The sequence below is a fragment of the Lepidochelys kempii genome, chromosome 10 (genome assembly GCF_965140265.1).
Source record: "Lepidochelys kempii isolate rLepKem1 chromosome 10, rLepKem1.hap2, whole genome shotgun sequence".
Taxonomy (NCBI): domain Eukaryota; kingdom Metazoa; phylum Chordata; order Testudines; family Cheloniidae; genus Lepidochelys; species Lepidochelys kempii.
Window position 1 is genome coordinate 66,030,562 of NC_133265.1, and position 60,948 is coordinate 66,091,509.

At 41.7% G+C, this 60,948-nt stretch overlaps 3 protein-coding genes across 16 annotated transcripts in view; 2 read left to right on the forward strand and 1 right to left on the reverse strand.

Moving 5' to 3' along the window:
• Positions 1-2,370, forward strand: part of BLOC1S6 (biogenesis of lysosomal organelles complex 1 subunit 6) — a 7,978-nt gene extending 5,608 nt beyond the window's left edge. Inside the window, exon 6 of the mRNA XM_073303994.1 lies at positions 538-2,370. Within this exon, the coding sequence (XP_073160095.1) occupies positions 538-657 (120 nt within the window). The 3' untranslated portion in view covers positions 658-2,370. The remainder of the gene's footprint in view (positions 1-537) is intronic.
• Positions 2,371-13,090: 10,720 nt separating this feature from the next.
• On the forward strand, positions 13,091-56,940 carry SQOR (sulfide quinone oxidoreductase). 11 transcript variants are annotated; one of them, XM_073303996.1, is made up of 17 exons: positions 13,091-13,216; positions 21,012-21,262; positions 22,055-22,225; positions 22,836-22,889; positions 24,930-25,124; positions 26,301-26,510; positions 27,035-27,218; positions 28,230-28,297; positions 30,646-30,824; positions 31,658-31,861; positions 34,651-36,735; positions 38,815-40,464; positions 43,067-48,348; positions 49,585-49,748; positions 53,774-53,875; positions 54,386-54,494; positions 54,837-56,940. In XM_073303996.1, the coding sequence occupies exons 2-10, from the start codon at positions 21,029-21,031 to the stop codon at positions 31,713-31,715; spliced, it is 1,353 nt and encodes a 450-aa protein (XP_073160097.1). In that variant the 5' UTR covers positions 13,091-13,216; positions 21,012-21,028; the 3' UTR covers positions 31,716-31,861; positions 34,651-36,735; positions 38,815-40,464; positions 43,067-48,348; positions 49,585-49,748; positions 53,774-53,875; positions 54,386-54,494; positions 54,837-56,940. The 11 variants fall into 11 exon arrangements, with proteins under 11 accessions (XP_073160097.1, XP_073160096.1, XP_073160098.1 ...); XM_073303995.1 differs by lacking the exon at positions 34,651-36,735; XM_073303997.1 differs by lacking the exon at positions 34,651-36,735 and having other exon boundaries at positions 43,067-47,030.
• Positions 33,050-40,364, reverse strand: LOC140894975 (nicotinamide riboside kinase 2-like). Of its 4 annotated transcripts, none has more exons than XM_073304008.1 (8): positions 40,228-40,364; positions 39,734-39,824; positions 39,284-39,329; positions 38,962-39,148; positions 37,302-37,373; positions 36,181-36,287; positions 35,812-35,903; positions 33,050-34,372 (listed from the first exon to the last, which is right to left on the reverse strand). In XM_073304008.1, exons 1-8 carry the CDS (start codon positions 40,347-40,349, stop codon positions 34,262-34,264), a joined length of 828 nt encoding a protein of 275 aa, XP_073160109.1. In that variant the 5' UTR covers positions 40,350-40,364; the 3' UTR covers positions 33,050-34,261. The 4 variants fall into 4 exon arrangements, with proteins under 4 accessions (XP_073160109.1, XP_073160112.1, XP_073160110.1 ...); XM_073304011.1 differs by having other exon boundaries at positions 40,219-40,306; XM_073304009.1 differs by lacking the exon at positions 40,228-40,364 and adding an exon at positions 40,021-40,133.
• Positions 56,941-60,948: the final 4,008 nt, after the last annotated feature.

Sequence of the window (60,948 nt, forward strand, 5' to 3'; positions counted from 1 at the left end):
CCTTCACTTAAATTTCCTTGTGCTAAAATATATTTTTTACGCTAGCATCACTGGGGATGTTGAACCATTAAGAAAAGCTAGATTCTGTCTGAAAGCTGAGGCTGAGAATTTCTTCTGCCTCTCCGTCCTTTAGTATAACACTAACAATGGCATAACCTCTACCAACCTGGTGGGCTGCTGTGTATAGCATGTCTGACTTCATTCAGGTGTTAAATTTGGTCCCTCAGTCCTTGACCAACAAAAAATTAAGTTCTCTGGAGGCAACAGTTTGCATAGTACATACTCCTCTGGTGTTTGTAAAGAGCAGTGATAGTGGGATATGGAGGAATCCACTTCATTCCTCCCCTAAATAAATCACCAGGATGCAGGGCCTGGGGTAAAGAGCAAAGAAAGAACATAGAAAGAGGGAGGGGCCTCTGGATTAAGAGTGCCTGACAGGGTTGGCAAGATCTCAGTTGTGCGTGCATGTGTCTTGAGTTTAAATTAGGATACAAAAACACAGAACTTCTGATTTATTTTGTTTTTTTTCTGGCTTAGAAAAGAGCACTCAAACTGCAGCAGAAGAGGCAGAAAGAAGAACTAGAACGAGAACAGCAACGTGAGAAGGAACTTGAAAGAGAGAAACAGTTAACAGCAAAACCAGCTAGAAGGACATGAAAGCTGAGCATACATCAACTTGTCCAAATTAATTATTTTTAAATTCTCTGGACTTGTTAAGGCAGACTCTATTATACTGGTGAGCTAAAGTTGTTACTGGGAAAAGAGTCTCTTGTACAGTATTATAAACTCCAGAATACTAATAACCAGTTGCTAAATTGCCACTTTTCCATTTCAGCCATACAGGATGCCTTCTTTTCTAATGCTATGTTGTTTGATATTAATCATAATGTAAATTTAGTTTTGATCTATGCAGGGGAATTTAAATGTCATAATTTTAATTATGTATCTGTTCATTTTCCATTTGTTTTTTCTGATGTTTAAAATATTGGCTAAAAAATAGTAGGCTGTGTATTCTTTCAAACAAAATGTTGAATGTGGTTGGTGCAGTTTGGGAGTTCAGCTATGATCCATGGACATCCGCAGCTCTGTACCCTTCAGATGTATTTATCATCTTGTTGAGGCCACAAGTCACAAATATCGGCCTTCTGTGCTAGTTAGGTATAGTGGATCTCTCTCCCTTAATTGCTATATAACTGAGCATTAAAGCCATGTGATATTACTGATCATGTGTGAGAAATACAAATGACATCCTTATGTTGGGACTCTTTCCTCCTCTCTTCCCTCCTCCCCCCGCTCTCCACACACACTTAGGCTGACGGGCCCAGTTTATTTGGGTGGAGACTCTCTTTATTTCAGCAATCTTCCTTGGATCTTATAACTACATAGTTTGAGATGATCACTTCTGACTATTCCCCAGACCTGACAGGATGAATGTGAAAAACCTGTTTAAATTAAGATTGGCATAACTGATGCATACATTGTACAAGAGTGATCCTATAATGGAATTGCCAGCCCTTGTGCTTGGATAAGTGCTTTCTCGGATGGCTGTGATTCAGACCAAAGTAATTGAAACTAAAGTACAGGTTAGAGAGAGAGGCTGTGAAGCCAAGTCAGTTGTATTGTTAAACACATCTCAAAGGGTTCAAAAGCTGTAGATTTCATTGCTTTCTATGTAATAGACACTAGTTTAAATTCATTTACATCTTCAGGAAAAATTCTTGCAGTGTGATATTGTTTAATGCAGTTGATTTAGTATTAACTCTTAGACTTAAATGGGAGAATCTACTTCTCATGGTTAAATTTTGTCACGAGCTGATGACAACTAGTACTGAAAAACTGTATCTGGAATGCTCTTAAGTAAATGTGGGGTGGGGATTAACTACAACTTCTCCGAATGTGTAACTGCTTTCTTATAGAATTTGGTACAGCTTCCTGTTCAAATGAATATATACACTGTTTAACAGTCTAGATGCTTTTAACTATTTCATTTCTGCAGTCTGACAAAGTAGTTATTTTACATCTGTACCTTTTGAATCAATATTAGTAAAATAAATGTTACCTGAGCTGACATGCTTGTCAGGAAGTAAGTAAGATTAAGTGTAAATTTTTAGTAAACTATTTATAAAAATGGATAGCAAGACATTTAAAGGGACACCAACTTGAAATCGAATTGGTTTTTAAAAAATAATTAAAAGTAGTTTCAAATACTACATACGCCTGCCCTGATTTCTCAATATTTATGATGTTACAACCAAATTTTTCCTATTTTTTAAATGGTTTTCCTTTTTCTTGTTATGTGAATGACCTTCTCAAACAGGGAAAGAGCAAAACTACCAATATGTAAAGTTTCAGAGTGGTAGCCGTGTTAGTCTGTATCAGCAAAAAGAACGAGGAGTACTTGTGGTACCTTAGAGACTAACAAATTTAGTCTCTAAGGTGTCACAAGTAGTCCTTGTTCTTTTTATATGTAAAGTGCTGTCCAATTCATAGTGTAAACAGAGGAGGTGAGGAGAGGAAACTCTCTTAATTTTTCAGTTGCAGTAATTAAGTAGATACTTGTAGCAATAATAGATGTCTTTGTTTCTTTTTTAATTGACTTTGCAGGAGAATTGTTGACCTATACTGTGTGGGGTTTTTATTAATGCATTTCTAAAAAATATGTACAAAAATGCTAAAATCCGTTTTTGTAACAGAGTGTAAATAAATTAAGTAAAATTAAATATTAACCTCTTTTTTTATTTTGTAATTAAATGTATTTGCACAATTAGATTTTGAAAATATACTTTAATAAGAACTATTTTTATAGTAGGAAACTAGATGCCTCAGTCACACATTCAAATCAAAATTAACTTCCTCTGCTAACTGTTTTTTTTTTTGTTCTCTGGTAGAGGAAAAAAAACATTGTTTCAGGCCATAGTAGGTTTCTAATAGTTAAGAATGGTTTAAAAAATTGTGATTGTTCTCTATTCTGCAGAATAGAGAAATCCAAACATTGAAATTAATGAGTAGGCAATTTACATGGTTCCTCATTTTGGATTAACTTGTCATCTGTTGAGGAAAGTTAACTTGACAATGCTTTATTGAAGAACCTCAATTGCACCTGGATAGAGGAAAAGTAAAAATGTACTGGACAACATCCATCCACTGCCAAAAAAGGAAAAAAGCAGCAAATAAGCAGCTGAGACTTTTTTTAAAAAAAGAACTCTGATATAGTGGGGTAAATAGGATAAATGGAAACTTTGGCAAGTGTGGAATTTGATATAACTTTGGTTACATAGAAATTTAAAAAAAATAAGATACCAGTCAGAGCAGTAAATCAGATTCTGTAGAGCAGAAAATTATGCCTCACAAAATTGCATCTTCACGGGTAATGTAATAATTTTTGCCCAGACTTCTGTAAAATCTCTTTATTAATGGACAGGGTTTTCTTTTTCAAATTGTCCTGTTGCAGTTAAATCAAGCCAATATGACAGAGAGAGGAAAAATCCAACTGAACCATTTTTTCTAGAGCTCAGCCTTGCAAAATTCTACTTGGCTGGAGCAAGAAACTGTTTCTTTTTATAGGCAAGTAAAATTCTAATTATTTTCCCATCATCCTTATGGTAAGAATGTGTGTGCTGGGCTGTCTTTTTCCCAATTGCATCAATGGGGATAATACTACTTGACTACCTCACAAGCGTGTTGTGAGATTAACGTTTGTGAAGCAGTCTGAAGATGTATAATTGCATTTGTCGTGGACATAGTCCAATTTTGTGTTTAGACAGATTTTTAACTCTTGATTTCTAAATCAATACAACCCCCTATTGTGAATGCAGTTATGCTGATTACTTATTTATATTGAGTGTGTTTCGGTAAACACCTTTTTATTGGTATAAATGTGTCCCTGCCAGGGGGATGCAACTAATTTAACTATCTTTTTAGAAACATACAGTTAAATTGTTGCAACTTGTGTGTATACAAGGCTTTATTACTTGCCCCAAGTATCCAGTTTGCTTTTTAAACTGCTAATGCACATCAGATGTATGTCTTCATTCAGCTATTCAATTGCTCTTTAGCCTTTATCTTCTGAGAAGTCCATACATTTAGAGACTATCATCACAGAAGTGAATGGTAGACTTAAAAAATTCCCTTAACATTGCTCCTATTTACCAATCCCAAGAGTACCCCACCATTCTCCTTTTTTCACTCAATTTCTTCAAAAATCTACTTGGGTGCTTAATTTTACTAATGTGAGTAGTTTCATTGACTTCAGTGAGTAAAATTAAGCACACCAATAAATCTCTGCAGAACTTGAAGCTAACAGTGTGCGCATGCCAGACCATAGGAGAGAGTGTAATCAGATAAGCTGATGGGACTATCCATGCCAGTAAGAAATGTTTATTAGTAAGTGTTTAATTTAGAGCCTGATCCTGCAAAACAGATCATCAAACCAAGGAAGAGAATAGAAAAGGTGTGAGTTGACAAAACAAGAGGAAGGAAGAAAAGCTCTTATGTGAGTGGTTATTTTGGTACCGCTCCTTTTACTAAATGCATGTATTGTATTTTTATATAACTCAAAATAGAGTAACTGCCTTTGGCTCTAGGGAGCTATAATTATATATATTTTAACTACACAGTTATCAAATTCCTGAAAATCTCCCCTGAGCCAAAAATAGGCAAGCAACAAAAAGAAACCATAAATACTTTTAGACACCTGCCAATTTCCCAGTGTTACCTATCTCAAATATACAGAAACCATGAATGAAGCATGTGCAAAACTCATGAGATTTTTAAAAAGAATAAACGGGGGCAGGTTGCTATGGGTTTTGATCTAAGATTTATATTAAGTTTTCCTCTACAACTATCGGAGCTAACCATCTTTTTTTTAAAATGCTGAAATTTTAACAATCCCATGACTAGGAGCTGGGGTTTCATGGAAAACACTAAATATCATAAGATTGTGATACCATTACTGAATTTGTAAATTTTGACTTCCATCATAGTTATTTGGCAAGGTGGGGTGAGTGGTAGTTGACCACCGAGGGTGGTGGAAACTAGATGAAAGAAAATGAGTTTTGATGAAGGAGTTGAAGGAAACTGATGAAGCTGTTTGCTTTCTAGGCATGTTGGCGGGGGTGGGGAGTACAAAGATATGAGTGAGCAAAAGAGACGACTGAGCATCCCCTACAACAGGTTCCATGTGGGAGCAGGGGATCTCTCACATAGAGCCAGTTTCTGAATAAGAACCAAGAGAACTGTAATGGGAAGGGGGCGGAGTACTACGGGGTGAGGACTGAGATGTAGGCAGGGACAGAGTATTGAAAGTCTAAAGAAGGAGTTAGAATTTGGAACAAAAAAGAAAGGATACCTGTAAACAGGTTGGGATAGCTAGATAATTTGTGCTGCAGCATTCTGGAAGGAAGGATGCATGGTGGGAAACTGGGAAGCCAGAGAGGAGGAGATTGTAACACTCGAGGTGAGAAATGACTGAGGTATGGACAAGAAGGGATTGTAAAGGAAAAACTGATGGGAGTCACACTGGTATTGTTTCGGATGAGTTAGAGATAACACAGAGAGAGAGAGAGAGAAAAATTTGACTCCCCCATAATTCAGAGCAACATTTCCCCCCAAAATAGTGTACTTGAAGATAACATGGGGGCAGTGGTATGCCTGCTCACTATGCAGTGTGCTTTTGTTTATGCAACATGAGCTGTGTGGGCCCCAAGAGACAGAGTATGAGTGCATTCTGCCAAAATGGGTTTGTCGTTCTCTGGTACGGTGCCACTGTTCTGTTGACATAACTTTCTAGTGTAGACAAGACCTCATTAGCAATCCAAAAAACTTGTGACTCTAATAGTCACTGTCTAATCTCAGATCCCCTGCCTGCAGTACATGTAATTGGAAAAAGCTGTTTACACATCAGCCATAATAAAGCACTCTTCCTTGGGTTTTTCCCCTTTCTAATGTGGTATCTAAAGTTATTCATAAATGTACTAATTCACTCAGTTCAATACTAAGGTCATTCCTCAGTAATAGGTTTTTGCTGTAAATGACTGGTATTCATTATTACTATGAGACCTCTATCGTGACGGTTTGCCTTTGTCTGGACTCTGGCTCCCTCTTGCAGTGTTTTTTCAAAGGGTTTCATTTACTGATTCTAGAACCAACTTCTGCTAATTGTTGAAGGGCCTCAGACATCAACAGGTTTTCTTTTCCAACTTTAGGTGACTTATGTGCACCATTTGGTCTGAATTTCTGGGCCCAGATCCACAAAGACTAAAACTCAAGCAACTAAGGCCCTGTCTACGCTTTTGGTAGCATGTTTGTTACATGTAGCTACATTCTGCAGTGAAAAGCAGCCTGCAGCCACACTGCAGTGTTTAAGTTAGAGCCTGATCCTGCAAAACATGTTACTACATGTTTAGCTACACACCACGGTGAAAGGCTCTGGCAGGCAGGAGGTAGCAGGAATCTGCCAGAGCTTTTCCCCGCTTCTTCCCCCCACCCAGAGCCTTTCCTGGTGGCTGGAGTCTTTCACTTGCAGCAGGGATGTTACACTGCTAAAAACAGCGGTGTGGAGGGGGGAGGTATTGCTTTGGCGTGTAGAGAGACATGAAGGGTATATACTCAGGGTTGTGGTGTGCCTGTACTCTACTTGCCTAACCAGTGCATCATCAGCTACAGTGCTATTTATGCCCATGCTAGCTGAGCATCCAGTGTCTATACTCTACATGCTACAGTAAGTGTAGATCTACCCTAAATCCCAGTTTTGGCACCACAGCAATCCACAAAACTCCTGCCAAACCTAATAGGCATCTAAACTCAGCCAGTGCCCAGGTTTTCAAAGTAAAAGTTTCCTAGGTGCTTATGTTTCCGAGCACCTGCACTTCTGCCTCCCTCGACACCTATCTCCTGCCTAAGCCCGAGGCCTAGAGTGATTCATGAACTCGTGGAAGAAAGGTATTCAGCTGCCTAAATTGTGGGCAGGGCCCAGGCTGGTAGGCATGCTCAGAGGTGGTCTACCAGATTGGCACCATTCAAAATCTAGCTGGTGGAAGAGGAGGAGAAGGCACTGCCCACCTTATAACTTTTAGCCCAGTGATCATAGCACTTGCCTGGGATGGGGGAGGCCCAGGTTCAATTTCCACTTCCCTGTGAGAAGGGGAGAAATGATTTGAACTGGGATTTCCCTCTTATCAAGAGAGTCAGTCAGACCAAATCAGTCTTGCTTTCTGGCCCAATGACTATTTCAGTGTGGGTAAATACTTAAATAGTCATTGAATCAGAGAGCAAAACTGATTCGGTAATCCAATGGTTAGGGCACCCCCCTGGCTGGTTGAAGACCCTGGACCCAAGCCCCCTCCAAAATGCTAAATACCTTACTTAGGATGGAAAAATCAAATGCACAAATATAAAATGTGGAATAACTGGCAAGGCAGAAGTACTGCTGAAAAGGATCTGGGTGGATATAGTGGATCACAAATTGGCTAGGAGGCAATGATGCAATTGCAAGGCTAATATTGGGGGGGAGGGAGGTGGATTAATAGTAATGTTATATGTAAGACATGGGGGGTAATTGTCCCCCTCTAGTCAGCACTGGTGAGGCCTTAGCTGGAGTACTGTGTCTGGTTCTGCGCACCACCCTGTGGACAAATTGGAGAGAGTACCTTTTGAAGTCAGTGGAAGTTTACAGGATTTGGCAAAGTCTAAAGGATTTGGCCTGGAGTCCTGTGTCCAGTTCTGGGCGCCACACTTTAGGAAAGATGTGGACATATCCGAGAGAGTCCAGAGGAGAGCCACAAAACTGATAGAAGTTTTAGAAAACGTGACCTATGAGGAAAGGTTAAAAACCAAACAAACCTGGGCATGTTTAGTCTTGAGAAAAGATGACTGAGGGGAGACATGATAACAGTCTTCAAATATGTTAAGGGCTGTTAATAAAGAGGATGGTGATCACTTGTTCTCCATGTCCACAGAAGGCAGGACAAGAAGTAATGGGCTTAATCTGCAGCAAGCAGATTTAGGTTATATATCAGAAAAAACTTTCTAACTATAAGGATAGTTAAGTACTGAAATAGGTTGCAGTAGAGGGTCCTAGATATACTTTGTCCTGCCTCATCACAGGGGGCTAGAATAGATGACCTCCCAAGGTCTCTTCTAGCCATACATTTCTATATAAAAGGCATTGTTTGTTATGTGAACGCTAGGATGCCAGCAACTTGAAGCTAATACCCCAATGTGTAAATGTGAAATCTAAAATATGTTGTATGGAGATTACCCTGCTCTCTCATTTACTCTTCCTAATTATGACTGATTTCACTGAGGTTTTAATAGCTCTTTTTCTCAGCAGACCCAGAATCGTCAGCTGATATAGTAATAACCACAGTCTCCATTTAAGAAAGTAATGGCTAGGTGCCACAAGTACTCCTTTTCTAATGGCTACAATTGTTTTTCAGCAAATACATTCATTATACAGGCCAGTATGTGGGCAGATAGGATGTAACTAGATTTTAGGGGTTAAATAAGCAGGGCCAGAATTTGAAATTGAAGCCTTTCCCCAAGGTTAAATATTGAATAGAGTTAGCAATCCTCAAGCTGCTTAAACTCCTCTATTCCCACAGCAGAGATTTTATATTTTGCTGAGTCCAGAATTGTGAGTTCCATAGCTTCAAGATATATTTATTAGCTGCTCTGCATATAAATACATCTGTCTCATGACATGTGTCTGGTTTTCAACAGATTCAGACCCTACAGTAAGCCCACTTGTATTACTAACTGTCTCTTACTACTAGTCACGTACTAATTAGTCATTTGTATTTATGTGATGTTGATATCACATGTTCAAACAAGTTAGTTGAATATCAACAAAATTATTATATGTTGGATTTGACCCTAATCTCATATTAGTGGGAGTTTTGATATGGATTTAAGTGGTAACATGAGCAGGCCTATACTGCATGCTATTAATGAAATATGAGACATGAAATTTTAAAACACACTAAAGCAGTACTTAATCTTAAACCAAGTTCTGATTTCTTTGTGTGTGTTGCAATAATCTCTAAATAATGAGCATCATATATTCTGAAAAGCCCAGTAATTGTTTGTTTTAAAATTATGTAAACTTGTTTTATCAATGAAATTTTAATAGATTAGTTGATCTGAGATTTGTTGTTTGTTGTCAGTTTGTTACTTTTGTGTGATATAACATTTCACACACTGTATAATGTGGACCACATGGTTAGAGACAAAAGGAAATGATTTCTGATCAGGTTACTCTTTGGTTACTAAATATGCGTGTATAAGTCTTTTGCAGAGAGACAGATTCTGGGCCTGTTCTTTCCTTGTGGAGTTTTTCTTGGATGTTTAATTTGTTCTGATTTCTGCTTTATAATTGCAGGTTAAAATGATTTAAGATGGGTGTAGGAAAGATATGTCTTAGTTCTTTTCTTATAGTAACTGTAGGACATGAATGATTTTTCAATGTTTTTAAAGTGCAGTTTAGAGTGCAAGTTCTGTTTTACTGGTGAACTCCCAATTGGAAGAGGGTGGCTCACGGAAGAAATTCCAGTCAAAGTCTAAGTGCTTAAGAGATTTAAATTAAGGAAATGACTCACAATTTTGGCAGATATGGTGGTTTTACTACTGGCAATCTCTGTAATTGCTCCTGAGTCTAGTTACAAATTTAGGAAAAATAACTACATATAAAATACACCTCACATGATCTTTCATAGCTGCATGGAGAAATTTAACTGCTCACCCACGTTTGTTGCCCTCCTAACCTTCAAAAGTGGATGGAGGATGACATTGGTAGCCTGCTTGGGAATATATTTGTTACTATATTTTGTGTATTTTGCTGATTTGTCTATTTTGTTAGTTCTACTTTTGATGGGGAGGTGCTGCAATTTAGAGGCCTCCAAGAAGGAGTGTGTTTTAAATTTCTCCATAAAGAAACAAGACTTGAAGAAATCAGACATGACTTTACAGTGGCTTTTCTTCTCCATTACCTATCTCCACCTGTTGTTGTTGTTATCTGTTTATGGTAGTGCTTGCTTTCTGCTAGGCACTTTCCAGAGAGACTAGAAGGAACAGTCTCTGTGCAGGGGAATTCACAATTTAAGCTTAGAGTGACATATACACAAGTAGACGCATTTAGGAATGGGAAATAACACATACTGTACTTTCCTCCCCCACTTCTCTATTATGGACTGGCACAATTTATAACTATTTATGTTAGAAAATTGTACCACAGGGACAGGCACATGTTGCTGAGGGAGATTTGGCTGCTCAGATCCTGAACTGTCCCTGAGAAGTGGAGGATCAGTCCTTTTGGACCAGAAGGCAGAGAATGGCTATCTTTTCAGTGACAAGGTAGGTGAGGTAATATTTTATTGGACAAGTTCTGTTGGGGAAAGAGACAAGCTTTTGAGACTTATTGTTGTGTCTAAGCAGACACTGGCATCTTACAGTACTAGTCTAAGGGAGAGGATGGGTGTATGTGAACATTTCCTGTCTCTTTTTCTCAAGTGTCTGATAATGAAGAGTAACATTAGTGAAGGCATAATTGATAAATTATGTAATAATCATTCATTTTACATGTACAGTGATTCCACTGCAAATAGTTAAGAGTAGAGGGTGGTAACAAATAAAAAACAACAACCCTGTCAAATGTGTTTTTGCATTTATCACAAGGGGAGGCTTAGAAATGTGTGCAGCTAAAAATGTTCATTTTAGACTAACTAAAAAGGGAGCGAGGGGAATGGATGGGGATAGAAAACTAAAACCTGTGAAGTTTAAAACAGATAATGTATCGGCAAAGTAGAAGAGACTGCACATTCTGATTCTTTGGGGAGAGGGATACTTTTGTAACCATTCTATTGATCCTATCAAGAAGAGTCATGGCATTGGCTAGAAGGAGGTATAGTTCAATCAGCTGGAAAAAGGGGCTGCTTGTGCTTAAAAAAACAAAAAGCCCTGCAAGAATTTGCTCTGGTTCTAGTAGGTAACTGAAGGAATGCACACTGACTGGGGGATAAGGGTTTCATATGGGAATTCATATCCTACATTGTAGTCCTAGTTTAATAGAACCCCAGAATCTTACAAAAGAGCAAAGAAATACAAACTACCAAGAAGGATGGTCAATTGCAAGTGCAACTTGTATTCCATCAAAATTAATAGCAACTTGATATAAATAAAGATGTTTCTTGGGGTTTATTTCTTTTCATTTTTGCTAAAAAAAAATCCCATTTACTAATTTTGTACCATATAGGTTTATAAAACAGGCAAAATTGCAGCACATCAGCCAAAATCTTTAGTGTTGCAGCTAATCACAGATGTCCTCTGCACCTGGCAGAGAACATTCAGCAGAAGAGGGGTAAGCTGTTTTGCTCAACTTTGCGATAATGGGCTTGCAGCTATTAGCTGTGACAAGCATCTGGAGCCTCCTTTCTACAAGTGGAAGCTCAAAGTTACCAAAAATAAGATAGAGCTCAGAACAATGACCTGTAAACTACTGGCTGCCCAGTATTACAAACTGCAATACTCCTATGTACCACAAGTCGTTCTGAGACTAAAAGGTTGTTCAAGTCCTATAGCAAAGGCGGTGTCTAAGTATGCATAACCCACAGATGATCAGAACATGTGCCTGGCTCCTCTTTAAAATGCCCTGAATTTTTACATTTTTCTCACACTCCTCTCCTCCAGCTCTTAATCTACCCTTCTCCCACTAGCATGAGTAAACTGGAATGCCCTATGATCTCTTACAACTCTGACCACTTGAGGCCTGCCTCAGTGTTACATTCGTCATATCTCTCCCCAGCCATGACTGACTTATCTCTAGATTTCAATGCAGCAGTTGAACAGACTAGACAGTGGGTGAAAAGCTAGCACCAAGAAGGGAGGGTCAGGACAATACTGAGGATACAGACTGATAGCGGCTTAAAGCCTGTTGGTTGCTTAAGGCATATTTTGCTCTAACATGCTGATGAATTATCACTTCCTTACATATTAGGCCACCCTGAACTTTTCTGTCTTCCTTTTGCCCATACAGTTAAACATAAGTGGTAGATTGATAATTATAATTTCATAACATCTTGACACTAAAGAGGCATACAGAAGCAAGTCAAATGATACAACGGGGCAGAGGGTAAGAGCTTCCTACAATTTTAGAAGAAAATGTCTTTTTTTTTCAAATGTAGACATGCCTGGCAATAATGGGGCTTCAGTAAAATGGAATGTCAGCTTACAAGATTCATCCTCCCCTCCGGCCAAAGCTTCACAGTAGTTTTTAACTTAGGGATTCTGGTTCATTACAATTTAGACCTTGATTTCCCTTAGCACTGTAGTTTCCTGACACTTCTTATCAAGCTTAATTCAAGTATTTTACCAAAAGGCATCATGGGATGATTAAAAGTTAGAGCCAATGCAAAACTGAGGAGATGCTCCAGCACAAAGGAGCCTCCAGGTTAATTAAACCATACACCAGCTGCGAATAACCTCTCCAAAGCTGAAATGAGTTTCACTTTTTGTGGACCCTGAAGCATTTCAAAGCTGCGTGGTTGTAAGGAGAAAAGGAAGCCATGAAGGGAGGGGGAGGGAGGATCAGAATAACTCCTATCTGCTCCTAAGAGCAAAACACCTCCTCAGCATCCTTTCAGTGGCGGTCAGTTGTCTTTCATTTAACAGCAGTGGCAGGGAGGTTCTTCGCAGGAGGCAGCGTGCACCGGCCCTGGAGAGCACGTTGTTCAAAGGCTCAGGGAGGCCCTGGCAGTTGTTTGCTCTGCGCGATGACCCTGCATTATACTCCTTGCCTCCAGCCGTCGCACTCCGTGGGTCGCACCTGCCACCGCGGACCCCGAAGCACTTGCCAAGCGCTACGCGCTCAGGGTGTGCAGCGCCGCGCAGGGAGACCGGCTGGGGCTGGCGGCCCCCACGGGCTCGCTCCTGGCTTTGGGGCCGCCTGCCCTCTCCTTTTCAATGGCCTGTGCCAGGAAGACGCGCTGGCTCGGGGCCTGAGCTTGCTGGACTCCCGTCCCCGCCACCCCTGGCAGGCAGCGCTGCGACACGGCGGTGCAATGCCTCCGGGAGATCCGGCCCCGCCCCCGCCCCCGCCCCCGCCCCCGCCCCGCTGATCGCTCCCGGGGCGCAAGAATAAGAAGCGGTGGCCGCTAGCGGCGCCGGAGAACCGGGCGGAAGCTCGTCGGCGCTGCGCAGGGCGCCTGGGGCTCCTCCAGCGCCACAGGTAGGCGAGTCCTGGGTGCGGGGGCCAGGGTGGGATCAGTGCCGCTAGGCCGGGGGCTGTGTCCGGCGCTGGCCGCGCTCCAGGACACGGCCCTGAGCGAGAGCGCTCAGCGCGCGGGGCGCCCCCGGGGCTGGCCGAGCTCTCGGGCTGACGGCAGGGGTCTGTGCTGGGCCCGGGGGGGGGGTCTGCCAGCCCGGCCCCGCTCCGCTCCGCTCGCAGCTGGGGGAGCCCCGCTCTGTCGGCCGAGCCCGCTAACGCTGCCCTGGAGAAGCCCGTAGCCGGGGGGAAGGGCTCGGCTCGCGGGCAGCTGGAAGTTGCCCAGGGAGCGAACTGCGGCTGCCTCCCCCCAGGGCGCTGGGCTCCTTCCCGCTCAGGCCGGGTGAGGTCGGGCCCCTCGCCTAGCCCTGCAGCCTGACGTCGGGGGGAGGAAAGCGGGCTGCGTTCTCCCCTGCGCCACCCCAGGCTCCTGGGCCCGCCGCGCCTTGAGTGGCCGCAGGCTCCGCGGCGCGCTGCGAGTGCTGCGGCGCACGCCCCTCGTCTCCCCACCCCAGGGGACCCGCTCCGCTCCGCAAAGGAGCAAGCGGCCTGCCGGGGGAAGGGCCGGCTCCGCAGCGGTCACGGCGTGCAGAGCCCCGTGTGCCCCTCGGGCAGTGACATGCCGGGCAGCGCCTGACTCCCAGCCTGGGACGTTAGAACTAGTTTGAGTCCGAGGGGGCGTTGGCCAGGGTTGTGTCCCCTTCCCCCCAGCCTCTGCAATTACACCTGGGGGCTGTAATTTCTTGTGAAATAACTGCCAACCCTGGGCGGCAGGGACTAGGGTTGCCAGTTTTTTGTAGGATCTATTCCTGGAGGTTTCATTACATGACCTAATATTCATTGAAAGATTAATCTTTAATTCCTGGAGACTCCAGGACAGTCCTGGAGGCTTGGCAACCCTAGCAGAGACGTTGGCGTGTTGGCTCATTGGGGCGGTATGGCTGTGAGATTATTACACATTTTGAATGTGTAATATTCATGTTCAGGCCCATAACTGATTGATTGATTTAAATCGGGAGTTGTCAGGACAGGAAAAGTAGCTCTGTTGTTCATCTTTAGCCTTCCCAGTGCTGGCTCTTTCAGACTACCACCCATAAATGTTGATGATGACGTGTATGTGACTAGGGTTAAGTACTCCAGCTATAGGAAAATCTCTCACCTAGAGGCAGGTTTTAGTATGCACAAGATTAATGAATATTGAGATTGGAGTGTGCCATGTACAATTCAGTAATCTGAGAGCTGAGTGTGAGTGTAGAATCAGCTTTCTGTCCTAACCGTGTTTATCAGTGGCCGGCTGTTAAGAGAGCACTCCTTTCTAGCAGGCTCTTTATTGTGCAGCAGATCTTTTCATTTTGAATCAAACTAGTGCTTCTGTTTTGTTTTGTTTTGTTTTGTTTTTAAACTGACCTTTGGTTGCCCCACATAAAGTAGTAATTTTTCTGGCGTATAGTTAACCCTGAGTTTCCCTGGATTTCACAGCTTGCTTCAGAAGTATTTGTCCTGTGATGGTGTTTATTGGCTATTGTGGCAGAGAGTGCCCACACAGTCTGTTTGATGTGAAATTTATCCACTCTCTAAATATGGTGATTTTTTTGCATTTTGTATTCTGTATGTTCTGCTTGTTGCTGGAAGATATTCCTCTGTCCTGAGATAAGACTCCTCTAGCAGGGTTTCTCCACAACTGGTCCATGGCCGGGTGCAAGTCCCCGAGATTTCCTTGACAGTTTACGTTTCTCAACCTTTCTGATACCAGGGACCAGTTTGCTGCCTTCCTAAAGGACCTACCTCTATTTACATGATACTGAATTGCTACCAAGCGTGTTGTTTAGAGTTGTTCGCTCTTTGGTGGGTTAGAGAGTGCATTTGGGCTGATGGTGGTGGGGTACTAGATACAGTATTCAGAATACTTATTAAATGGCTACATATGTCTGCAAGGGGCAGCCATAATGTTTAGCGTAAGCTGATAGTGATATGCAAGTGTGAATATGTCCCTTGATTCACTGTTAAGATAGCATTTGTGCCCTCCACTCCACTTACCGTTCATGGGCCATGCTTTTGCCATGCAAATTGATGGAAGGCAGAACTGTTAGCGTCCAATCCTGCAAACCTCTGCACCTGTGAATGACATCAGTGGGAGTAGTTCTGAGACTACCATACCGTAAGGGTTAGTAGAGCACTGTTTTTGTAAACCAGGGGTTGTTGGTTGGGTTTTTTTTTTGTTTGTTTTAAAAAACAAAGAAAGCCACACACCAGTGGGGTCTTGATCATTTTAATTGGAATAGTATTGCGTAGTGGATGTAGTACTAGACTAGGATTCAGAAGAGCTGGGTTCTATTCCAGACTCTGCTGCTGGGTGACCTTGGGAAAGTCACTGCAGCTCTGTGCCTCAGTTTCCCCATCAGTAAAATGGGGCTAATGACACTGACCTCCTTTGTGAAGTGCTTTGAGATCTTCTGATGAAGGCCTAGGTATTTTTATTACTCACATGAGTAAGTTGTATCTACATCAATAAGCATTTGTAGGGTTGATTGTTTAGTCTGTTTCCTCTGAAAACCAATTGCTGCAGCACTAAGAGGCTACCTCTGTTTCTGTTGTGTTGATAGCAAACTTTGTCTAGGCCTATCTGCTGCTGCCAATGTTAAGACATTCTGGGGTGGCCAGAAGTGGGGTCATTTAATTGGAGCAATTTTAGGGGAGCTTGGGATGTAACAGTTTGGGAGAGGTGGGGGTTGGCATGCTGTAGCCTTGAGGAGGCCCCTCTGGTGACAAGCCCCTTTTCCTCCATGGTACTTGTGAAATCTGCAATCCTTAGAACAAAGGGCGACTTTTCTAATGACAAATAGTCTAGTTCTCACAGTCATTATCTTATTTTCCTAATAACTGAAATCCTGAATATAGACAAACTGCTCCTTTCTGCTCCTCTCAAGACCTGAAAAAGCATTGCTATTTAACTATTCATATTGTCTTAGCTCACCTGTGGGGCTTTCAAACATTAACTTTTTATGGAAGTTCAGCATATCCACTGAGCTCTACTGTCTTCTGGTGGTCAGTGCATTCCAAAAGCCTGTAGCTATTTAAGCAGTGCAGACACAAAGGGCTTGTTTCCATCAGTCACATGAACTAGCTGCTTTAGACTCATCCCTCTTGGTTAATTTTGTATCATAAAATTGGGAAACAAAATACAAAACTGTCAAGGGGAAACAAATTTATTATGGTACATTAGCAGCATAATTAAGCTTTAAGAAACATTGACTGTTTTGAGATTTCTAAAAGTCTGTAGAAAAACATTCCCAGGAGCACATGCTAATGCTGTTTAAACATTTTTGTTAGTACAACTATAGTAGAGTTTACCAGAACTGAAGTTTTTACAGTTCAGATTGTAATGCTTTTAAATGTGCTGTATTTGAGTAAGTAACAAAGAACATGTCAGCAAAATGACAAACCACAGAAAAGGGGGGGAAAGACATTGTTAAAATAGATCTTCATTTTTCTTAGAGTGACAGCTACTTTAAAACTGGAAGTATAAAGCAATGAGTACTTTCTTTTAGTAGGCAGTTTTGCACTATAAGGTGCGGCAGTAGAATAGCTTAATTTCAAACTCAATTTTAGATAAACTTTTTAAATATTTTAGGTACTGCGGTCTTGAAGGTGCAGGTTAAATTCTCATAAAAGGTACATAAAACGTAGCTGTCTTGATGTGGTGTTCAGAGCTATTTTAAAGTTGAATATTTTGTTTACACTAACTTATTTCAAATTGTTTTTAAAACACACAGGTTAAAGGACATATTAACATTTGTTGAAGTGTAAATTTCCAGCTCAGTAGGTTTTAAGTAGTCTGACTATTGTTGCTTTAGTTTCATCTGTCTTTTGTGTTGTGCAGTTCCTCTGTTTCATTGTTTGCCACTAGTTTCTGCCAGTGTTCTAATACTAGGGTTGATATGTTGTTAGCCAGGGTCTATGTTTCTACAGTACCTTGTGGAATTTCTCCCAATTTAATTTAATCATGAACTCCAAATCTTTTTAGACTCTCTTGATCACAAATAGCAGCAATGAATTTGCACTTGGTAATACACAGTACATACCTATGAAATCCTCTTCTATTTATGGTCTCTATAACAATATGAAAATATGTTAATATTACATGTGACTAAAAGTAAAACTTGTTTTCTTTTTTAGAGCTACAAAATACTTTTTTGGGGGGCGGGGGAGAGATTTGCGTCTCCTTCTAAACTCCATTCAGCCAATAGAGGATAACACTATCATTTACATAGCACTTTACATAAATTGGTCTTTTCCCTGATGGAAATATATATATATTGTATTTTACCACTTAACAGATATAGCCAGCAAACCCATAGCTACTATTTGTGTACAAGGATCCTAAAAATCATAGAGAGTCTAAATATGCTGAGTTCATGATGTTCCAGAAACAGGATTCCGGTTAACTTCCTGATAGAATACATTTATATAACTAGTTTTTCCCTGTAATCCTCCTTGGTGACTTGGAGAGAACCGGAACTGCCACTCCCAGGTGGTGGTCTTTTTTTTTTTTTTTTTTTTTTTTTAAGGCTTAAAACAATTTGTCCCCCGTGCTTGGGTCATTAGTCCACCTTTTAACATTGCTGTTTGTGCCAGACTCACAGGAAATAGTCCTGTAAAATGAAAGTAGGGTTTATTATTCCAGTGAATCTCTCACTCTGAGGCCTGAAAATCTTCTGCAAATCAGACTCCTAAAAAATACCACCCAGTAGTAACTATGTAGTCCCTGAAATCTCCCAAACCGAGATCTACAGTACTTAAACTGGAAATCTGAGAGATGATTTTGTTATCCAGGGGAAAACCTCATTTTCCTTTGAAAAAGTAGGATATTTTCAAGGGCAAATAGATCAGTAATTCTCTGTTTCAAAACTATTAGCATGCAGTGTTATCTCTTGCAGACTGTGACTGGATCAGTATTGCCAATTCCAAGCATTTAAAAGTCATTAAATATTAACCTAACATTTATTTTATATATATATATTTTTTTCTATTTGCTTTCTGGGTTTTGAGCCTTTGGGGTTTATATTTTCAAGCTTTTCTCTGCATCTCTGAGGGGCTAGAAACAGGGCTGGCTCCAGCATTTTTGCCACCCCAAGCGGCCAAAAAAATCCAACAACCCCTGCTGCCGAACACAAACGCAGAGTGATGATGCGGCTGCCGAATTTCCACTGGCAACCGAAGAAGAGTCACGTCCCCACCGCCGAATTGCCACTGAGTGCGAAACAGAGCAGCTGCCGAATTCCTAGCAAGGGCGGATTGCCACCCCAGAGCCCGACTTCCTGCCACCCCTTTATATTTGCCTCCCCAGGCACCTGCTTGGTTCGCTGGAGCCAGCCCTGGCTAGAATCCTACTCCTCTGCTGCTCTTTTTTTAAAAAAAATTAATGCTGAGATGATTTCAGAAGCTTTCACTGAGGTCGTAGCACATGCGACCAAGTACTTGTGCTGACCACATTTGTTGAAATGGCTTCCAGAGAAACTTGAAAACAGTGCCTGTTTTCATTGATCTAACAGCAGCGTATGACATGGTGTGGCACGCTGGCCTGCTTGTGAAGGTATCATGGGTCCTGCTACCTGGGGTCACAGGCATCGTTGAACTGTTCCTCCATGATAGGCAGTTCAGAGTCCATATGGGGGAGAAGACGAGTGCCTGGAGATGACAGAGCAATGGGTTACCCCAGGGTTCTGTGCTTTCTCCAACCCTGTTCAACCTTTTACATCAATGACCTGCCAACAACGGAGTCACGAAAGTTCATTTACACAGACGACATCTGTTGTGGTACCCAGGCCCAGACGTTTCACGAGTTTGATGCCATCTTAAACTGGGACATGACAAAGTTAGCTGACTAATGTAAGACTTGTCACCTCCAGCCAAGTGTCATAAAAACAGTTTCCGGTTTGTTCCATCTTCATCACGCCAGCGCAACCCTAGAACTGAATGTTTATCTGAATGGTCAGATGAAGCATGAAGTAGAACTGGTTTATCTAGGTATGATCTTAGACCACACACTGAGTTATCATGCCCACCTGAAGAAGACCACCGCTAAAGTTAAGACAAGCAATAATCTTCATAGCAAACTGGCAGGTTCATCAGGAGGTGCTCGTGCTCCAACTTTGAGGATGGCAGTTTTCATATTTGGTGGCGAAGTACTGCACACCTGTTTGGAGTCGGTCATCACACAACAAACTGGTGGATTCCCAGTTATACGCATGGTGGCATGTCATCTCTGGCACCCTGCATCTGACTCCGCTCCCATGGCTTCCAGTTCTGAGAAATATTGCCCCTCCTCATATCAGACGAGAGGTTGCCACTGGCAAGTTACTGGAGAAAATTCGCGCCAACTCAAGCCTACCACTGCACAATCACCTTTTTAAACCACCAGTTGCACGTTTGCCATCATGTCACCCATTATGGTCTCATCCACCACGCCAGGATATTAGGGCAGAAACACTCTGGCGAGAGGAATGGATATCTGTTCTAATCCCCAGCCAGTCCCTCGTCGCCGACCCCACAATTTGCCTGCCTGGTTTTGACCTGCCCCATCATCAGTGGTCCCTGTTGAAGGTCTCTGCAGCCAACCAGTATCGCTGGGGCCTTCGTGACAGCCCTTTGTGCGGCTGTGGCACAGTACAGACAACGACACATGTTGTCAATGAATGCCTGCTGACTAGGCTCAGCAGTGGCCTAGAAGAACTGCATCGTGCCACTGAAGATGCCATCGGTTGGCTAGACGACTATGCACACGCTAAGTAAATAAGGAGCTGGAGATATATTTATAAATAAATATTGAGACTTGTGATAAAATTGTAAGAGTTGGGAACGCTGCTGTCGCCAACTTTATGGCTTACTAGGAAACATTTTGCTATTCTAATATGCAGACCCAAAAAAAAAAAAAAGTCCAGTTGTGGTTATAAATGATTGATTAAACTATTTAAAAGGCAAAAGGGGTTTCTCCCCATCTGTATTTAGTAGGTGCAAAATATCAAAGGGTTTTGCACTTATCATAGAAAAAATTCTCACAGTTGGCTTTTTTTCTCTGTTAACCCAATATCAACATACATGACTTCAACTGCAATAAAAGATCAGATAAATCTCTGTAATGCTTTATAACTTGCTATGTCTTTAGACTGGAACACTGTCTTATGATTCTGATTCACATTTGTTTTAGTCATTTCAGGGGTGGATGGGCACAGGTTTGAACTTCGTATCTGGTAACATTCATCTCAATAACTTGTTGACCTAGATACTAAAAAGTGATTGTATACAGGGAATTGAATCTTTTTAAAATAAATAATAGGTTTAGGGTCTTAAAACAGATAAGGGCCACGCTGTCATTACACTGAATTCCCTCTGCTTTCTTTGTCGCCAAGACCCAAGCTGAGAGTCTTTCATTTCTCCTGCAAGGGTTGATAGCAACACACACGTCCCAAAAGCAGCATAAAAGTGGAAATTCCTGGTGTAATTGCTTGTGAAGCCTGAGCAGAGTCTCAGCACGTAAGGGAAAAAAAATGCTTGTATGTTTTTATTTATTTTGGTTATTAACATATACATTCTGTGAGCATCTATCCCATTCTCTGTGTGGTGCTTCTCATATTTAAAACAACACTGTCAATGACAGTGAACTCTAGAATCCACTACCAACCAACCATAATTCATTCCCACAGCACATGCAGCCCCTAATTTCTTTTTGTTCTCACCAATGCTTTTCCTTATCTTGCAGATTCATGCTTACTGAAGATGTCAAACATGGGAGTGGTGTCCACCTGCTTCTGCGTCCGTTCTTTCGTACACCTGCTTAGGCCGGGAGTGCAGAAAATGGGCTATTTCCAACTGCACACTGCATCAAGGTGTGCTGCTAAGAATCACTACGAAGTGCTGGTGCTCGGTGGGGGCAGTGGTGGAATCACCATGAGCGCTCGGATGAAGCGGAAAGTGGGAGCCGAAAACGTGGCTATTGTTGAACCACATGAGGTAAAAATCTTTTTAAACGTAGAGAATGAGGTAGTAGCTTTCCTTCGTTGAGGAGCTGGTTTGTGTGTGTTCTTGCTCCTTCCCTCTGTTATGCAATTTAGAATTAAAATCCACCCAGGTCTCCCAGCAGGAGAAGATTGTATAATGCACCATAAAAAAAACGCCTTTAGCTATGGCGCATGAGGCAACATTTACAAAGTACATATCTGTCTATACAGCTTCTTTCATTAGGAACAAAGTGTGACACACCTTCCAGGTGAAGGTTCAGATGATCAAAAAGCAACATATTGTTGCTTCAGAGAGAGAGTCAGAAACCTTGCACCGAGGGTGACCAGATAGCAAGTGTGAAAAATTGGGTCTGGGTAGGAGGCCTTGGGGGTGGGGGGGGGGAAATAGGTATCCTATATAATACAATTGTCCCGATATTCTCGGGACATCTGGTCACCCTACTCGCACCCTTAGGGCTAGGTTGTGCAACCAACTGAGTAGTTGCCCATCAATCAGTCTTGCCCTTATGTTTATGAACTTCATGATCTGATTGAAGAGTTTCACTTCTATGAAGTGAAACATCTTCTTGGGTTCAGAGCTCCATGCCTAATGCACTGCATCACAGCCAGCCCTTCTCTGCTCCAGACTCCCTCTAAAGACAGTCAATACCTCTATCACTATAGGGGATTATCAGAGGCACTTTGTCCTACTTTCCCTTTTCCTGGGTCTCGGTGAGCTACCTCTGCAGTCCTGTCAGCTGTTAAATGGAGGCCAATTCATGGAGATGTGAGTTCTTTCTTTCAGAAACATTACTATCAACCCATGTGGACACTAGTTGGTGCTGGTGCAAAACAGCTGGCAACCTCTGGACGTCCGACAGCCAGCGTGATTCCTTCAGGTGTAAAATGGATCAAATCTACAGTCACAGAGTTGGATCCAGACAAGAACTGCATCCGTTTAGCGGATGGCAAAAAGGTAACCGTAATAATGATGGATATCCATGAGCCTTAAGATAGAACTTACTTCTGATTTCCCACTCCAGAGGGCTCCCATAAATACAAAATAAATTTCCCATCCTATGTGGGTCCCATGAAAATGTCATTGTACACTATCCAACAAGTCCTGAAAATGTATTGAAAATACTTATTACACTGATAGTATGATAACAACTGCTTCTGTGTGGTGGTGGGTTTTTTTTTTTTGTTTTTGTTTTTAAAAAAACAAAAATGATGACAAAACCCTCCAGATCAATAGATGCTTTTCTCTCCAGGTGGCAAGTACCAGCATGTTTTCAGAACTTGTTTTAATGAATTGGATACTGCAAAATATGGAATAATTACCTTGCTGAACAATGGAGTAAATGTTTTGGATGTTCAGTGTATTTTTATTTCATACTGATACATTTTTAATCATTCCACATTTTAGCATTTACCTTGTATGGTTTAAAATACATGGCTTAGTTTGCTTTCCGTAATTTATATTATCTCAGTGTTCATTATTAGCTGTCAGATTGTTTAAACAAACCTTTTGAGGCAAAGTTCATTATGTCTAAAATGACATCTATTTTTTTTTCTTTATACTATAGATATCTTACAAATATTTGATAATTGCCCTTGGGCTTCAGCTGCATTACGAAAAGGTATTCACTTTAAACCAAATACATTTTTACTGGTGTTAATTGCATAGAAATTGCACTTTATATTTTTGTGATCCTCTAAATATAGTGTTTTTTCAATACAGTCTATAAAGTGCATCCAATAGTTCTTGCAGTAATAGCTATCTTGGATGAATATTCGTGTCTCGTTCTGGCTATATAGGCTCTAAATTCCACTGGATAGTAGGGGCTCCAATTTGGGGCCATTCTCAAACCATTCAGCATAAATGACCTCTCTGAAATTACATCGCAAAGCTGTCCTCTTATTTATTCATTGTGCCTTTCCATAGAGATACAATTCTGATTACACACAGAAATAACTCTTGATTGGCTGGCTGAGTAAATTGTAGAATCCTAAAAATGTCAGACTGCAAGGGATCTCAAGAGGCCCAATGACTTAATATAGAAAAGAGGCTTGATTCGCAGCCTAGCTTCCATCAGCAGCACCCAGCCTTCAGGCCCCTACTGGAGGGGTTTGCAAGTAGTGCAGCTGCCTGCAACCCTGCTTAGCCCGGGCCAGATGTGGAAGATTGGCAAGGCCTCCCAAGTGAGACATTGATTCATTACATCTTGGGGGCAGTTTCTGCTGATTTGGGGGAGGCACCATAGAGCCTATTCTGGAATTTAAATCCCACAGTGGAACATTGGGGAAGGTGATAGTATTAGGGTGCAGTAGATTCCGCTGGTGCCACTTTTTCTTAAAGTTTATTACATTTTTATCAGACAAGTGCAGCCTAAAGCCTTGAGTCCCCTAGATATTGGTGTGGGAGGCATATGTGGGATCTGTGTCAACTGTTGTCCTAAGCCTAGGTGAGCATGTGGCATAGCTTTTGATAAATGGGAAAATGATGATGGTGATCTATGGAGCTCTGGTAGTTGTAGAGGCAAAATGGAAACAATTACTTGAACCATCACTTCTGAGTGAGAAGCAGCTTGTTGCTTATCTAAAGTCAACTACCTCCTACGTAGATTAGTTCTATTGAAACCAAACTGCACAATATTTAGTGATTGTCAGTGTTTGCTGTTAGCTCTTCTGTAGCACAACCTGATAAAGACAAGTACAATGAATACCCAGGGAAAGCACAGTGTGGCAAAACCAGTCACCACTTGTTTATAGCTAGATCTCAAACTATTTGGGTTTAAAAATAGTAAAATCATGATTTAAAATTAAATCCCACAAGACAGGTATAGGTAGGCCCCTATCCTGCGAGGGATTTGTGTGTGGGCATAATTTAACTCACTGCAAGTGGTCCCAGGGAGTTGATTGCAAATCAGTGAACATGCATGTCGTCTTGGCATAGGTCTCAGTGCTGCAAACACTAATGCACATGTGTAGCTTTACTCCAGAGAGTTGTCCCACGGAAATGCCCGAGTCCCTTCTCTGTAAACAGAGAATAATTCCCTTCCTTGTAAGTGTGTCATGAGGATAAATAAATTGATTGAGATGCTGATACGGCAATGATAAGACGTTTCAGGATACAAATAGTTTCCTTAAATGCCCAAGATTTCTTTAGTTCTGCTGCAGATAACATCAGATGACAAAAACTGAAATATTTTTAAAAAATCAGATTTACTTTTCACTATTTAAGCTGTTTGTTTACTTTTCAAGTTCACTCAGTTTGGACAATGAAAACAGATCAATCCTTTCCAGGCTCTGACTGTACATGAGCCCAGTGATACAGTATTATTTTATATAACACACACACACTCTGCTGGCAATGGTTATGATTACAACTGTTATACTTTTTAAAAAAAAAATCACGGCACCATTAATACTGGGCTTTCTGCTTTGTACAGCTTATTTTCTCAAACGCTAGTTTTGGGGATTCACCCCCTGACAGGGCCCATTTTTAAAAACTAAGAAGTCTGTGGGTGCAGCGGAAAATAGATCTACCTCCAGCTCAAACTTTGGTTTCCCAAATTATCTGTTATAGATTACAAATAATCTGAAGACAGGGGAAGACTCTTTTTTACATCCATTTGTTCCAGCTATGTTTTAATAAGTCTTGTTTTGTTTTGTTGTAGATTAAAGGTTTGCCTGAGGGTTTTAATTATCCTAAAATAGGTTCCAATTATTCAGTCCACACAGTAGAGAAAACATGGAAGGCTTTGCAAGACTTCAAGGAAGGAAATGCCATCTTTACTTTTCCAAACACTCCAGTGAAATGTGGAGGAGCTCCTCAGAAAATCATGTACTTGTCAGAGGCCTACTTAAGAAAGGTACATATTTCATCACATCCCCTACTGATGCCTGTTACCACTGCTAGAGATCAGACTTATTTTATGGGGATCATGTTGTAATTATGACAAAAATAAGCCCTGAGGTGGAACAATATATTGTGACTTAAATCTTAATAAGGTAATTGGTTTGCAGACTAACTTTTCTGAACTTCTATCAATATGAAGCAGACCATTAGGGTTCAGTGCAGCTGAGGAACAAGGGATGCTCTAAGCTACCATTGCGGCTCTATGATGCTGTGGCCAGCAGAGAGCCAATTCAGTCCCCAACATAACTTACAGCAGTGTCAGGATTGCACTGGCTAGTATGGGCTCCAGTTTGGTGCCTTCTAGCTGCCTGGAATAGATGGAGTGCAGCAGCATTGTCGTCATGCCCCCTTCCACTCAGCCAGATTGGCTGAGAGGGAAGGGTGGTGTAGAGTTGGCCAGCTCTATACTATCTGGTGACTTTCCCACGCTGTGGGAATACTCAGCTGGCTAGTAAAGCTTTGTGGTACCAAAGGGGCTATCGCAGGACCAGGATCTTGCCTTAATATTTAAAATCTTTGTTCTATATACTAAAGATTAATACCATTTATATAACCCTTTTCATGCTAAGGGATTCCAAGAGCAGTATGCATGCTACACACAAACCCCACTGACAGGAGCCACTTAAATGCACTAGCTATTAAAAATACAAGGGGAATCTTATGTAGACAGAATGCAAAACCCAGATAGGTGTTTGGCCAAGACATTAAGGCAAACAGTGCCAGGGGACTTTTAATAGGCAAATATTTAAACCCTCAGTTTTGCGTGTCGTCCAAAATGCTGTGGTCCCTTATTCTGTGCTAGGTCACTTGCTTAGTACTCATTTATTGGGTAATCGCTGTTATTTGACTGACTGCTACTCCACTTCACATGGCACCAATGTTTTCCTGGGAGGTCTCACCCAAAGAAGAGCTGACCTTGCCTAGTTTCTGATAAGATAGCTGAGAGGATCAAATCTTGAGATGGTGTGTCTCCAATACACATTTTAACTGGTTGAATATTAATATATAAAAATTCAAAACAGCTGCTAGTTACACAGTATATGCTCTCATTTACAATAGTGTAGTGTTTCTATCCAGTTTTACTGCTTTTGTAGTCTGTTCACTGTTAAATTAATTTCTTTCTACCCAGACAGGAAAACGATCCAAAGCCAACATCATCTTCAATACTTCACTTGGATCAATTTTTACTGTTCAGAAGTATGCTAATAGATTGCTGGAGATAATTAAGGCTAGAAATATTGTTGTTAACTACAAACACAATCTCATTGAGGTTCGAGCAGACAAACAAGAAGCTGTATTTGAGAATTTGGATACACCTGGAGTGACTGAGGTTTATCAGGTCAGTAAGGTAGAAGCTTTCAGGCCTTTAGTTTAGTGGTCTTCCGTTTTTGCCATCACTATTTACTGTCCACTGAAATACTAAATACTGAGATTTCCCCTCCACCGCCCAGTATGTAGAAAACTAAGTAATTTCAAACATGGAAACACAAACTGGGGCTATTCCAGCTAAAATGGTAATATTGTCGTTTCCCTCAAAAAACTCTGAGCAGGATCCGCACTCTCAGCAGATGTAGCTGAGTGGTCAAAAGAAGCTCTGCTCTGACTAAAATTGTTTGAATAGCACAGCTGGAGTGGATCAGTAGTTGGCTAGCAATATTAAAGCACGTAGCAAGGACACGCTCAAAAATACTAAGAAATTGAACCTTACATATGACTAACAAGGCAGAAGACCCTCTTCTCCCCCTCTTTAATCTTTTTCCCCCTCATCCCAATGCAGATTTGACCTGCTATAATAAGGGTATCAATTTCAATCCTGTTCACTGAATTCCATTTATCTAGCTGTTTGTTTCTTTCTCTGCCCAGTATGAAATGCTTCACGTCACACCACCTATGGGACCACCTGATGTACTCGTGAACAGTCCTGTTTCAGATGCAGCTGGCTGGTTAGACATAAATAATGAAAGTCTGCAACACAAGAAATACCACAATGTGTTTGGTATTGGAGACTGCACGAACCTTCCAACATCAAAAACAGCTGCAGCAATAGGTATAGTTCAGCATCTTCTTTTTTAATGGTTGTGTTTGTTTTTCCTTGCGTGTTCCAGCTGGACCATCTTTCAGAAAACAGACTTAAGCCTTGTGGTAATAGAGAAACTTCTGACCAAGTACAATTGGCTTGTAGCGATTAAAAAGCAATGCTGTTTCCCAAAACTTACAGTATGGACTACAGATAACAGGTTTCAACTGTTCTTAACTTGCAATTTCAGCACTCTCATACCCAACACCTCTGATCTGAGTTTTCATTTGTCTCTAGGACAGAGAGAGAGTTTGACAAGCTATGAAAAATGAACATAACACTAGTTCAGTTATGCAACTCTTCATTGGATCTCAAAGTACATGCATATGCTAGCTGAGTGCTAAGACTGTCCTAGTCAACTGGCCCCATGTTCTGTACTTGCAGTCACTGAATTTGAACTATGCCTAATGTCCATTTTGCATATGCCTATCGTGGTTAAAATTTGAATGTTAAATACTCTGGCTGTAGAATATGGAAATACAATAATTAAATGTAGTTATTGGTATAAGAAAAACCATGCACCTAAAATGAGTGATGTATTGAACTAACCCAGCACAGGCAATGTTGCCATAGCTTGTGTCAGCTCTTTTTAACATTATACAATATTTTATTATAATCAGCCTGGAACTTTAATATGAAACTTCAAAAATGTTTTGGAATTAGAGAACTCCCCCTCCCTTTTTCCCCGAAACATGAAGTTCAGACTTCACTATCATGCACCAATATCTTATCTGTTGTAGAAATAATTAGGAAAAAATTTATTAAACAAAGGTGAAGTCCAACTAGATTATTATACTGGAGAATATACAACCTAAAAAAAAAAGCTGGATTATTCTCATTCTACTAAGCAAACAGAATTGTATAATTGTTTCCACGTACTGTATTATTGTCACCATATTATAGTGTAAATACTATTTATAGTAGGAAAATGCTTCAACTGTAGTGTAGCCAAAGTTGTGTAACTTTTTATCTCTTACATAGCTGCCCAGTCTGCAGTGCTTGATAAAACAGTTTCTTCGGTAATGAAGAGCCAATTGCCAACTAAAAAGGTATTTTAATGTTTCTAAGAAGTTGCCTTATTAGAATTATCCAACTTTTTTTTTTAAATAAAAAATGCGAGTAGAGTATTGCTTATATTTTAGGTGTTTTGTATTCTTAAAATACAGCAGTTTAATTGTTCATGTGCAGCTAGTTTAGTTATATCTGTCCCCCTGTCAGCAATAGCAGGTGCTGAAGAACAGACAGGGTACCACTCTCTTCTCCATCCAGTCCTGAATTTTTAAATTGACTTTCTAAAGGAGAAAGGTACTGAAGGAAAAAACTTAGTGTAACTTCAAAACTTTGTTACCCTGAAACCAATATTATGTTAAGCCTTTCTGGGAAAAGGCTTAAGATTATGGAGAATCCAGGAAACTGAAAATAATTGAGGGGACTTAGTTTTAGTATCAAATAATAGCTAGTATTTATACAAGAGTCTCATGCTTTGGTGTGGGTTTTTCTTTTTTTTTTTCAAAGGTTAACAAGCTGCATAGTACTGGGTGGGGGGAGAGGGGGCTTGGGGGGAGAGAGAGACCCTTTAAAAAGAAATGACAATGTGTGTTAAGCTTAAATTCTCCCCCACCCCTGTGCACAAAGCCTAGTCTAGCCCCAATGATATAATTGCTTTACTGACTCACTAAGTAGGAAGAATGAAGAAAAAATGTCTGAATTGACCAATAATTCTATTCTACATAGTCTTAAACTGCTCATCACTGTAGTATCTGATTGCCTACAAGCACTGCATTAAGCTACAGACTTATAGCTTATAGACTACACAACTATCATATGATGTTTGCTCTACTATCTGCTCCCTGTGGGAGAAGCATGAGCAATGGAATGCCTTGTTTTTGATAGGATTTAACTTTTTTAATTAAATATACAAGTTGCTATATGTTGATGTTAGTAGGCAAAGTCAAAGATATGCCCATTGCAATGAAGGGTTTGTCAGTCGTCTTTAGTGGCCAGCTCTAGCTGCTTCAAAGATGCCTATTGTAGGCAGCTGTTAAGCTGCTTCTCCCTCCCTCCCATTAGGTCTCATCCTGTTCTCTAATAGTCATTATTTATTGCTTATTACAGTAGTGCCTAAGGGCAAACCAAAGAAGGGGGTCCATGGTGCTGGGTACTGTACAAACACAGAAAAGACAGTCTCTGCCCCCGAAGAGTTTAGTCATGTTTCTCAAATATGGCCACAAGGGGCTTTTTTTGGGGCCACAGCCTCCTGGGGTGTGATTTGCGGGGGCAGCAAAGCAGTAGCCTCTTCCTCTCCCTGTTGCTCCTGGATGCACCACCTTGGAGTTGAGCTCTGCCCCAACTCTGGATACAGCTGGAGCACAATGCTGGAGGAGCAAGCAGCTGATGAGTTTTCCCCACCTTCCCAGGATGGTAGGGCTCAGGCTTTGGGCTTCAGCCCCAGGCAACAGGTCTTCAGACATGGAGCTTGGGGCTCTGTCCCCCAGCCATGGGGCTTCAGGCTCCATCCTTCCCCCCCATCCAGGTCTCAATTTGTCCCCAGACTTGCTGGGGCTGAGTAAGTCTGCTGTGAAAAGTGATAAACCTACGTACTAGGTAGGAATAAATACGTTACTACAATTTGGATGTTTACATGTGCATAAATTTTATGTTTTTCCTAAAGCTAATTAGGAATTTTAGGAAAACTGTGTGAAAGCAGCCACCAGCAAGAGTTGGTGGCCAGACTGAGGCCAGCAAATAATTAGGGTTCGAGAACCCTAAATAGAGATTGAAATGAAGGCACAAGCCAATTTAAGACCTGAAATTTAATATCCCTTCCAAGATTTGTTAGTATTCACCATATCTCTCTGGATACTCTTATCTATATAAATGTCCCATCTCTTTGTGAATCATGCTAAAATCTTGGTTTCAGTGAGTTCAACAGTCTAATTACCTATTGGACTGGAAAAGTATATCCTCCTTCGTGAGTTTTGAATTTGCCACAATTACATTTTATGTCTTCCTGTTGTGTGAGGGAGAACAGAAGATCCTGTCTAGTGATCACTGGCTCAGGTTTTGTAGTGAGGGAGGGAAAAGTAGTTAAATATCCTCACAACCACAAACATGCTGTCCTTGACTATATACTATTTTTTTGACAGCCCCAAAAGGATTGAATGGTTCCTGCTCTAGATCAGGCTTGAGGCCTGTTGCTACAGCATTATAGAGAAACTTACATTGCTGCATCTGTTATGATTAAAAACTTCAGTTTCTAGTGTACTCATGCTGCAACTTTTCACAAGCTCAACATTCATTTTTGAAGTGTTTTTGGATAAACCCTAGTCAGGTTGACCTTGCTTGTAGCACTTTGTGCAAAATGTACATGATGATGATAAGATACCTTTCATTGTAGTACGATGGATACACTTCCTGTCCCATTGTAACAGGCTACAATAGTGTGATTCTAGCAGAATTCGACTACAATGCTCAGCCTCTGGAAACGTTTCCCATTGACCAGAGTAAGGAGAGACTACTCATGTACTACATGAAAGCTGATCTAATGCCTTTTCTTTACTGGAATGGATTACTAAAGTAAGTACTCCAACGTATACAAACTAATTTTGGCTTCCGAGGTAATCCCATTCAAACATACACATAATACCCATGCAACAGGTTATACTGTGGTTTAAAATGAGCAGATCATGTTCATCAGAATGCTTTTGTTTCATGTCGCTACCATCTAACACGGGTGGCTAACCTGGAGCTACAGGTGCCAAATTTCCAATATGCTGGGGAGTGCTCACTGCTCCACCCCTGGCTCTGCCCCAGGCCCTGCCCCGGCTCCTTCCTCCCCCCCCCCCCCATGCCACAGAACAGCTGATTAGGAGGTGCAGGGATGGAAGGGGAGGTGCTGGGAGAGCGTGGGGGGGGGGGAAGCTGATGTGGGGGCTGCTGACAGATTACTGTGGCTCTTTAGCAATGTACATTGGTAAATTCTGGCCCCTTCTCAAGCTCAGGTTTGCCACCCCTGATCTATATAAACTACTTTGGCAGACACATCCAGCAATACTAAATATTCCCACTTTAATATCATTAAAAGACCAAGACTGTTTCATCCAAAGCATTTTAGGCAATCACAAGAATTGTTTTCCCCAAATCAGTGCTGGTGAGAAAACATTACCAATACTAAAATTATGCTCATAGAACTCTTACTTTCCTGCTCATCTATTTGCAATCTACTAGTAAACCCATGGAACTATATCCAGAAAGACCCCCTGTTCCCTGAAAGAAAACTTGCAGTATTGTATTTGTTACGGGTGTGGTGGTAGCTAGGAGCAATAGTAAAATTTACTCAGTTACAATGAAAAAGGTTGTCTAATTTATGCAGTGGCTAAAAACTTTTTTTTCCCCCCTCCACTCCTTAGGGGCTACTGGGGAGGTCCTGCTCCTATAAGAAAGCTGCTGCATCTTGGTTTGAAATAATGATCCAGTCAACTTTGCTTACTGGCCAGAACTAAGTCTAAGAAAAGGAACCATGTTTAAAGCACACACCTGTTCTCTCAAATAATAGGAGCACCTACTTCTATGGATATTGTACTTCATGTATCAAAGGCCAGGTTTTTCTTCTGGTGAGAATTAAACCTTTAATTCAAAGTTAATGTAAGATGTCCTGTTATTTAAATGTCATTGTGGTTAATGGTGGAACAGTAGGGTGGAAATGACAGCAGTTATCTAGTGATGATTGGTACCACACCAGAGTATTGTAACACAAGACCGAGTCTAAACCCAACTCAGTAACGGATTGTGTCTTTAAGATCCCACTCTATGTACCTTTACTTACTAAAACCTACTGCATCTGCTTTGTTACTTTGTACACTTAGCATGGAAACAGTGGGAGCTACATAATGACTGTGCTAAAGCCATGGCTGAGAGGAAGTTCAGATGTCCTATCAATAGGGTTCTGGCCCATACTATGAAATATTGGACTTAATCTGAGGTGGCAGTTGATAGAAGCTACCCTAAACAACTGCTAAATTGAGGGTGTGGTGTCAAACTCAGCCCCCTCTGCCCCCCCCCCAAAAGTGCTTTAAATGTACACAATACTAACATTCCTTAAAAACTTTAAAACAAGGGAAGAATGGGGAATAGATTGGAGAACAGAGGACTATTTAAACTGTGTTTAAGGAGGGATCTGTAGACAATTGTGGTAGGCAGTAGTATGAACAAACATCCAACGCAAACAAGAATAGGGAAAGAAGGAACAGAGGCCCAGGTGGAGGTAAAATGATCAAAAACCACAAAAAGGACAATCTTGTACTTCATGTAGTTCAGGCAGCCCATGAAGGGGAGAATGGTGGAGAGAAGACTTGTCAGCTGTGTTTCAGATATAACAGAGGAGGGAAAGTTAGGAGGCCAAAAATACTTAATGTAGTCCAAAAGAGATGACTACTGCATAAAGGATTAAGCAATGGTGATAGCAAGACAGTTGTATATCCATGATCTTAACAGCCTCCAGTGTCACATCTTGGTAAAACATTACATAGGAGGGAAGAAGAAAAGGAGTACTTCTAGCACCTTAGAGACTAACCAATTTATTTGAGCATAAGCTTTCGTGAGCTACAGCTCACTTCATCAGATGCATACTGTGGAAACTGCAGAAGACCTTCCAAGTCTTCTTCTGAAGTCCAGTCCAAGACCTTCTGCAGTTTCCACAGTATGCATCCGATGAAGTGAGCTGTAGCTCACGAAAGCTTATGCTCAAATAAATTGGTTAGTCTCTAAGGTGCCACAAGTACTCCTTTTCTTTTTGCAAATACAAACTAACACAGCTGTTACTCTGAAACCTGTCATAGGAGGGAAGGAGAGCTAAGACCAGAATGACAGCCGTTGCAACCCTAGGAGACCATAAGGATAGAGTTCTATCTATAGTGCTTACACCAGAATATGAGCCTCTCAATAGTCCTTTGAGGTGAGGAACAAAGATTAGGTGACTTGCCCAGCATCAGTCTGTCATGGAGAAGAGACTTGAATTTGGATCTCATGGTGCCCACATTTGCATCCTCACCAATAGAGCATCCTTCATTTCCAGTTGTCAGCTTGGGCTAATAGGAAGAAGTTTGAGATGACTGACAGCCAAGAGCTGCAGCTTCTAGACTTAGATGTGATTGATAGCTAGAAACGGATGAAAGAGGAAGAGAACTGAGGGATGCTAACCTTCTCCTCCACTTGTTCACAACACAGAAGACTAATAGTCAGCATGGTAGGAGAAGTAAGCCCTGAAAGCAAAAATGCAAAAGCAGCAAGTTACAGATTAAGAATAAAGACAAATAGCCTCTGTACTTGAGCAGGAAGAGGTCATTAGTGTTTCTTGATGAGGGTGGATCCCCTTAACATGGGAGATTCAAGAGGAAAGTCTAGGCAGTGTGTATCTAAAATAGAACTTGAACCCAAATTCTGATCTCATTTACACCAGTATTTGACAAAATTGGATTATACCTGACTTAGACTGGTACAAAAGATGAAAATGAAGCTCTAAATATCAGGGGAAAGCAAAGGCAAAATAAAGGACACTACTTGTGGGAAAATCCACTGTTCTTGTGCAGGGTGTAGAAGATTAACTTCTGTCACATTAACATTTTGCTTTTACCCTCAATGGAAGAATGTGGAGTTATACTGTTTCATAGACATGTAGAGATGGAAGGGACCTGAAGAAGTCCAGTCCAAGCCTCTGTGCAGTGTCAGGACCAAATAAACCTATGGCATCATGAGTTATCCAAACTATTTATTTTTTTTTAAAACAAACTCCTTCAAATCCGAGAATTCCACAACCTCCTGTGGAAACACAGTCCAGAGCTTAACTAACCTTATTGATATTTTTTTCTAATATCTAACCTAGGTCTTCCTTGCTGCAGATTAAGCCCATTACTACTTGTCATACTGAAAAGGACATGGGAAAACAACTGATCAGTGCCCTTTTATAATAGCTTAACATATTTGCATACTTTAAGTCTCCCCTCAGTCATCTTTTCTCAAGAAACATGCCCAGGTTTGTTTGTTACTTTTGTTCTCCTCCTCTGGACTCTCTCCAGTTTGTCTACATCTTTTACAGTGTGGCAACCAGAAATGGACCCAGTCTGCATCTATGGATGTAAACACATACGTTGAGACTTTTACAAAAAAAAAAAAGAGGAAGACTTATTGAGAGTCAGAGCACAGAAAAAAGTACATCTTTCTGTAGGCTATGCTATTCTAAGGAAGCCAGGAAACCTGAGGGAGCTTACCGTAATACTAAACAACTGTAATATAGTTTGTGTTAATTAGTATTTACTTTAAAAGTCGGCACTGGAAGACTAAATTGTAGTAGATTTAGATGCTCATCAATTTCAATCCTTTCTGTCCATTTACCTGTTTACTTTAGGTACTCCTGTGCCACTGAAAATGGTTTTTGCTTAAACCTAACACCTTCCATGGCTAACCTATTTGGTCACTTCTGCTCATGCTAGAATTTGATAAAGATGTCAAACTAGTTACTAGGTGCATTTTAGGATCCAGCTAGCCTTTGCTCTTATACATTCCCATGTAAGCAACTGGGGGGTGTGCTGTATTATAAGAAGCAAAGGATATATCTTACAAACTCACCTTATTTTCTCCATTACTGCTTTTCACAACAGTCCCATTCTTTTTAATTCAAGATAGCAGATGCTTTTAAGTTTTTGGGAAAAAATCACTTCATTTACCCTAATCCCACATGGAGTTCCATTTCACCACAGACCATTTTTTAATCAATGAGAATTTCTTCAAGTTTACATGCTTCTCACCTATCAGTGCTGACCAATAGACTCAAGTGTACTGTCCTTTTAGATTATGCTTTTTCCTTCAGCATTGACTGGGAAGTGCTAATAGTAGAAAGCATACAGCTGTAACTTAAGAGTATGGACTTATTGACAATGGCACTGCCATAGTACTTTCAACTGGCAAGTATGCTACCATATTCAAGAAGTCAAAATAAGTCTAAATAAATGCATAATAACTTAAAATACAGGCCCATTCAAGGACACAGCTACTTTTCTCTATATCTGAGATAGGAAAGCTTGTCTCAAACTTTAAGCATGAACTAAGCTACAGAGACTTCATGGAGGGGAAATGCTTTAATCAAGACCACATTTAACTCCATGAGTTTCAGGTGAAAGCTGAACAAAGTCCAATTTTAAAAAGTGAAAAGGAAGTTTTAACAGAAGCTAAAGCTTAGCTGCCAAAGTCTGGTACGCATAAAAATAAGTTAGTGTTAACAGGCTTCTTTTTAGATCATAGGAATCCATCGGCTGCTTGCCTATCTCTGTAAAAAGAAGGAAATTTCAGTGTTTGACAGTATACATTTATATACACTTAAGAGGCTTATTTACAATAGTAGACACAAGTAACAGCTTTGTTTTCCTATCTGACAACACTAGTAGTCCCCCTTCCACTGAGTACAACTGCCAGTTGCTGAGTTTCTGAAAGTAGTATGTAAAAAGTCACTCTTGTTCATTTTAGAAACATTAAGCCAGTTTGCCATTGCTTAACCATAATGTTTGTTTACCTGCATAATCAGCAGTTTCTCAATCTTGTTCTGGATCTGTTCATAAACTTCATTAAACAGCTCCTCCTTTGATTTTGTTCCATCCAACGGAACTTAAAAATATTAAAGTGTTAAAATTGAGACATTTCTGAATAAAGACAAAAACATCCTGATAATAGCCTAGAATTACAATTTTTTTTTTTTTTAAATGGAGGCCAGGAACTAGACCAATCCCACAGAAGTTAACTGCCTTACATACATCACAAGTAGCACTGGTTCAAATCTACTCACTGAATTAAGTTATTTAAATTGTACCCTCTCTCCCAGAGCAGACAGTAGAAAGACTTCCCTATACACTAGTTTTGAGCTTCCACCATCCAAGATACTTACCCACATCAACTTTGAGGTCTTCCATTATTTTCTTATGTTTAACATACATGGGCCAGACATGGCCATCAAACAATCCAGGAGGATCTGGTACAGTGTAGTTCCTTGAACTAGAGATTATAAAGACAGTGCTGTACATAAGTATTTCTTGTTACAAGTAGGAAGTCTAGATACAGCGTACTCAATCTCTTTACCCACCACCAAATCAAAACTAATTATCTTGACATTAATTCTCTGAAATGTTGTCAAAGTTGATATTTCTTATGTATCAGCTGCAAAGAGATTGAAGACAAAACAGAATAATGAAGTGTGATATGACACTTATGTGAAGTTGCAGAAGTGACAGATTAAGATTCTCAGAACTCTTCATCAGCTGACCTTACTTACATATTAGTTCATATCAAGAATTGCTGTAGCTTTTGGACATCGTGCATTAAATTATGGCATAAAGCAGAAGAGAAGCTTTCATGTTTTGAACTTTGAAAGTGGCCAGTCCCTAGCGGAGGTAGGCCAAGCAGCTGTTTTCACCAGTGGAGCATAATCTGCTTTCAGGAAAAGGTAAGCTCCAGCAGTGCAAAGAGTGCTTTGTCGTCTTACAGGAGTTTGCACCAGTACTGCTATACCTGTAACTGAAATTTGGGCAAATCCCTCACATAAACAAGGCCCAAAACCTTAGTTTCTGGTAAAGCAAGAAAGGGAAAAGATAGCTGTCTATTAATTTCAAACAGCAGAGTACTGACGGGCAATTTTACAATTAAAGAAAATGATTCTCATTTAGGCAATTCTTAAATCCTAAAGACACAATAATGAAGACCATTGCAGAGATTGTCTGGAAAGCCATATTCCAAACAATTCAGACCTCACTGGTTCTTTTGCATCTCTTGTCCTTTGAACTTTCAGCCCATTTTAGTGAAATATTGGCTTTTGGTACCATCTAGCACGTTTCTAGAACTTTGCAGGAACTTCTCAGATACCAAAGAGTATGCAACTAAATATCTAACCCATTAAATCTAAGACTCTCTCGAGCATCCTCTCTACTACTGCCTGAACAAATAGAGCTTTATAAATAAAATGTAGTAATTACCAGATTACCTTATTGATTACTTTATTTAAGAAAAGCCTACCTCCTCCTCCTCTTGCATTCTTCATATGGAATGGAAAGAAAGTACCGATGGTTGAATATCTCAATCAATGGTCTGAAAAAGAAATTCTCTAGTTTTTGCACATTTTACAGCTGCTCTATTTGATCTGCATAAGAACTAAAGGTGAAACATTAGTAAGAGCATTAGTGGGGATTTTTACACCTTCCTAGGATTTCTGATTGGCAATTGTCAGCAGGGTACCCAGTTACATGGGCTGTCTGCCAATGGTATGACAATTCCAATAACTTTAAGTGCCGCTTTAAAAAGTTAAGCATATAAATTTGTAAGTAGAGCTGAGTGAAGTTTTTCCAAACATGTGGTTTATTAATAAAAACTGCAGTTTCAGTCAACCTGAAACTATTTGCAAGTTTAACAATAATATGCCAAAGAGTTTTGGCCAAAATTCTCCCTCCCTCCCAGGACTTAGATGCTATTCACAAAATGGTGAGAGCAAGACAGGGTAGTTCCATAGGCGCGGGTTCCATGGGTGCTCTGGGGCTGGAGCACCCATAGGGAAAAATTAGTGGGTCTCTGCATCCACCGGCATCTCTCCGCTCTGCCTCCTCCCCCTCCCCGAGCGTGCCACACCCCACTTCTCCCCCTTCCCTCCCAGCGCTTGCTGCTGCGAAACAGCCGTTTTGCACGGCAAGCGCTGTGAGGGAGGCAGTGCGCTCGGGGAAGAGGCAGGGCCAGGGAGTGGATTTGGGGAGGGGTGAGGTCGGGGGGCACAAGCACACACTGGCGGCGGGGAAAGTTGGCACCTATGGGTGGTTCAGTAGTAAGGGCATTAGCCTAGGACTTGAGAGACCCAAGTGGCACGTCATTTAGCTTCTCTGTGCCTCAATTCCATCTATAAAATAGGACTAATACTTCCCTAGCTCACAGGGGCATCGAAACAAGAAATAGAAGGTGAAATGCTTTTGAGATCTATTGATGAAAAACACTGTATAAGAGCTAGGTATGTACCTGTACCTTTAGCTTAGTGGTTACTATTAAGGTATGTCCTTCCTAATGACAATTATTCATTAAGGTAGAGAAAGTGAGAATTACCCTATAGTTTGGTGGCTGTGGCACTCAAAGGATGTGGGAGACCAATATTCAAGACCCTGCTCTAATGACCAATTATAGGAAGTGGAACAGTTTCAACGGGAGAGACTGAGAAACCTGCCACCAGCATATCCTATAGCCTGAGGGTCAGGAACTCTTCTGCAATGTGGAAGATCAATGTTCAAATCCCTTCTCCACATCAGGTAGAAGGGGGAATTGAATCTGGCCCCCCATATCCCAGCTGAGTTCCCTTATCACTTGACCAAAGTTTATGAGGGGAAACCACCTCCTCCTGACCTATTTCATTAATCTAGCCCTTTAAAAATGCCTGAACCAATATGTTCTGGGACAAATAGGATGTTTTGTGTGACCCAATATGGATTTCTTTAAATTTGCCAACTATTTTTAAATATTTAGATTTGTTTCAAACCAATTTTGTATTTTTCAGAATTACCAGCAAACAGAAAAATCAGTCATTTGCCCAGCTCTAGTTTTAAGTATCACAGTTTGACTTCCTGCAACTTTACCTAATAGAAAACAAAATACATATCACCCCAGAATTACAATATCTGATAATTAGTAAGTCTTTAGTTACCTGTAAGTGTAAAGAAGAAAGCCTTCTACAATAAGAATATGGATTGTTTCATCTCTCTCTTCTGAATACTGTAGTATTTTGGCATCCAAGGTGTTATTGATGCCATGTGAGCGTTCAAACTTAATTGGGTTTTTCATCCAAGCATTGATGGTACTCATCATAGCTTCCATATCCAAGGCACTAAGAACTAGGACAAAAGCCCAGAAAAGTAATTGCTATGACTATCAGAAAAGTCATCTGAAGAAAAGCAACATGAACAGGATAGATATAACAGATAAGAGTTACAATTTCTACATGGAGGGTTCAATAAGCAGGGCCTTACCATCATACTGTTTAAATCCATCTTCAACTTCTATATCATCCTGGGGCTGAAACAGCGATAGAGAACTGCTTCAGTCTGACCAGCTATTGCAAAGCTCAACATTCATTTTAAAGCAAGATTAAAGATCTGAACTTCACTGGAAAACATCCCATTGCAGGCAAGTGCCTTAACCCACCACCAGGTTTGTTTGTGGCAAGATAAGAAGCAGTAACAAGACTGTGATAAAGTGCTTGGTTCCTTTATCTTCTCACTAGCATGGAGTGCTCCAAGAAAGTGGAAAGTCATCAGGACGCTGCCCAGGAGCTTATCCACCAGCCACACAGCTGGCCCCAGCCCACCCAGCCAGCAGCACAGGGTGTGCCAGTGACAAGCAACTTTGGCTATGAGCGGGAAGGGGAGCGTGGGGCCCAGGAATCACCTCATGTACAGGCTCCCACACAGGCCACTCACCTTGAAGAAGTCATCCTGATGCACCACCCCGCAGTTGGGCAGGGCCTGCATGAGCTTGTGGGTCAGCGTGGTCTTGCCTCCATTGGTGACCCTAGGGCAAGATAGGGACTGTTAGATCCTCAGGCCACGGGCACCACCAGCCCCGTGCGCGGACCTCGCCACCTCACTGGGGCAGCTGCAGCAGACCGCAAGCTGGGAGGAGTCACCAGGGGCTCCTCATGAGCGCTCCCTCCCACAGCCCCCTCCCGGCCGCCCTTTCCCGAACGCCGCCGTCCCCCGGCTGTCACCCGCCGATGCCGATGCTGATGTTCATGGTGCGGCAGCAAGCCGCCCGCGCGTCCCTTACAGCCTGTTGTTCCTATGGGGGGAGACGGAGCGGACAGGGGGTCCGGGAGCGGCCGCTCGTCCGAGCCGGGACCCGGAGGAGGAGACAGAGAGAGAGGGCGGGAAAGAAGCAGAAGAAGATGGGGGGGGAAGAAACAAACGTCAACTACAGGTCAGCGCCATGGTCCCGGGAGAAGGGAGCAGCCGGGCTCGTTGGTACCGCAGCGAAGCGCTCCGCAAAAGGGGAAATCAACCGCCGCGCCGAGATTCCCTCACGCCGCGACACGCTCATTGGGCAGCGGGCCCACGACAACACAGCGCGCCTACACAGTCTATACCCAATGAGAGCACAGCGCCGCCCACACTACAACACCCATTGGCTAGCGGGGCTCCAGCCTCACCTACTGGTAACGCCGCACATATCCCGAAAAGCCCATTGCCCTGGCCATCTCGCTCTTCGTCCAATCAGAAAGCTGAACTGCACGTCTCCGCATCGTTCACGCTTCCGTGAGCTAGAAGGGCATGCCGTGGCTCCTGTCTTCAGGCCACGCCCCCCAAGGGGCTGGGAACCCTACCCGCTAGCGAAGTAGTTTGTTTAAACCGTGCCCCTAGCCGGGATGGGGCGGTTGGTGGCTTGGGGGGTGGGATAGCTCAGTGGTTTGAGCGTTGGCCTGCTAAACCCAGGGTTGTGAATTCAATCCTTGAGGGGGCCATTTAGGGATTGGGGCAAAAATTGGGGATTGGTCCTGTTTCAAGCAGGGGGTTGGACTAGATGACCTCCTGAGGTCCCTTCCAACCCTGATAGTCTATGAGTCTAGTCTATGGAGGCAGCTGCGGGGCTGGGGAGAGGAGGAGAAGTGATTGGGGGATCCCCCAATGCCAGCTTCATAGGGACTCTTCTGCCTTCCTGCTGAGTGCGTGCTGGGGGTCTTTGAGGGCTTGCAGAACACGGACCTAATTCTAGCTGCAGGGGGAATCTGGCTCCCTAGGCAGTGCTTGGGGGAGCTGTGAAGAGGGGAATAGGGAGACCAGATGTCTTAATGTTATAGGGACAGTTCCAATGTTCAGGGTTTTGTCTTATATAGGCGCCTATTGCCCTCTCCCATCCTGATTTTTCTTTCACACTTCCTATCTGGTCACCCTAGAGGGGAACCCCCAATCCCATCTGCATGGGAGAGCTAGGCAGAACTCACCTCACAGTGTCTGCTGCTTGCTTCAGAGAATTACTTTTATTATTATTTTATTCCAGTAGCAACCAGTGTCCTTAGTCAGTGTTGGGGCTCCAGGGTGCTTAGTAAGGTACAAACAAATCAGAAAAGACCTTGCCCCTGGCCTAAAGGATTTACAGTTTAAGGGATAGGTAGCAGAGGAAGGGACGCAGGGACAGATTCACCCAGTTTCTAATACTAATGTTAGCTCAGACTATTGTCTGGGTACATTCCTTTGTGGCTGTGCCTCAGCTATAAAATGAGGATAATATCCATCACCTCGTTGGCACTGGAGTATTGTGAAGATTAATTAGTTAATGTTCCTGCAAAACAAGAATTAAATCTTACTACCATCATTATCACTTGTTGCTAGAAACACAGAGAGCATAATTCCAAAATACATTGTAGGGCTGAGCAGAAGCATAACTGAATTCCATGCTATAAACGTACTCCTCTTCCAATATTAAGGTACTGAGTTAATCAGTCTGTACAGCAGCCTTACCTTTGTGCAAGAGTCTTAAAAATTTATACTCAGATGTGACTTTAAGAGAGCCACAAATGTATACTTTTAATAGCAGTGCACACATCTATCGGAGAATTGTGGTATGATGTGATGTGATGGCAAAGATGCCAAGAACCTTTCCTACACTGCTACCCCAGCAATACTCAAGTGATTATGTTACTATTAAAGAAATCAAGTTACCAATTCACTTCAACAGGAGGAGAAAATGGAACCCCAAATTCCCAACACAGATGCAAAACTGTATCATCAGATCAACAGTAACTCTTTAAGTTACAACCCAAATAGAGCATATGTAAACAAGAACAGAAAGAAGCCAGAAACTGCCCCAAACCCAAAGTTAGAAGGAAAAAATGAACACTTGCACAAAATTAGAAAAATCCAATGGAAAGTTTCAAAGCAAGAAATATTTATCTAGAAGTGTTGTAACTGAGGCTGGAACAACAGAAATAACTAGCACAGTAAAACTGTTTTTATTATTGGGCTTGAGGAAAACATGGTGCAGCTGCAGTTCTCAGTCAGACGATAACTTGAACGGACAGAGGGTTTTGTTTGTTTGTTTGTTTTAATGCCAGAGTGACACCTACTGTTTTCAAAATGTGCAATATGCTGACAAAGGTAAAAACAGCATAACACTTTCTACACCCTGGGATAACATTTGTGCTGATTTATGCCCTTGAAACCAGTGAAGTTGTTAAATGAGCACTTAAGTACACTAGCAATGTGACCAGGAAGCAGACATGGTTTAGGGTTCTTAGCTCCTATAAAATCATAGAGTTAGAAGGGACTACAAGGGTCATCTAGTCTAACCCCTTGCCAAAATGGGGATTACAGTCCTGAATCTTAAAAGAATTAAAAATGAACTATTGACTAGGAGAGGATATAGAATGTTGACATTGGTGAGGTTCTGTGGCAGTTGGAGTTTGTCGCTTGGATTCCAACAGTCAATTCTTGGACTCTTGGGTTGTGGAAGCTTTGCAGGGAGGGGAGAGAGACTGCAGAAGGAATGGGGTTAGCCTTAAGTTACGCCCTCTTTTTAGTAGCTTTTTTGCTACTCCTCCTTCAGCCCTCTCAGTGTACTCATTTTGTACATTGTGGATGAGATTTTCAACAACAATTGTGTGACTGGAAAGTCTTTGGGACTTTTACTTTTTGGATTTTCACTTTTGAAAATCCTACTCTATCTAGGCACATATATAATCTCCATCACTGTAGTTTCTGAATGCCTCCTAAGTATTTGAAAACAGAAATAATGGTTTTTTTCTTTCTTTCCCTTCCTAGACTATAGGAGAATGCCAACTCAGGATAAGTTACACTACTTTCCTATTTACACCCACTTACCCGCATTTTATCAGCAATTTACATGCAGGCTAGGTACTTATATAGCTGCCATTACTGTAGTATCTAAGCACCTAACAAATAATGAATTTATCCTCACAATGTCTCTCTGAGATAGGGAAAGATAATTCTAATTTTACACATGGGGAACTGAGGCACAGAGAGATTAATAAATGACTTGTCACACAAAGGTGGGAGGGTCCCAGAGCTTAGGTTCCAGCTGAGCCTGGAAGTCTACACAGCTATGAAATAGCCCCACAGCCCAAGCCCCACAAGCCTGAGTTGGCTGGCATGGGCCAGCTGTGGATTCTTTGCTGCGTAGGCATACCCTTAATAGCCATACCACCATCTTTTCTTTCTCCACACTCCTATTTATATCTCCTGAATATGGTGGTCCACTGATATGATTCTGGGAGGCCAAGTTACAGGTGCCTGAGCATAACTGAAGGCAGGATTTGATCCTCAGAGTACTTGATTACATTATACCTTTTATCATAAAGCTATAGCAAGGAAGACTGGTTTTGTGGCCAACGCATAGGGTTAGATATCAGTCTATGTGAATCATTCTTGTGCTTTAGTTTGCCCATTTATACAGTGCGGTAAATGATACTTGCTTTTCTCACAGGGAGTTATGAAGCTTCAATTGTCAGCGATGGTTTAATTCTCAGATACTATGGTGATCAGTACCACAGAAATGCCTACAAATAACATTATAAGTAAGGGTAGCTCCTTAACTTAACCTAAAAAGGTTCTAGTCCCATTTTAAACTGTGTAGAATTATGTTTATTATTGAGAAGATTGTAAAGCAACTTCTGGGGACTTCTACAATCTAGTTGCAAGAGATGTAGGGGGGAGGTAACAAAGTGGGAATCTTGACCCAGAACACTTCTGAAAAGCAAATGGAATCTGGAAGCAATTTCATGCCAAAAGAAATTAGATACCTTTATTTTTCCTTTGGTCATTTTTATTTTATTTTTCCTACTTTATTAGATTACTTAGACTTCCCTGCCTCCCCTGCACTGAGTTTCTGAAGGAAACAGTTCCTGTGTGTGCCTGGACTTTCTCTCTCTCTCTACACTTTTGTTTTCCTCATCTCTCAGTTTTCTCTCTCCACTATTGGCTTTAATGTCTTCTCTTCCTTCTATTATTCACAGTCCTTTCCCCCTCCCCCATGGCTGTAGGAATCACTGCTGAATTTCAGAAGGCACTTCATCATTCCCAAATTCTGCTGTCAGATCTAGCCTATTTGCTAAAGACTAGTAGATTCTGAGGGACAAAAAATAAGAAAACAGGGAGTGAAGTGAGGATCTTAATTCCAAATAAGAGTACTGGACTGGAACACTGAGCAGGCAATTCCAGACATCGCCCTCTGCATTGTGAAGGAGTCCAAGGTTCAGATTATTGAACGGAGACACTGAGCAGAAAACTCCAGACAGCACCTACTGCTCTGCCAAGGAGACCAACAAGCCAGTGAATGCCACCCAGAAAAACTCTGCCCAGATATATGAGATAAGTAAAGATCAAATGTTGTAGACATCCTCCCTATTGAGCTTCCTCCTTCTGGACTGATAGATGGCCATCTTGGCCAAAACCAGGAGGAAGTTCATGAAATTTGTGGGGCCATAGACGGGGTGCACAAAAACAAGGAGATGTGTGGAAAAGTGCAGCCAGAATCTCAGCAGAAGGTTCTGGAGGAACCAAAAAGGGGTTGCAACCTGATGTGCACTAGGTAGACATGCACCAGTGTTTCCCTCGTGCTGTAAAAGGGACAAGTATCAGTAGATTCTATTAACTGTGCCAGCAACATGCCTGTGCTCATGGCTCCATGGAGGAGCTGCCAATTTATGTCCCCAGTGAGCCATGGAACCAGGATGGAATTTTAATCCCCTTTCCTTCCTGGGTTACTCAGAAGCAGGCAAATCTCATCTGTTGCCTAGGCACCTTACATTATTAAGGATAATAGAGATCCTGGGGGTCCCAGCTGAGAATCTGCTAGTCATCCATCTGCAGTGATCCTCTTACTCCTATGAATATTTATAGCCAATGCCTCCACCTAGACAGGCACTGTATACACCTGTGGATCTATCTTGGTAGGGTCAGCTAATCGCTGCAGCTTTCAACAGCAAGTTGCAACATAAACCTGACCAACACACTTGGCATTATATACTGATCCATTCTAACCCTAAGTGCTCACTCTCCCTATGCTTATAGTCTTGGGCTCTCGCTTGCAGTGGTGTGCTGAGTGAGTGGGAATTCAGGCCAGCACTTTGTAAGTCCAGCAGAGGCAGTCCAGGTGAAACAAGGAGTGAGGCAATTTTGTATTGTGACCAACTTAGGTTGCACAGCACTAGCTGGCAGTAACAGTTTTTATATTACAGAGCAAGAGCATAGGGTTAATTCACATTTTCCTCAGTTGTCTGTAAGCCAAACTCAGATCTGCTGCACAATCAACAGTCTCCAGCTTCCTCTATCAATGCCTACTTGTGGGGAAGGCATCCATGAGGTAGGGCTCTGTGCTAGCCAGTTGTCAGCTGTAGTGTAGTCTTAACCCTAGTCGAGTGTCTTCAATCCTGGCAACTCAACAACAGGGACTTTGTCACATAAAGAAGTATGGATTGGATGAATGGACTATAAGGTGGATAGAAAGCTGGCTAGATCATCAGGCTCAACGGGTAGTGATCAATGGCTCGATGTCTAGTTGGCAGCCGGTATCAAGCGGAGTGCCCCAGGGGTTGGTCCTGGGGCTAGTTTTGTTCAACATCTTCATTAATGATCTGGATGATGGAATGGATTGCACCCTCAGCAAGTTCAGGTAGATATGCTGGAAGGTAGGGATAGGGTCCCGAGTGACTGAGACAAATTGGAGGATTGGGCCAAAAGAAATCTGATGAGGTTCAACAAGGACCAGTGCAGAGTCCTGCACTTAGGACGGAAGAATCCCATGCACTGCTACAGGCTGGGGACCGACTGGCTAAGCGGCAGTTCTGCAGAAAAGGACCTGGGGATTATAGTGGATGAGAAGCTGGATATGAGTCAACAGTGTGCCCTTGTTGCCAAGAAGGCTAATGGCATATTGGGTTGCATTAGTAGGAGCATTGCCAGCAGATCAAGGGAAGTGATTATTCCCCTCTATTTGGCACTGGTGAGGCCAGATCTGGAGTATTGCATCCAGTTTTGGGGCCCCCACTACAGAAGTGATGTGGACAAACTGGAGAGAGTCCAGCAGGGGGCAACAAAAATGGTTAGGGGGCTGCGGCACAAGACTTATGAGGAGAGGCTGAGGGAACTGGGCTTATTTAGTCTGCAGAAGAGAAGAGGGAGCGGGGATTTGATAGCAGCCTTCAACTATCTGAAGGGTGGTTCCAAAGACGATGTAACTAGACTGTTCTCAATGGTGGCAGATGACAGAACAAGGAGCAATGGTCTCAAGTTGCAGTGGGGGTGGTCTAAGTTGGATATTAGGAAAAACTATTTCACTAGGAGGGTTGTGAAGCACTGGAATGGGTTACCTAGTGAGGTGGTGGAATCTCCATCCTTAGAGGTTTGTAAGGCCCTGCTTGACAAAGCCCTGGCTGGGATGATTTAGTTGGGGTTGGTCCTGCTTTGAGCAGGGGTTTGGACTAGATGACCTCCTGAGGTCTCTTCCAACCCTAATCTTCTATGATTCTATGATCTTCTCCTCAGCCCAGACCCAAAGGGGAGTATCAGCTCTCTGTTCCAACTCCCTGCACACAAAATGGAGGATGCCAATACCCTGCAGCAGTATCTGACTTAGACAACTCAGCTCAGTCCAACAGGGCACCCAGCACTGCATCATGGAACTTGCAATCCTTCAAAGACAGCATATAGTACACAGAGGTCTATCTAATCAGGTTACCTCTGAAAGATTCAGAGGTTCTTCAAATAGGTATGCCTGTACAATAAAGGGTGACTCACTGGGAATCTTCACCCTCTCTGTGTGATAAAATGTGCTGCCATTTCATGATAGGATGGGACATGATGGCAAGAAAAATGGATGACTTATAGCATGAGCACATAGAACCTCTTGGATGGAAATGGAAGAGCTGTTGTCATATGAAAGCCCTCAAAAGTGGAGGAGGAAGGTGTGCACCAGCAGGCTCCATGCCAGATTATAGGCACTACAAAAGACCAGCCCATTAATGCCCAGGGATTTGTTCATGGGCATCAGTAAGAGGGCTTTTGAGAACTTGGCCAAAGGGAGGGGAACCACCAGCCAGCCCCAGTCACCCACTCTGACTGTACTCAGTTGCATCTGTAGCTGCTTCATTGACTTCTGCTGAGTTAGTCTGCATTTACACTGGTGTGGCTGAGACCAAAATTTGTCCAGCTGCCTTCACAGAATGGATTATGTCATTCTATGGCCCTCTGTAAAGTTGTTTGAAAGAAGGATGGGGTTATAACAGAATAAGCAAGCATAACTAGCGAGCAAACAAAAGGCAGTCTTATGCCATGGCTCTAAGGACTATTTTCAGTTAACTTCTTGGCTGTGATCTTAGTTCAGTATTCCAATGGCCTGGGGAACAAAAGATAGAGGCAAAAATTGAACGGCATATAAAACATTGAACGGAATATAAACAGCATATAAAACATTCAGGGTGAGTGGGGTGTCAGATTTTGACTCTGTATTAAGAGGGAATCACAAAAGGAGCCACATATGAAATATTTCAAGAGGCAAACATAGAATTTTCTATTCCAGGATCTTAACATTGTGTATATAACAATAAGAGAACAAAGGAAATAAAAGCAGGGAGAAGGAGACTTCCCTTGAAAAAGACAGAGTGGTAATTCCTTAGAATGGTGCAATTATGGTGAAGTACACTTCACTCACATAAACCAAGTATTCAGGCTCCATGTGGAGGGAATGTGAAACAACTGAAAAAGTGAAAAATACCCCCTCAATTTGGAGTCAGTGACTGGGGCTGCTACTAAAGTCTGGAATAGCAAGCTTAGCCTCTCTTCAGCAACTATGAAAGCCATTTGGCCTTCAGGATCCATATAAATATCAGGTCTGAGGCCCCTTTTTTGGTGGGCTCCTATTTTAGGCCCCAATTCTGCAGATGGCTGCAATGGGGCTCAGCAGAGGTCTGCATTCACAGAGCTCAGTACAGCACTTGGACCATAGACTTCTGCATTACCTCATGAAAGTCTAGCATCCAGACACCTGCATGGTCCACAGTCCCTCTGCTCTGCTCTGCGGTTTAATGGTAAGGACCTTTGGGTGGATGCTCATGAGTTAGACTGCTAACATCTAGTGAAATCAATGGCATTTAGGGGCCTAACTCCTTTTGATCATTTGACCCTTAGTGAGTAGATTAAATGAGGTGGGAAATGATAATTAAGACAGATAAACAGTATTCAAAGCACCAAAGATAAAGTTAAGGCTTTGCATTCTATAACAATGTACCATATAGAACACTGAAAACTAATGGGCAAATAAGATAGATGCGGTGAAAAATGAATGACAGAACATTAAAAAAAAATCAAAAGTGTAAGAAGATAGGGATAAAATGGGAGGAGTAACAGGCAAAGGTGAGGAAGATAAATGTGATAATTGGGTAACTGTGGCACTATATAAAGAATGCTTGTGGCTGATCATTGTTACTTTGTTTCCTGATGAAAGCTGTTGGGTTGGTTCAGAATGAATGAAGTTGCTTGTGAGCTTATGTTTACTCTACTTGTTTTGTAAATTAAAAAGCAGCTGTGATATTTTTATCTATGTCACCAAGATGCAGGTGCTACTGTGTGGATTATGTTTTTCTATGGTCCTCTGTAAGGTTGTTTGAAAGAGGGATGGGTTTAAAACAGAATAAGCAAGCATAACCAGGGAGTAAGCAAAAGGCAGACTATGCTGTGGCTTTAAGGGCTATTTTCAGTTGACTTCTTTTCTGTGGCCTTTGTTCAGTATTGTTTTTCATTCATGTTCTTGTATACTCTAGTGAGTATACAAAACTAATGGTAACTTGCTGATCTCTTCATTTTCTCTCTCATAAAAAGTATTGCAGTTATAGTCTCTGATTCTAGTCCTACATGGGAAGACTAGGTTTCTCTGAGACTTGAAGTTTGTGTAACTATCCTATTGTGAGAGGTAAGAAAGGGATCTCTTTCTTGTACCATGCCCATATTATCGTCTGAAGAGGTTTGAGTTTCGAAGCATCTAATCTGTTCTGTTCCTTTCTATGAAAACTGTATTCTAACACTGTCTTCTAGAGGCATTATAGTTTAGAACTATTTCTTCTTACAATCTGTCTTTGTTCTAAACTTACTGAAGCCTTTATTGCTCAGTAAGTGCTAGATAACAGTATTGTGGCACTTCTTGCTTATATCAGTCAAAATAAACATACTTGTTAAATTCTGTTCCATGTGTGTAATCCCCAGATGTTCATCTGACTTAGCTACCTTCTGGGTATTACTAAAGCAATTCCTTTAAAACTCTATTTTAGGAACTGGTTTTTGTGTAGAAGTGGCCTCCTGGTTCCAGTGTTCCCTTTGATGTGGCAAGATTAACAAGATTTCCTGACCACCTTGTGTAGGGAAGCTACTGAAAGACACAATGGCTGAGTTCTTGGTTTGCTTTAACTGGTGCAGTGGTGAGCATCCCCAGCCAGTAAGTAAATGCATGAGTTGGATTTTTAAGATGCTTTTGAATTTACAATGAGAGCTTTCATTTCTGTGTAGCCTTTATTCTTGTGATCAACTGCACTAAGGAAAGCAAAATATAAAAACTGATAGGGGAACCTTATCTCTAGTAAAAGGCATGAGCTCTACCAGAAGATCTGGTATACACTAGTTAGAGTTCCTATTTTCTAGCTGCATAGGAAATTAATCATCTAACTCACATTAGTGGTGCCAGCAGAAGCACCTGTAAGCTTTCCCTACATTGAGAAATAGTTGCTGAATACTTACTCTGCAATTAGGATGTAGTTTCATGAGGACTTAGCATAGACTGCACCAGCTGGGAGGCTGCAGATTCTGTTAATGAAACATGACATGGGTATATTTCAAAACAATCCTGAATGTGATGTCTTGTAAAGATGTGATGGAAGTCAAAATAATTAAACCCTGTGAATTGGGGAGGATTCTTGTAATAACTGTCTTTTAAGGGCTGTGTCTGGTAATGAGAGTTGATGAGAACTCTAGAACCCTTAATATAGCCTCCAGATACCTACCTATGGGCTATTAATGGTGAATAGGGGGGAAAACAAGGGTACATAGCCACTCTTAAAATGTATACAGTCAGTGGCGTTTTCTGGGGGAGTGGATTATTTATTCAATATGATAGCTGGCATTTTTGCTATAACTGAAGATTCAGTAACACTTCAATTATCAACCTCTATCTGCAGTTTTAATACTTGATGTTGTTAAAAACTTGAAACACTATCTAAATATGGGACGTACCCATACAGTTGTGTACAAGTCTTCTAATAACTTTTATTTAAAGTTCAGTTCCAGACTGGGGTTGAGAAAGAGAGCTACAAAAGTCTTCTATGTCTGATAACTAATCATTGAGACAAATGTGTTTAGCTTACACTCATATTTTCTTTTAATTGTAATAACAAATATTTAAAAATTGCCAACTCTGCAAATTCAGCCTGGGCTCACAACATGCAAAATCTCTGCAGGCCAAATTTGCCCACAGTGACATCTGGGCAACTAACGGCCTTCAATGGCTTTGCATAGGTTTCAACAGGTCAAAATCTATTGATGCAGAAAAAGGACAAGAATTGGCTCACTCTTAGCTCTGCTGCCTCTTCAGGGCTAGAGAGTGAAAAGCAGTAAACTTGTCACCAAATCTCTGATCCTGAAACTGGATCTGTGGGTGGCCTCTTGTGCCCCTGCAAAGTCCCCCATGACTTCACTGGGGCTCCCCATGCAGATGAAGTTCCAGATCTGGGGGGTCCTTGGTTAGCAGACTGGACGAGGAATAATCAAGAACCAGCTCGAAGTTAAAAGGTGCAATTTAGGTTCTCTGGAATAGAACAGTACTACAAATATTGGAGTGTAACAATAATTCATAATGTTTCTGCACTGCATTTTACTCTAAAACCAAACTGCCTTTGAGGTGTGGCTACTGCCTCTGGAACAGTAATATTTGAAAAGGTCAACATCCTTCTTGGTTCTCACTAAAAACATTTGAATAACTGTCTCTCTAAGGCTGAACTTTTTCAGTGGTAGAAGTACTCAAGCGGCCCTTAGCCTCACCTGTAGACTTCAAAGGAGGGAGACAGAGATTTAGTGCTTCTGAATGGTTTCAGAGTAACAGCCGTGTTAGTCTGTATTCGCAAAAAGAAAAGGAGTACTTGTGGCACCTTAGAGACTAACCAATTTATTAGAGCATAAGCTTTTGTGAGCTACAGCTCACTTCATCAGATGCAGATCGTGGAAACTGCAGCAGACTTTATATATACACAGAGATATATAAAGTCTGCTGCAGTTTCCACGATCTGCATCTGATGAAGTGAGCTGTAGCTCACGAAAGCTTATGCTCTAATAAATTGGTTAGTCTCTAAGGTGCCACAAGTACTCCTTTTCTTTTTAGTGCTTCTGAATGTACCCTAAGGGCTCTGTAAATGTTCCTTAGTCTTGACTTGGCCCTAGATCACTATTGACTAGAAACAAGCAAACTGGCTTTGTGATGCATATAAATGGAAACTAAGTTGTGATGACAAATCGCATATCCTGAAGTGGAGGGTTAATATGCTACTTTGTGGTTTAAACCAATATGGCTATATAGAAAACATCCCAATAACATCAACATGCAGTAGTTATAAATCATTACAGACCAGCCCCACATCTGTCACACCAACTTAATCAGCGGCTAATGTACTTGTGTGGCACAAGAATAAATTCTCTGGTCTTATAACTAACTAGATACTGGAGAATTCCCATAGGACATCACTCTAGGAAGGTAAGTCTTGCTACTGTAATATATTCCCAGGAATATGTAACACTACAGATGATACTGTGGTAGAAGCAAAATGAATACTTGCTCTTTTATTTTATTTATTTTTTGACTGTCCTGCTCTTCCCCTACATACTGCCATGTGGACACTTCTCTTCCTCAAAAGTGTTGTTTTTTAAACTAATGTAAAGGCTTACTGGGTATCTCTGCTCCCAGTTCAGTTGCTTTAATTAGGCAGGGAGTGGTCTGTCCAGAGCAGCAGCAGTAATAGTTCTGGGAATGTGTATTTATGGACTCTGCCTCCCTGGTAGAAATAACTTCTCTCCTCTTGCTCTACACTCAGCATTCAGATCCCATAGCCTTCTAGCAAAGGAACTGAAGAGGATTCTCTTTTAGAACTCCTTAGTTCCCCCCCCCCAAGAAGGATTTTCTAATCCCCAGAGGTAGTGCATGTTCTTCAAACAAAAAATTCTAACAAATACTCATAGGGTCCTCTAATCTTAGTAAGACCATTTTCTTGGGATAGAGAAAATTCTTGGGAAAGATGCTGCATGTAAACAGTGTGCTGCTGGTCACGCTGCAACAGTCACTCAGTTGATTGTTCCACCAGCAATTAGGGTTGCCTACCCTAGGAGTCTCCAGGAATTAAAAATTAATCTTTAATTAAAGATTGTCATGTGAGGCCATCTCTAGGAATTTCTCCAACCAAAATTGACAACCCTACCAGCAATATTAAGCTTTCTTAAGCTATCCCAATGCAAGACAGGAGAGAAATTGGGTTTAACTAAATCTAACTCCTGGAACCTTAGCTCCTCAACCAGTCCTTGAACAATGAAGTCCTCTTAAAAAAAAAAAAATGCATAAATGTCCCTTATTGCATTTAGCATTGTGGTGCATTGGCCTCTAACCCAAGAGGCCCAGACTCGCAAATATGCATCTGCAAATGGTCAGTTAGACCTAGTCAAAGGTGCAAAACAACTTTATATAGACTCTTAAATTAAACATGCAATCCTCAGGCCCCCATCCTGGAAACTAATCTGAAGATGGAACCTTTTGACTACAGTGAGGCTCTTTGAGGGTCCAAAGTTCCATAGAAAGATGCCAATCTTGCAACTGGCTCCTATCCGATGAAGTGAGCAGTAGCTCACGAAAGCTCATGCTCAAATAAATTGGTTAGTCTCTAAGGTGCCACAAGTACTCCTTTTCTTTTTGCGAATACAGACTAACACGGCTGTTACTCTGAAATATGTGACTATAGTAAGAGTTTAAAGTTATATAACTTCTCTATAGCTGTCCTGCTGATGGCATAAATGTCACATTGAGTCCTCTAGTGCTCCTAATTTGTTAGTATCAGATGAAGAGCAAGTGGAAATGACAGAGGAAGTGTCTAGTCTAAACCACATGTGTAAGTGCCTATTTTTACAGGGGTTCCTCAGTTATGTTGAGAGAGACTACAAGTCTGTTCCTTTAGTGCTAGAAAACAGCTTTATGGTGCTTGCTTCAAATCTACTGCTGACAGATTCATACTTCAACAACAAAACCTTAGTATATTCTGCTCTTTTAAAAAAAAAAAAAAAAAAAAAATTCTGTTTCCACTAGGAGTCACTGGAAGGTCAGTATTGATGAGTTTCTTGTCAACTGAGCGATAGTTCCCAGACACAACCTTAACTGTCTTCTGTAAAGGATTTTCTGTATAAGAACTTAGAATTTTTTTTCCTCTTCTCTCAAAGAAAAGACGTCGGAGACTAGACCGAAATATGATAGGAGAGCCAATGAACTTTGTCCACACTGCCCATGTTGGAACAAGAGATATGAATAGTGGTTTTACATCTGTAAGTATGTGCTCTTCAAGATGAGCAGAAATGTGAGAGACGTGCCTAACTGCTAAGACTAAGTGTTCGAAGTTGTGAGCATCACTTGCCCATGTATAGAGAATGAATGCAGCAGAATAGTGTCAGGACAGACCATAGTCATCTACATCCTACACACCCAGAATAGACTTATTTTAGCTCACTTAACTTGACACTAGTTCATAGCACTTTCTCATCTGACACACAGCATATACAGTCTGGGGGATGGAGCATGTCTGTACTCGTGAGGCCTCACTCTTCTGTCACTCCACTGAAGTACAAGGACTTTCACACCCATTTAGAAAGAGCAGCATGTTGCTAATACCAGTTTTTTGTCACTGATACCCTGAGTACTGACATCTCTCTGTATGTGGATAAGTATGTCTTGCCCATTAGGATTAATGTTTGACTTACTTTCTCTTCCTTTCTGACTTAAGACTTAAAGCTTTGACAAATAAAGGTCATCTACTAACCTACTGTATTCTTCTCTAGGCTGGGTCAATTCAGGACCATATGAAGTCAAAAGGTGGCTACACAAATGGTACACCTGCAAGTGCACAGCTATAGAAAATTCCAAAGGAGACGGATGCACCAATTTTTGGTATGCTCTGCTCTCTGAGGGCTTCCTAAAGTTCCATAAAGGCTATGTGAGCTAGCAACTGGTAGGGAAACCTCCAACTATATTATGTAGTTTAATTCAGGCTTCAGCTTTCTTTGTAGAATGGCTTCTACACAAATGTATGGCGGCTATTATAATTGCCAGCCTGGTATGGTGGTGGTGCAGTACCAATTAGAACACCATCCTAGGTGTCTTCCAAATGGGAAGCTCCCAACCCTACCCCAAAGAACTTAGTGTTAGATTGTCTGGCATTTTTTTTGTTGGCATTGTTACTAGTCTAAAACCACTTGCATCAAAACAGTCTTGACTTTCTTCTTTTCACAGAAATTCTGGAAACTGATCTTACTGGAAGACCTCACTTGTTTTCACTAATAGTAAAAGAGATGCTACTGGGGAATGGAGTATTTCATAGTAATGTTTCTCTGAATCTAGTAGTTGGATGCCCACATTCTAATTCATTATCTTTGCTGGAACTGTACACTGGTGTTGCTTTTAACTTTATCAATTAGATCTTCTGTTTTTCTGTCTTAAAGCCCAGTGAAGTCTCCACAACTCCACCCTAAAGTAGGTCCAGGTGACTGGAAAACCAAGTGTTTCTCCATCACTGAGCTGTAAGTGCCTAGCATGTTCTCTCCCACTACTATAATAACTGCAACAGATGTTCACTGTGCCAAAGTCTCCAAGTGGCTAGGTAATGCTGGATGGGTCTCAACATAATGCTCAAGACTTTCTTTAGACTTACTTAAATTAATGCAGCAGGAATTTACACTATCAATTGAATTTTAAACTCTCATCCGGAGATGGCATTCTAGGTATCAAACAGTCATGTAGCACTGTGGTTGTTTTTGGTTTTGGTAGCTGATTGGTAGTGACACTTAACTATAAGTGACAGCCTGTCTTCCAGACACTTAAAAAAAATAAAACCGGTCTCTAATTACTTTGTTTTTTTAAATGCATTGGAAGTTCTTAGATTTTTTTTTTTAACTGAAGTAGATGATGTAATGGCCCAAATTAAAGAGAAAATAGGTAGATTAGTCTTAAATCACTTCTCAAAGAAACATACCACATTTGACACTTAAATGCTAAATTGTAGTCTGGGTATACTTGATATATGTACAGTGCTGGCACTTTGAGATGTTGCTTCTGTTAAATAGTCATATATGCAGGCCAGAAGCAACAAGTTTAAGTATCCCTTGAAGTGACTAGGTCCATAATCACTGTCACAAGTGCATCTATACCCTTTTTTATCTTGGGTAATAGACAATTGTCCACTCAAACTGTGCAGTTGGTATGGATGCAGCAACTTAAAGTGATCATGAACTTGAATTATTGCCAACTTTAGAGCATGACAAGACGCATGGTAAATCAGTGGAGCTCTCATTTATTTCAACAGGAGTAGGATCAGGCCTTCAGGTTTGTCTTTAAATACAGGCATTCACTTCTTAAAATATCATTCAACACAACATGATCTGACCACTGTCATGCAACTCTCCTATTCATTAGAGGTCTTCTCTCACTGAAGTGTATCAGCTTATACATATTGCTATAAGAGTTGACATGAAGGCCTAAGATGAGAGGCTGTTCTGTGTCTCTGTACACTCAGAGTAGAGAAACATTCTTCTTTCAAATGAATTGAACACTATTCTTACTATAATTTTCCAAAATGACTGTACAATAACTACACAAAGCAAAGTTTAATTACTCTTTTGGCATATGTGTATATCAGATTAGAATACATGCCCTGTTTTTAAATACTCATGCTAGTCTATAGTTTGCTATCTTATCTGTAATTCTGACGAGCACAAGATCTGTCATACTGAAGTTTTTCCAACTTGGTTTTTGGATCATAAATACTGTAACTTGTTCAATAAACACTACCTTGCAAACTCAACTACTTCTGCTTGTATCTTATGCACTTGAAAAACAACCTTATATTCCCTTAATAGCTAGGTGTGAGCAGGTTCCACTGTACCTTCTCATTAGCTTGAATTAACATTTTATTGTCTGCTACATCTTAGACAAAGGAGAAGGCATAACCAGTTTCAGAACTCTAATAGCTGTGGTAAAGAACGTATCTTATTGTTAGTGGTGTAAAAACAAGAAACTCAGGCTGACAGCACTTAATCTCTACTGTTCTTATGGGACTGAGCAAGGGTTCACTCCCCTCTCCCCACCACCATTCTATTCAAAACTCTAGGGGATTTGAAAATATTTACTACAGCTCTACTCAAGCTGAATTTAAGACCTAGTCTTGAGGGAATCCACACTTTCTAGACAAGCTAGCAGGGTAACTTTCATTCCCTCTCGTCAATGTAGTAAAAGTGTCATATGAGTAGAGGAGATGGAGCCAACAGTGGGAGATGGCTAGCTCTACTGGCAGATTCATGCTGTCTATATGGCCAACTAGTCAAAGCTGTAAACTTTGCTTCTGTGGTAAGAAAATTGAAGAGCCTTCACTTTCTTGAAGACAAGTTTTAACATAATATGCTGATGGATGAAAAAACAGAATAATGCATTGATTCAATACTACTAGTCTAAGAGGCTGTGAGATGAGCTCTTCTCTAATCCTGTCCCATTTGTACTTATCCATAGCTCTCACTACACCCCTCTTCTGTGTGACCAGTACAAGTAGTCAAATAGTTGACAAGGATGGGCTTAAACAGCAGGCTTCAACTTTATTAACTATAGTTGGGGAGGGGCACTACACTGCCCACCCCAGCTTTCATGTACCAGGCATTTATTTGGTTCCAGTGCAGGTTACAGGGTTTCTACTGTAAGCCACACAGTCAGGGTAAACCCTCCTTAGTTGTGAAACCCCATGTAATGAGGGGTAGTAGGACAGAGGCCACAAGGTGGGGCAGGGGAAACTCCAGTTCATAAAGGTTTCAAGTGCCTCTCATAAGCACAATATCCAACTGGGCACCTTTGGCTCTTCTATGCCCCCTAGCCAGACCCCAGTGCACCTCCAGCTCCGGGCAGTCTCTGCTTGCTGCCACCTGTGGACCCTGCCTGTCTCCCCAGAGCTGAGCTGCCTGGGACTGATGCAGAAGCCTGGTCACTCTCAACCAGGTGTTGGGGGCCTGGCTGGGCCCCTCCAATAAAATAGGTCCTGAAGGAGCCCGGCCATGGCAGGCCCTGGCCTGGCTGCTTGTACCACTCCCAAGGGGTCAGAGTGATTCCCAGCCTCAGGACCAGCCCTGATTTCACGGTTAGCTCAGCCCAACAGATAGAGTTGCCTCCCAGCAGGGCTGGTTAGTGTGGCTGGGAGGCAGCAAGTGGGTCTCTGCGGGGGGTGCTGGGCTGTGAGGGAGTGGGGAAGATGTATGTATTGGGGGAGTAGGGGTTCTGTGGGGGGTGCTGGGCAATTATGGTGGGGGTGCAGGCAGGGGTGGTGTTGCACAGGGTGCTGTGCATTTGTGCAGGGAGTTCAGGGGGGCACTGGGAATAGTGGGTCCTGAGGGGCTCTGGCCATAGGGAGTTGAAGGGTTTGGGGTTGGGGGGGGGAGAGGCTGTGTGGCATAGCATGGGCCTGCTCCTGAGGGGAAGGGGCATACTGGCAGCACAGGGCTGGGCGGGCCACTGTGCATCTGGCAACTGCTGGTTTGTAAATAGTGCCCTTGTGCTGGGCTGGGCAGAGCATGGCCACCCCTGCCATACCATGCCCCTGGCTGGCCTCTTGCTCCAGGGACTGACCTCCCCATACCATGCTCCATTGCCTCCATGGGGGCCCACAAATATATTTGGGGCTGGGCCCACAAAAGGTTAATCCATCCCTGCCAGAGGCGCCAGTTCACTTACCATGAAAGTACCAAAGAAGGCCACAACAAATGCCACCTTAATGAAATGGTCTCTGCCCCACATTTTGGGCAGAGCATTTAATAACCCTGCAAGAATTTCTCTGGCTATGGGGTTTCTGTCATCTCTCCTATGTCACCTCTGGACCATCCCTCCAAGAGCTTCTGCACAATGAAATCTCTACATGGGTCTGGGAACCCTGCTAGCTTACACCAAAAGGACAAGACAGCTAGTTGGCAAATATAGTGGAGGGTACTAACCTGTGTTTCTCACTACCTGATCTTTAGGAATGGGCCACAGATGCTAGAGCCCTTCCTAAACTAGAACTTCCGTAAACTTGGGAGGGCAGGCCTTAGAGGCAACCACATTCTCAACTAGTCCTATGGCTGTCAGAAGCCAAGGTCCCATAGTTGATTAGGCATCATCTATGGATCTCTGGATGCAGATGGGGCAAACTCTCAGAATCTGTTGCCTGTCAGGTCAAGGGTCCCAAGTGAGGTCCTCGGTCCTATACACCACAATCTCCCTGTCCTAGTCTCCTCCTCAGTCCAGGATGAGGTGTCTGTTCTCCAGTTCACCTCCTCAGAATAGTTGGCTTGTTAGTGGTTCCCATCTGCTCCAAAGTCTTGTGGAAACTGAGATTCTTTCTCCCTGGGGGATGGCGATCGTAGGGCCACAAATCCCCAGCAAAGCTGTATAAGGAATCCTTGCTGATTTCTGAAGCTGCCACTCTCCATGTGTCCAGCAGGCCATACTGGAGATCCTCAAGGGTATGAAAGAGGATACTCCTGCTAAGTCTCTGATTGCTTCTGCATCCTCTGTCCCTATTTTGTTGTAAGAAATCAAATCTCTGCACTAAAGAGCAATCTTTTTCCTTCCTTTAGTCCTCATCTCCCCTGGGTCTCCTCATCCACATGCTTCAAGTTATTTTTAAATTTGCCTAGGTGAAGTATGGTTGGCCATAAACCTAGATGTAAAGGGCCTCATTTTTTCACTCCTTTGTATCTTGAATAGTCACATCTGTACAAAATCTGACTTGGTAGCATTTTATACTCACTTTTCATGAGCTTAAGGAATAACACGATGTGTAAGGGAGAAGAGGATCAGGCCCTACATATGTAACAGTGCCGGAGTCCTAATACTATAGATTTTTTCAAATGAATCAGAGGTAGCTGTTTTGAATGGTTTCTATGTTTTATACCGTAGGTGTAAGAACTAGATATAGTGGGGAGCAAGGCAAAGGTATCATTGCATATAAAGTCTAATATGGCAGGTTATCAAAAATACAGACTCCAATACTATTTTCTTTTTCAAAGTGTTATCAGATACCTCATGTAAGCATTTAAAAACACTTGCATAGTGCTATGCTGTGTTTTTAATGAGTCAGCTTATCCTATCATTGGATAATCTCTCACACAGGAACTGGCTTCCTTTTTATGGTAATTACGGTACTACTGCTGCAGGTCAATGACTGGGCATAGGAGAATATGGTCATTGGTTAAGTTTAATGTCCATTCCTTGGGAATGGAGGCAAACTATTTTAGAAAATGCAAGATATTCTTCATACTTAAATCAATGTTTTAAATTTATCGGTACAGTAAAAGTTCCTTGTCTATCGTTGCTGAGCTTGAGGGCAGGGATGGCAGTGGGATTCTTAATTTAAGAAATATATTTTATATAAGTTATTAATTATAGTAATTCTGGAAAAGTAGAATTTTTTTTTTAGCTGAAGATGATAATACCTGACTGCTTTGCGTTGTCTTTGGACATTACTTTGATATCAGTCTTGTGGAATTGTCATGAAAACTTAACAGTCCAAGATCAAATGTTACTTATCTGCCCTTCATAATGATTGCTGTTGGAGGTAAGATTCATGGGCGGTGGGAGTGGATGGGAGAGGATATGGTGCTATTTTACTCTGCTGTCAAAGCTTTCTCTCCTCTGGGTTGTATTTTGCAAGGTTTCCAGATTTATCCTTCACTGACAAAATATTGTTTTATACAGTTGCACTAGATTATTGGCTTTTTGAAGGATTAAACATCAGAGTGCTTGCTTTGAGCAGGTTTCAGCTCCTGTACTTTGCAGCGTTGTTTTCTTTCTAGAAATTCCTCTCTTTTTAATAGATCACATTGTTCAAAAGAACTGATAGAGCTCCCTTCTAACTCTTCAACATGTTTTACTAGTCCATAATTGTAGCCTGTAATTTTTGAAGGTAGATTCCTTTAACCCTAGACAATATAGGAGAAATGACTCCAGCATTAAAGAGTTAATGTCAAAGGAGTGGAGTCCTGAAAGCTGGTTGGCTCATTAGATTGCAAATTGTCTTTAGGGCAGGAAACAAAGAGTAGCCATAAATGTAGTGGAATGTTTTTAGAGAAGCAGAGCTGTTTCCGATAACACTTCTTAAATTAATGCTGCAGCTATTATTTAACCCCTTAGGTTACGTGGGCTGTAGGAAGACTCATGCTATCTACCATCAGGATGGGGTTAATGCATAGGCATTACAGATTTCTGCTTCATGAAGTTGTGGGATTACATCAGAATCTTAGCTTTCATTATAGCAGCACGCCAGCACTGCCATAGTTAAAGCTGTATCAAGACATCTGTTAAAAGGTTGACTATTCTAAGTCCTCTAAAAATT

Bases quoted from the DNA above. Each gene is read 5' to 3' on its own strand.
- SQOR (XM_073303996.1), top strand. From the start codon at position 21,029: ATGTCAAACATGGGAGTGGTGTCCACCTGCTTCTGCGTCCGTTCTTTC. The intron at 22,890-24,929 runs GTATTCACTTTA...GTTTTGTTGTAG, and splicing joins TTCAGCTGCATTACGAAAAG to ATTAAAGGTTTGCCTGAGGG. The intron at 26,511-27,034 runs GTCAGTAAGGTA...TTCTCTGCCCAG, and splicing joins GAGTGACTGAGGTTTATCAG to TATGAAATGCTTCACGTCAC.
- LOC140894975 (XM_073304008.1), bottom strand. From the start codon at position 40,349: ATGAGCGTGTCGCGGCGTGAGGGAATCTCGGCGCGGCGGTTGATTTCC. The intron at 39,330-39,733 runs GTGAGTGGCCTG...TCGCTGTTTCAG, and splicing joins ATCAGGATGACTTCTTCAAG to CCCCAGGATGATATAGAAGT. The intron at 37,374-38,961 runs GTAACTAAAGAC...TTTCTTTTTCAG, and splicing joins TTTCTTCTTTACACTTACAG to ACCATTGATTGAGATATTCA.